The 72089-nt window shown below is 33.8% G+C and overlaps 4 protein-coding genes across 4 annotated transcripts; 3 read left to right on the forward strand and 1 right to left on the reverse strand.

Moving 5' to 3' along the window:
• Positions 1-10339: 10339 nt before the first annotated feature.
• Positions 10340-17384, forward strand: UVH6 (RAD3-like DNA-binding helicase protein). Its single transcript, XM_020382514.3, has 12 exons — positions 10340-11088; positions 11868-12148; positions 12485-12567; positions 12651-13054; positions 13197-13390; positions 13531-13711; positions 13789-13913; positions 15286-15375; positions 15500-15578; positions 15664-15740; positions 16368-16476; positions 16900-17384. Exons 1-12 carry the CDS (start codon positions 10555-10557, stop codon positions 17017-17019), a joined length of 2277 nt encoding a protein of 758 aa, XP_020238103.1. The 5' UTR covers positions 10340-10554; the 3' UTR covers positions 17020-17384.
• Positions 17385-23475: 6091 nt separating this feature from the next.
• LOC109817296 (sm-like protein LSM3A) lies at positions 23476-26740 on the forward strand. Its single transcript, XM_020382515.3, has 3 exons — positions 23476-23700; positions 25453-25548; positions 26304-26740. The coding sequence occupies exons 1-3, from the start codon at positions 23584-23586 to the stop codon at positions 26382-26384; spliced, it is 294 nt and encodes a 97-aa protein (XP_020238104.1). The 5' UTR covers positions 23476-23583; the 3' UTR covers positions 26385-26740.
• A 13632-nt stretch (positions 26741-40372) lies between these two features.
• Positions 40373-46324, reverse strand: LOC109817292 (fructose-1,6-bisphosphatase, cytosolic). The gene is made up of 12 exons (XM_020382510.3): positions 45945-46324; positions 45815-45862; positions 45373-45447; positions 44647-44708; positions 44362-44428; positions 43873-43986; positions 43516-43602; positions 42407-42477; positions 42251-42316; positions 41383-41469; positions 41183-41258; positions 40373-40635 (listed from the first exon to the last, which is right to left on the reverse strand). The coding sequence occupies exons 1-12, from the start codon at positions 46101-46103 to the stop codon at positions 40522-40524; spliced, it is 1026 nt and encodes a 341-aa protein (XP_020238099.1). The 5' UTR covers positions 46104-46324; the 3' UTR covers positions 40373-40521.
• Positions 46325-65872: 19548 nt separating this feature from the next.
• Positions 65873-69847, forward strand: LOC145959089 (uncharacterized). The gene is made up of 2 exons (XM_083077181.1): positions 65873-66605; positions 67975-69847. Exon 2 carries the CDS (start codon positions 67978-67980, stop codon positions 69835-69837), a length of 1860 nt encoding a protein of 619 aa, XP_082933307.1. The 5' UTR covers positions 65873-66605; positions 67975-67977; the 3' UTR covers positions 69838-69847.
• Positions 69848-72089: the final 2242 nt, after the last annotated feature.

Genomic DNA, 72089 nt, shown 5'->3' on the forward strand with positions numbered 1-72089 from the left:
AAGAAACTTGTAACATTCATAAATTCATGGATTTTGATAAACATACTAATTGAAAAATTGTCTTGTATGACCATGTTAGTAAAAAAAAACAGGGATGGGGTGAGAAATCAAAATAACTATATTAAGATGAAAGTTAGGAATCAAAGAAAAACAATTATCTAATCATTATATTAATGATTAAAGTATTTATTAAATGATTATAAAATATCTGGTGGATGAATAAAATCTAAACATTTTAGAAATTCTAACATTTGAGATGTTAAAAGAATTGTTTAATTTTGATATATCTTATAAAAAAATATGTTAAAACATTAAATAATTTTAAAAAGCATGACAACAAAGAAAGTCACACAACTACAAATGTTTCATTCTTACATGATGATTGTGGGTAAAATCAAAGACTACTTTTACCTATAAATATTGAGTATGGGTAAAACTCAAATAATTGTAATTACAACTATTTGTTGTATATAAAACTTACAAAGTTGCTTCTATACAACTCATATAATGGACAGATAGATCATTCGTGGATAGATATAAAAGATACATTTACTTACAAATTTTAAAGTTTAGTAGTTAGGTCAATCCTGCTTAATTTAATTTATGTTTATACATTCACTAACAAATTTTAATTATTAATTTATTATTTTGTCTTGAACTCATAAAATGTTGAGATCAACCCTAATCATGTGTTTATAATTTTAACTAATTTATAAAAGTTTTATGCTTCTTATAACTCTTTTCTATTTCACATGAATATTTCTTCAGAAACAATCATGTTTGAAAAATGACGGGATACTAAATATTAACAACTCTCTTAATAATATCAAAATGTTGGTTGATGGAATATTATCCTTCCATTTGTTTCAATATCTTATAATTACTACTCACATTACTTCATAAGATTTTCGATATACATCAAAACTTTTGTAAAAGAATTGCAATAATACTTATATTATACCAATTGAGTATCCATTAGATAAAATCAAGTTCAAATTTATTATATTATAATTTTATCTTACAAATTAAATTTATTGCCAATTGATTCAATCTAGCAAAACAACCTGTAATATTCATAAATTCATGAATTTTGATAAATATACTAATTTCACATTCATAAATAGTCTTTTATGGTCACGCGAGTCCGAGAAAAAAAAAGAATCAAAATAACCATATTAAGATGAAACTTAAGAATACAAAGAAAATAAATATATACCCATTATATTAATGGTTAAAGCATTCATAATAGAATATAAAAATATCAAGCGGATGAAATATAAATTTTTTATAAATTCTAGCATTTGAGATGTTAAAAGAATTTTTTAATGTTGATAAATAAGGACAAAATTAAGAAAAAAGTAAATCTCCTTTATATTCAACTACAACACCATCCAAAAGAGAAAATCAAATCTAGCCATAGCCCAATGAGCTTTAGCTCCAACTAGCTCATGTATCTGCCACAACATTCATCTCTCATTGTGACACCCTTTTCTTCGCATACTCATACTCCTAAATACTAATGGAACAAAGAACCTTACCTGAATAAAACTTGATTTGAAATAAATAAATAGTTCGTAAAATGCCTTTAAGGATAGAAGATTCACATTTGATTCAAAATGGAACAAGTTCAAAATTTAAATATCTCCACAATAATGACTAGAACATAACGGTCACCAAAAATAATACATGAATCCAATGACCAACACTTTTACTTAAGAAGGTGAAATAAACCAAGTAAACTGAATAACAATCCCTAAACTATGAACCCTGATATCACATCTTATTAAAGCTTTAACCATAAACACGCTAAGGCCTAAGCCTCAACATTAGTGTAACGACCCACCCTAGGCCGTCACATCTAGAACCAATCAAAGATAAATAATATATATAAAAGAAAATAGAATAAGAGCCAGCTACGCTAGAGTGTAAATATACAATAACATATAAAATTGTTTCTAAAATATATATAACATAAGCTTATAGTAGAGTCATCCTCAGTAAGGTTATACAGTAATCCAAAAAGATAATATAATTACAATGTCATGAAGACATCAAAATAAGACACCCTAGGTGCTGGTCAAGCTCTAAACCTAGCCACTCCTCAAAACAGCTATCCAAAAGACTCCTTGCTATCCCAAGGCCTCACACCTGATCTGCTCCCCCACATAGTGAGATCATCACAGTCATCATGGAAATATAAGGGTTAGCACATATAAAACCAATCATAGTACATCATAATAAAATATCATTAAAACAGATATTTATCCACAGTATTTATCCAGACCAACAAGTCATTTCCAAGCTAAATATAGACCATTCCAAAATATATTGTATACACATCCATGCCAATGCATACATATTTTATGATAATAAAGAATCCATAACCAATGTATACAATCCATACTATATGTATACATATTCCACATCCAAAACAAAGTCACACCACTGTATAATCCATGATGTAACCAACACATCCAAACCAAATGTTGGCCTCAGCACCATCCAAACCAAGTGTTGATACGGTGAAACATGTCATCAACCCATGTCTCACGCCTAACCTCTCATGAAAAATATACAGTTGGATTACGTCGTCACGTAACCCTGGTGGGGCCACCTCATCCATCGGTATGACTCGGCCTAGACCCATACCGGTAGCAAATAGAATACTTAGAGGAGTACTTCAGAATCCACCTAACATCTGAAGTGATTTATTATATAATCTTTGGAAAAGTTCCATATTGGAATCCTCACCATGGGATTCTCAAATTCCATATTTTCCAAAGATTATATCATGATCTCACCAAGAGATCTAATCCATACCATAACCTTACTCCTCTAAGTTCTATTAGCTTTCCAAACCACACACATATAGCATATTCCATAATTACATACCAAAAATTTCCATAACCATGCCAAATTATTCAATATAATACCATAAATAACTAAACACTTAAAATAACCATCAACTTAAACAAATGATAATCTTCATATAAACAAAATAGCATATCAAAAGTTATACTACCCCTATCATGCTCATACATACTAGATTAAGTCTTATAAGTACTACCCTTACTTAGATAAACCTGAACCAAAACTCGGGCAGAACCTCCTCCTCTTCCTTAAACAAGAACCGAAACTCGGGCAGAATCTCCTCCTCTCCCTCCTTTTTTCTCTCCCCTGGCAGAACCTCCTCTACTGGATTCCTCTTCCTTTCTTTCCCCTCCTCTCCTTTTTCTCTCTCTCTCTCTAGGACCCTCTCTCTCAAAATCCTACTTTTCCAACACCCCCAACCCCCTATTTATAGAGTTCTGCCTTCCTAACCCGGAACGGCCCGTTCCAAAAGCGGAACGCCCGTTCTGGGCCTGAAAAATCCACGTAAAATTTTGAACTCGAACGGCCCGTTCCAAAACCAGAACGGCCCGTTAACGGCCCGTTCTGAGACTCATCCAGAACGGCCTGTTCTCCTTCTGAAACGGCCCGTGCTCCTTCTAGAACGGCCCGTTCCAAAATCAGAACGGCCCATTCTCCTTGTTGGAACGGCCCGTTCTGGACCCGTTCCCAACTTAAAATTTAGTGTCTTTTTATTGCTTGGAACGGCCCGTTCCAATTTTGGAGCAGTCCGTTCCAAGTTACTCATTTACCCCTCAAACTTTAATAAAATTGCGAAAATGCCATTAATAGAAATTACAAAAATACCCCCTTTAAAAAAAATGAATATTACAATTCTCCCCAACAACAAAAATTTTCGTCCTCGAAAATTCACTTACTTAAAAAGAGATATGGGTATTGATCCTTCATCTTGTCTTCCAATTCCCAAGTGGCTTCATTAGTAAACTCATCCCAAATAACCTTTACCAAATTGATAGATTTACCTTGCAATTGTTTAACTTTCTTATCTGCCACTGAAACTGGCTGTTTCTCAAAAGTTAGATTCTCTTTAATTTGCACTGCATCTGATTCCAAGACATGACTCGGATCGTGAATATACTTCCTCAATTGTGAAACATGAAACACATCATGTAGATTAGACAGAAATGGAGGTAATGCAATCTGATATGCCACTGGTCCAATCCTCTTGAGAATTTGATACGGCCCAATAAACTTAGGATTCAACTTCTTAGCTTTGATAACTCTTCCCACACATGTGGTAGGAGTTACCTTCAAAAACACATGTTCTCCCTCTGAAAACTCCAAAGGTTTCCTCCTCTTGTCTGCATAAGACTTTTGCCGACTCTGAGCAGCTCTCATTTGTTTCACCTTTTCAGTAGTCTGTAAGATGATCTCTGGTCCCACCATCACTGATTCTCCCTCTTTAAACCAACACAAAGGTGTTCGACACTTTCTCCCATACAGAGCCTCAAAAGGTGCCATTCCTATACTTGCGTGAAAACTGTTATTATAAGTGAACTCAACCAAAGGTAAGATTTCTTCCCAACTCCCTAGATGATCCAAAATACAAGCCCTCAACAAGTCCTCCAAAGATTGGATAGTCCTCTCAGACTGCCCATCAGTCTGTGGGTGGTAAGCAGAACTAAGTCTCAACTTAGTTCCTAACGCCTGATGCAAACTCTGCCAAAATCGAGAAGTAAAACGAGGATCCCTATCAGAGATGATACTGGAGGGCACACCATGTAATCTAACAATCTCCTTAATATACAACTGAGTTAACTTTTCCAAGGACCACTTTATATTCACTGGAAGGAAATGAGCACACTTAGTTAATCTATCCACGATCACCCAAATAGAATCACAATTCTTAGCATACCTTGGTAATCCAACAACAAAATCCATGGTTATACTATCCCATTTCCATTCTGGCACTTCCATCATTTGTAACAAACCTCCTGGTTTTTGATGTTCCACTTTAGCTTTCTGACACACAATGCAAGATGCAACATACTCGGCTATCTCCCTCTTCATACCATTCCACCAAAACATTTTCTTCAAATCTTGATACATTTTTGTCATACCCGGATGTACACTCAACTTGCTCTTATGACCTTCCTCAAGTATCAACTTCTTCAACTCCTCATCTTGTGGAATACAAATTCTACTCTTGTACCTCAAGACTCCATCCATATCTTGTTCAAATCCTTCAGCTTTCTCAGAACCCAACAACTCTCTAACCTTATTCAATCCCGTATCCTGAACTTGTTTTTGTTTCACCATTTCCAAGAAATCACTAGTAATGGTAGTCATACCACAACTAATAAAATCTGGAGCAATCATAATATTAAGATTCATATCCCTGAATTTCTCTACCAACTCCATCTCTCTAACCATCATGTAAGACATATGAAGAGATTTTCTACTCAAAGCATCTGCCACCACATTCGCTTTACCTGGATGGTACATTAACTGAAAGTCATAATCTTTCAAAAACTCAATCCACCTCCTTTGCCTCATATTTAACTCTTTCTGATCAAACAAATATTTTAGACTCTTATGATCACTGAACACATCAAACTTTTCTCCATAGAGATAATGTCTCCAAATCTTCAAAGCAAAAACCACTACAGCCAACTCTAGATCATGCGTAGGATAATTAATTCCGTTCATGAGTCTTTAATTGCCTAGATGCATAGGCCACAACCTGTCTATCTTGCATAAGAACACATCCTAAACCTTGATGAGATGCATCACAATAAACCTCAAAAGATTTATTAGGATCTGGCAGAATCAACACTGGAGACGACGTCAGCTTTTCTTTTAATTTTTGAAAACTCCTTTCACACTCCTCCGTCCATATAAAAGGATGATCCTTCCTGGTCAGTTATGTCAAAGGCATAACTATTTTAGAAAATCCTTCTATAAATCTTCTATAATAGCCAGCCAATCCCACAAAACCTCTAACTTCAGTAACTGATTTCGGACGCTCCCACCTCAAAATCGCTTCCACCTTAGTAGGACCAACTGCAATTCCTTGTGCAGAAATCACATGACCCAAGAACTTAACTTCAGATAGCCAAAACTCACATTTTGACAACTTTGCAAATAATTATTTCTCCTTCAATACTTGCAAAACTATCATCAGATGTTCTCTATGTTCCTCCATAGATCTAGAATAAACCAGAATATCATCAATAAACACCACCACAAACTTATCCAGAAAGGGTCTGAAAATCCTGTTCATATAATCCATGAAAATAGCTGGAGCATTCATCACTCCAAAAGGCATGACAACATACTCATAATGGCCATACCGAGTCCTGAAAGCAGTCTTTGGTATATCCTCCTCCCTTACCCGAATCTGGTGATACCCAGACCTCAAATCAATCTTGGAGAAAATAGAAGCTCCCCTCAACTGATCCATTAAATCATCTATCCTAGGCAATGGATACTTATTCTTAATTGTCAATTTATTTAACTGCCTGTAATCCACACATAACCTCACACAACCATCCTTCTTCTTTACCAACAACACTGGTGCTCCCCACGGAGATACACTAGGTCTGATCATTTGCTTCTCTAAAAGCTCTTCAACCTGCTTCTTCAATCCAGACAACTCTGCTGGTGCCATTCTATAAGGAGAAATAGACACTGGTCCCGCCCCTGGTATAAGATCAATACTAAATTCCAACTCTCACTTTGGTGGTAACCCCGGAACATCATCCGGAAAAACCTCTGGAAATTCTCTAACAACATCAATACTATTCAGCAACTTTTCATTCTCTACACTAATAAAAGATAGGATCATAAACCCAAGAGCTCCACCCTTCAACAACCCATCCACCTGTCCACTAGAAATAAATCTCTCATGTTCAACAGTAGGAAAGATTAATCTCTTTTCTGAACAATCTATCAAAATCCTATTGGCAGAAAGCCAATCCATCCCTAAAATCACATCCAACTCAGATAGAGGTAAACAAAACAAATTCACTTTATAACAACGCCCTTCCACCTCCATTGGACATCTCAAACAAACCTCAGAAGTCAAAACAGACCCTGAAGCTGGGGTAGAAACAACTAGATCCACACACAAAGAATTCACAACCAAATTTAACCTTGCCACGCACTCATAATAAATAAAAGAATGTGAAGCACCAGAATCAAATAAAATAGAAATATCATTACCATCATCTTTACCCTTTCCCTTTACCAGCTCAGATGACGTTTCAGCTTCAGCACCTGTTAAAGCAAAAACACGACCTGCTGCAATAGGCCGATCCACTTTCTGGTTCTCTCTAGCTGGAATATTTCTGACATTGCAATCTTTAGCCATGTGACCCACCTTACCACATTTAAAACACATATAGTTCTTTGTAGGACAGTCCCTCATCATATGTGGGCCTCCACATGTGTAACATTTAATACTCTAAACAACTCCTGTAGTAGTAGTCCCCATTGATTTCTTATTAGCATTTCCAATTTGAAACTGAGATGGTCTCTTTTGAGGATGTTTCCCCCTCCCAAATTCAGATGATCCCTTAGTACCTTTTGCCATTTTATTTCCTCCTTCAAATCTCTCAACTATTTTTGCCTTTTCAACTAGAACTGGAAACTCCATAATCCCCATAGGAACAATAGTCTTTTTCAGCTCATACCTTAAACCTTCACTAAACTTCCTGCATCTCCATGCTTCAGAGATAGCTTGAGAATAGTACCTAGCCAAGTGTTCAAACTTAACCACATACTCTTGTATTGACATATTTCCTTGCTGCAGTCTCAAAAATTCAGCTTCCTTAGCATATCTGGCGCTATCTGGAAAATATTTCTCTAGGAATACCTTTTTGAAAATTTTCCAATTTATCGCCTCCCCTCTAGCCTCCATCATAGCTTGAGCACCTTTCCACCAGAAACTAGCCTCACCCACCAACATATAAACAACATAAACTAGCTTCCTTTCCTCAGGACAATGCATCACCATGAAGATTTTCTCCATCTCCTCAATCCATTGATCAGCAACTTCAGGTCCATCAACACCTGTAAATTGAGGAGGATTCCCTTTTCTAAACTCTGACAAGCCCCTATACTTATCAGGTACCTCAGCCCTAGCTGCTTCAGTTGCAGCTCGGTTGGTCTCCATCTGAGCCAACAAAGTATTCTGTTGTCCAATAGCAGCAGCAATTAGCTCCATAGCCTGAGCAATCTGCCGCTCATCTACACCTGAAGAAGGATTAGAATGGTTTCCCCTACCAACCATCCTAATCAAGATAAAAGATCAAGGAACCCACGAGTTTACACCAAAACACATAAGTAATTCCTTTCCAAAAAATCCATTTCCACACAACAGAAACATAACAAGACCATTTCCCACAAACCCTAAAGAGACTCGACCAGCTCTGATACCAAAATTGTAACGACCCACCCTAGGCCGTCACATCTAGAACCAACCAAAGATAAATAATATATATAAAAGAAAATAGAATAAGAGCCAGCTACGCTAGAGTGTAAATATACAATAACATATAAAATTGTTTCTAAAATATATATAACATAAAAGAAAATAGAATAAGAGCCACCTCTGGCCTCTTCCTTTCTCAACATAATATCATTTGGATATCCTCTAAAAAGTTGACATGGCAGAAGTTAAACCATCACGCACACCTTTATCTCCCACTGCCACCCTTACACTAAACAATGGCACACCCACCGCTGGCCACCCATTATCGGAGCATCACTGGTGCCCTGCAATACCTGACCCTTACTAGACCTAACCTATCTTTTTCTATTAATAAACCATCCCAATATATGCACAAACCTACCACCTTTCACTTCCAACACCTCAAAAGCCTACTTTGATACCTCAAGTCCACTCTTAACAATGACATCCTACTATGGAAACCAACCTCCCTTATTTTAATGGCCAACATAGATGCAGATTGGGGTGGGAATGTTGTTGACAAAATCTCGATCTCTGTGTTTATTATCTTCTTTGGAGACAACTCGACTTATCGATTCTCTAAAAAAATAATGCACTGTTGCGAGGTCTTCCACTATGGCTGAATATCTTGCAATAGCCACAACCACCCCTGAGATCATATGGCTTATCAATCTCCTTATAGAACTTTGAGTCTGCTTGTCCACACCTTCAACACTTTTGTGTGACAACATTAGTGCCACCTATTTATGCTCTAACCTTGTCCTTCGCTCTGGGATGAAACATATCTCACTAGACTACCACTTTGTATGCAAGCAGGTTCAAGTTGGATGCCTCAATGTATCTCATGTATCCACTAAAAATCAACTAGTTAATGTTCTTACAAAGCCTTTTTCCATAGCTCGATTGAAAGATCTTACAATCAAGATGTATGTTATGGATGGCAATTTCATCTTAAAGGGATATATAAACACGTGAAAATTTCACTTTATCATTAATTCATATACACACAATCCATTTATATTGATACATATTTTATTATTATTGTTAACTAATGTGTCATAATCTTCTCAGATATATTAGGAAATATCATAGCTGATTTTGTATCGACATCTTTAATTCATGGATTCTCCACTTGTATATATCAGAAAGCTTTGTACACATTAAAATGCAATTGCAAAACCTAATTCTTCCAAACCTTATATCCCAAACCCTTTGATTTTCTAGGCTACTTTTTACTTCTTTTTTGTATCTTTTGTCTCAGTAAAATCTCCATCATTTAGTGATTTTGAATGCACTACTACATTACATGAGAGAAATATACTATCTAGGGGTGAGCATGAGTCGAGGGAAATATACTATATAGGAGTGAGCATAAGTCGAGTTAGACCTCACCTATCCAAGCCTGACACACTTTTTGACCGACCATATTTTTAAACCCAAACCTAACTCAAGGAAGGCCTGAAAATATATAAGATAAAGTCAGGTCAACTCAACTTTGAAACACTATATTAGTTTTAGCATTATGCATAGTTAAATTATAAATTAAAATAAGTGAAAAACATAAATTTAGGAATATTTTATTAATTTTTTTAAAATAAATAATTTTATTATGAATATAATACTATATTATAATTTTTTTTAATAATTAAATCAATTTATACACAATAATTTAATAAAATTTATACTTTTTAAGATAATATTATGTATTAAATCGAGTTTGATGACCCAAAACATAACTTAAATTTATCCTAAAAATATACTAATTCAATTTCAAAGTCTAAGTTCATCCAAATCAACTTGAGATTAAGCTGGAATGGATAATACATTTTATACTATCTAAAACCTCGACATTTTATTTCATTAGAATTTCTCTTATTAAATTTAATGCGTATTTATATTAAAATAATATTTAATTAACATATAAACATAAATTAATCATTATTATCAATTTTAAGATACTATAGGAACTCCGAAATTTGTAAATGATACAAAAGAAAACTGTCTTTGGAAATTTTAACATAATTCACATGTACCAACTACTACTGCCCTTCTCACTCTATTAGTCTATTACCTCAGCTGCCTCCATTCCCTGGGCCTCCCTTCTCAAAACCAATTCCCTCCGCCACAGTGTTGCAAACCCTAAAACCTTCTTCTCCACCGTTCATGTCCGATCCCTAACCCAACCCCAATCTCTCACCACATTCCCCAGACAAACACCCCAAAAGCCCAAAATGAAGTTCGAAATCGAGGACGTGACAGTGTACTTCCCCTACGACAACATCTACCCGGAGCAATTCTCCTACATGGTGGAGCTCAAACGCGCCCTCGACGCCAAGGGCCACTGCCTCCTCGAAATGCCCACCGGCACCGGAAAAACCATCGCCTTGCTCTCCCTCATCACCAGCTACGTCCTCTCCAAGCCCAATTCCCCCCTCAAGCTCCTCTACTGCACCCGCACCGTGCACGAGATGGAGAAGACGCTCGCCGAGCTCCGCCTCCTCCACGACTACCAGCTCCGCCACCTCGGCCCCGCCGCCAGGATCCTCGCCCTCGGCTTGTCCTCGCGGAAGAATCTCTGCGTCAATTCGCGCGTCCTCGCCGCCGAGAACCGCGACTCCGTTGACGCCGGCTGCCGGAAACTGACGGCCACGTGGGTCCGGGCGCTGGCCGCGGAGAACCCTGCGGTCCCGACTTGTGAGTTTTTTGAGCAGTATGAGAGGGCGGGGTCGTCTGCGGTTCTGCCTCCCGGGGTTTACACTTTGCAGGTTGGGGTTTGGTTTTGGTTGGGTTATGAGTGAAGGGTTTGGTTTTGATGGGGCTTTGGATGTTGCATCATTCCATGGGTGTGAGGTGTTTGGGATTTGTTTGGATGAAAAGGAATTTGGTTTTGATTGGTTTTGGCCCTTTTGGGTGTTTGTTTGATATCTGTGAGCAAGGTTTTAAATTGGGGTTGTGGTTTTGGTCGCAGTCCTTGATATTGTGGGATGTTACAGACAAATGTGGTTAATTTGCTGCAATTGTTGCGGTTGCAGAGACTCCAAAAACCTTGATATTGCGGAGTTTTGGTTGTGGATCGGTTTTTAAAACCTTATTATGGGTAAATGAGGTCAATGTGACTGCAATTGTTGTGGTCACTGAGTCTCCAAAAACCTTGATGTTGTGGAGTTTTGGTTATGGATTGGTTTTTAAAATGTTTTTCTTTCTTATTTTTAACATGGCTGATTAGAAGATTTTATTTATTTATTAACAAGTTTCAATCTTCTATGATTTTGGAGTGTTTGGGTTTTGTGGTTGCTTGAAAGATTGGGTTTTAAGGTTTAGGATGTTAACCAATTCTAAAATGTTCAAATTCTGAGTATTTGTAGTCTACTGAATGGATAAAAAGAAAATTGAGTTTGATTAGTTTTGAATGTTTGCTGTTTCTGAAATGTTTGGATTTTAAGTGTGGACCAGACTGAAAATTTTCAATTTTTATTGGTTGTGCTTTATGATTTTTACCAAAAGTTTTGAAATGTTTGAAACTGAATGTGTATGTTGATTGTAGGACCTGAGAGCCTTTGGGAAGGAGAAGGGGTGGTGTCCTTACTTTTTGGCACGGCATATGGTGCAGTTTGCCAACGTGGTAGTGTATAGTTATCAGTATTTGCTTGATCCGAAGGTGGCTGGCATAATATCTAAGGAGATGCAAAAAGAGTCTGTTGTTGTGTTTGATGAAGCTCATAATATTGATAATGTTTGTATTGAAGCGCTTAGTGTGAGTGTGAGGAGGCAGACTATTGAAGGTGCCAGAAGAAACCTTAGTAGGATGCGTCAGGAAATTGACAAGTATGTGCTGTTTCTAGCTTTCTCCTTTTGTATGGTGCCAATTTTCCAATATGAAAACTTATATAGGGTAGCATGGGAGAATAAATTAAAAGAATTTAATGATTCTGGTGAATTTGGAAACTTCTGTGAAATTACAATTATTTTTCTATTCCTACATTGGTTAGGTTGATTCATAAAAGGAAGAATTATGAAGGGTCAAACTTTACCTAGGGGCACTTGGAATTCCTCCCCCTTTCCATTTGCAATAGTGCCATTATTGCTTTATTTTTCATTTGTACCCGTTGCTGAAATTTGATTCAGTTTCTCTTGACTATCGGAATTTGAACTGGTAGGAAGGTTCAAGGCCACTGATGCAGGTAGACTTCGTGCTGAATACAATAGGCTTGTTGAAGGTTTGGCACTAAGAGGAGACCTGCCTGGTATGTCTGGTTGTCAATTTTGTTATTGATGTCTTTGTGTTACCACTGGTCATCACTAACTAAAACTTCTCTTTTTTTCATAGCTACTGATGGCTGGCTTGCAAATCCAGCCTTGCCTGATGATATACTAAAGGAGGCTGTACCCGGAAATATTCGTCGAGCTGAGCATTTTATTCATGTTTTACGTAGGTTAGTTCAATACCTTGAAGGGCGCTTGGAAACTGAGAATGTGGAGAAGGAGAGCCCTGTTAGCTTTGTTGTCTCTGTTCTTAACCATGCTGGAATTGACCAAAAAGCACTAAAGTTCTGCTATGACCGCCTTCATTCATTGATGATGACGTTGGAAATTACAGACACTGACGAGTTCCTTCATATCCAAACTATATGTGATTTTGCCACCCTTGTGGGAACATATGCTCGTGGTTTTTCTATTATAATTGAACCTTTTGATGAGCGAATGCCACACATTCCTGATCCAGTATTGCAGGTTAGCATTGTTGTTTTGAATTTTTTTTTTTACTCTATTGCTATTTTAACCTTAAAAGTAGTTTTGTTATGCAACATTTATTTATTTCTAGCGTGCATCCAGTACACTTTTTCTTATTCTTTTTTCATTAACAACATTTCAGCTTTGTTGCCATGATGCTTCTCTCGCCATTAAGCCAGTTTTCGAGCGATTTCAGTCTGTTGTGATTACATCTGGCACACTAAGCCCAATAGATCTGTACCCTCGCCTTCTAAATTTCAATCCTGTTGTCAGTCGAAGTTTTACTATGTCCTTAACAAGAGATTGTATATGTCCTATGGTACTTACCCGCGGCAGGTATTCCCATTATTTGCTCCTCCATATTGTAAAATAAACCTTGTTAATATATTTTTAATCTCTGATTTGCTTTAAAAAGACCTCACCTCTTTTACTTCCCCCTTGGTTTCCTTTTTAATATTTAATGTTTCTTGTTTCAGTGATCAGCTCCCAGTCAGTACGAAATTTGATATGAGAAGTGATCTGGGTGTAGTTAGGAATTATGGAAGGCTCTTATTGGAGATGGCTTCAGTTGTTCCAGATGGGATTGTGTGTTTCTTTGTTAGTTACTCTTATATGGATGGGATAGTCAATACCTGGAATGAAACTGGAATTTTAAAGGTGAGGGAACTAATTAATTATTTATTTTTTTAATTTCCAGTTCGTTTACTAGTAGTGTAAAATTATCATTTTTGCAGGAAATAATGCAACATAAACTAGTGTTTATTGAGACTCAGGATGTGGTAGAAACTACGTTGGCTCTTGACAACTACCGCAAAGCTTGTGATTGTGGAAGAGGTGCTATCTTTTTTTCTGTTGCTAGGTACGATAACAGAAACATATCCTCCTGGGTTTTTTATGTAAGATTAACTAAACTACACTCTCTTTATAACGAAAAGGGAAATATGCACTTTCTTTGGTAGCATATTAAATATTAAATGACATACATAGTAGTATATCACTAACCAATGTTGTCAAAATTACAATCCAACGTGTAGGATCATATGATCCAATGTCTTTTTGCCTCCCTTGCGAACTCACTAACCTAGCAGAAAATGCTCCATGGTTGGATGCTGGATTGTTGCTCCAAAGCATTGAATCATTGGATCATTGCTCCAAAATGCGTGTTTGTAGCTGCAAATGAACTGGGTTGGGTTGTGTGACCTGTTTTTTAAAAAAAAGATCTTTTTTGATTGTTGATGTGCATAATGTTGCCTTCCTCAACCTCAATCTAGTTCTTTATTTGTCCTCTACATTTGCCTTTTGAGCCTTTCTGGTTCTCTTCTGTTTTTGCCTTCTGTATGTGGTTGAAGGCAGAAGTGAAGTTTGATGCTTTCATTGCACTCTGTATTTGGGTTACTAGGCATGCTCTGCCAGCTGCATCTATTTTCTTTTACACTTTAGTTTGTGATGCTCCCTCCATTTCAATGTCGAAAATTTGATTTTGACAGCCTTGGCACCAATTGACCTGTCGGATATTATAGGCACAAAATGTTTTGTTGGCAAATATTTGGATAATATTGCTAAAACAATTTCTGCATCTTATTTCATTATTTGATAAGAGAAGTGCACTAAAGGATTTATACATGGTGGCTGTATATCAAAACCAATCATTCACAGAATTTCATGTGGAAGTTTTAAAGCCAAACCTCTTCCATCTAATTAGTGATTTGGTTAATTAATTTCTTATGCCTCTTTGAAGCTCCTTTTTGTTGAGTCATATACAACAACAAAAGTGTTTTCTCATTAGGTGTGGTTGGCTACATGGATCATATATTCATATGCTGCCATTGTGTTTTGTCAAAAATCTATTTTCATAGAGGCCATTTCGATATCAGTTGCTTTTAATGGTTTCACCTGGTGTTTTTCGGGATCTTCCCCTATATCTAACTATTGACTTGTCCTTTAGTTCACTTGATTAAACTCTTATTACTAGTAAGGGCTTTTATTGGTATTCTTCTCACATGGCTAAACAATCATGGCATGATTGGCTCTACTTTCTTTATTTCTTAATATGTGATATTGCTGTTTTTTCGCTTAACACTCTTGTATGATCTAATCCATTACTTTGATTGTCTATAAAAGAGGAATTTTCTTTTTCATTTACTAATTTGGCTACGAGTTGCTGTAATTGTATACTACTTTACCTATTTATCAAGGTCATCTGAGCCTAACAATATATGTACTTTTTGCAGGGGAAAGGTTGCTGAAGGTATAGATTTTGATCGTCATTATGGTCGACTAGTAATCATGTTCGGGGTTCCTTTTCAATACACATTAAGCAAGTGAGTTTCATTTGACTAAATTTCTGAATAAGGGTAATTTAGAACTGTTGTATTTCTTTATCTTGTCAAAATTGTGGAGGTTAAATGTCCGGTTCCAGAATTTATTAGGGTAATAATTTTTCAGGATTTTGCTTGCACGCCTGGAGTATCTACGGGATACTTTTCAAATTAAGGAAGGAGATTTTCTGACTTTTGATGCATTGGTGTGTTTCTCTCTCGTATAATTGTTGCTTATAATTTGATCACCAGATTCCTAAAACATAGTGAAAATTATTTCTGCTTAAACAGAGACAAGCTGCTCAGTGTGTGGGTCGTGTAATCCGTTCAAAGGCTGATTATGGAATGATGATTTTTGCAGACAAAAGGTTAGTATCATTACATCCCTTTTCTTCCATAAACACAGTAGTGCATTTTAGGAAAATGTGAGGGCTGCTTTTGGTATTCTATGCTGAACTTAAGCAATTGTTTATAATTTGATTTGATTTAGCCTCTAAAAGTTTGCAACTTGCTAGTTTCTAGTTTTGATTAAAAAAACACAAAGCACAATGAACTATCTTTTTGTAACTTTATGGACTTTGTCCTGAAATCGGTTGGAAGTTATTGTGTCTCTAATAATGAATGAAAAACCAAAAGAACCCGTGACAAGATGTATAATCTAGTTTGTTAAGAAAAGAAAGAAATATGTTCTTTCATGCCATGACATGTTTAATTTAGATACTGATCTAATCAGCAAAAAATTGGTAAATGTCTTGGTTACAAATTCTATACATTATATAGGAAATAGCAAATTTCAACTTTAAAGGTCTGCATGAATTAATACCCTAGTCTACATTTTTGTTGCTTGGGTAAAATAGCAAATGGATATCATTTTTTGTGCACATCATCACTCTCACTGACTTCAGGATTTATGATGGATAGGTTTGCTTCTAGTTTTCTCTTTGACAGAATTTTGATAGTAATAGATTGTTGGTTATAACTTCTGCACTCTGCAGGTATAGTCGTCATGACAAACGTTCAAAATTGCCTAGTTGGATACTCTCTCATTTACATGATGCCCACCTCAACTTGAGCACAGACATGGCTTTGCATATAGCACGTGAGGTCAGTCCTTGTACTTCTGGTTTGAAGCATGTGTAGTCACTTGCATACAATCTCATGGATGTTAGAGCATCTTGTTTTTGGTTTATGTTACATTTTCCCCTTTTTTATTCTCCTTTTTCTGGTTATTTCCCTTCAAATTAATTACGCTGCTATTCTATCTCAAGTATGATTGTGTCAAATTGCCAAGTGTTAGTAGTAGCAATTAAGTCCCTTGATCCTCTTGTTGTGCACTTGATTTAATGATCTTGTATACCTTGCTTCACAGTTTAACTAGAAAATATGTATGCCCAGATGCATGCATGCATATATGTACGCACTGGTTGATGTTGGAATTGTTTGTGACCTTGTTGAAGTTGCTTGTTAGTGATACCATATCCAATAGTATGATTGCATAATTACACTTTTCTTGTCTGTTAAATGCAGTTTCTCAGGAAAATGGCCCAGCCATATGATAAAACTGGTGGCACTGGCAAGAAAACCTTGTTGTCCCAGGAAGACTTGGAGAAGATGGTTGTGGGCAGCATGGATGATATGTTGTATTGAGGCTTCCCTACGCATGTCTACTATTTTTTAGATTTGGGGTGGCTTCCATGTGGGTCTTAATTCCATATGCAGTTCTCACGTTTAGAGATAAGGGAAATGTGATTTTGATGTGAATGGTTCATAGAGAAATCCATAATGATGAGGTAGAGACACATTGTTTAGCATGGAAATCTAGTTGAGGAATTGAGCTTCAATCTTAAAATATTCTATAACACATTTGTTTAGGCCTTTAGTGGGCTTATCGAATTTTGGTGAGTACTTTCATGCTTATCTTGGGCTATGGGAAAATTGTATTGATCTCTTTGATGTTATTTTAAATGATTCACTTTTCCTCTAATTTTTAATTAATTTATTTATTTATCTAAGTGATACATATAATACTATTTATATACTATTAAGAGAGTACAAATTATTAATGCAAGTGCACATATATTCTAAATATGTTGTGATTAAAAAAATATATTAATTTCAAGAAATCATTTCAAAGAATGGACTGAAAAGTTATTATTTTTAAAATTGGAGAACAATGATTTTTTTTATAAAGACGATGTTATTATACATAATTTAGAAACGAAGAATAAATTTGTTTATGATTAATAGAACATGAATTAACTTTTTTTTTATTTTTTTATTTTTATCTTTCATTTTAACTAATGATGTTAATCCAAGAGGGTGAATGCAATTTTGCCTAAACTTATTTGTCATTTTAATGTGTTTATAAATTAATGTGGCGATGATTTATCATAGGCACCTCAATTTTCAGTTTATGAACAAAATAAGTTGCTTATTGGAGGTGTTGTTTACGGATCAATTTGTTGCTGGGAGGAAAAATAAATCAAACCGGTCAATTTTGATTGACTTGGACAAATTAAATCTATGAAGATCGTTTGTCTCATCAGTTTATATATTGGAGGTGTTGGAGGCGAAGTAGTTAACAATAAATATGTTGATTGGCTTGGGTGGTTAGGTTCTTGAGATCGAATTAGTATTAGAGAAAGAATGGTAATTTAAATTCAAACCTCAAATCATATGAGTAGAGAATTCCCTAGAAAACGAACATTGGCGAAATTAACACATACAACTGATAAAAAGGCAAAACTATATTGACCATGGAAAAGAAAAACCAATTATTCATTGCAATAAAACAAAAACCAAAGCTCCACTTGACAAGATCGGTAACACAAAAAGGTGGCAGATTCAGTGATATTTCTTATGCTTAGAGTATATGTTTGGATTAAGGAAATAGGTAAATTTTTGTTCTATTTCTTGAAATTGTAAGCAAAGATTTTTAGTTTTTGAGTTTACAGAATTAATATGTTAATTCTTGATTTTACAAAATGTTTTTCATTTATTTTATTTTGTGCAAATTAATAGTGGAAAATGGTTAAAATAAAGGACTCCTTTGAAAGCCAATGAGTCTAATGTTGATTTGATACAAGCAACAATAATGAAAACTACAAACATAAAGGATGAGCAAATGGACCACAACCAAAATTGCTTTGACTTTAATGATTTAACAACTTCAATATTGCATTAATCATGTTGTGCGAATCTTTCATGATATAATAATAGGATCATCACGACTTAGAATCATGAAAAAAGAAAAACATTGAAACATAGAAAACTAAAGTGTATATACACATTTATTTGAAACATGATTGAAACTCTTCTAAACTTCTTTAATATATGAATGTCATTGAATGGCAAGTTACACTTGCTTTTATTAATAAATACACCTCATTATTTTTTAAAATAAAATCAGTTCTCTATATACTCTTTTAATTTATTTATTTTTCTTTTGAAAAAAGATTCTTTTATGCTTACTCTCTTATTCGATCACTCTGTTTTTCTTTGTTACCCTTTTTTCTTTAACCATTCTTTTGCTCCCAATAACTCCATGTTGCTTTATCTTTATTACTTTTTATATTGAATGAGTTCAAACATGATGTTGTATAAACTATGTGTAAACCTTGAGTGCTTTTTTAGTTTGCTTTTAGGACAGTGACTAGTTTCATGATACAATACTCTCATTCATTATTTTCTAACAAGTTTCACTAGACCATTTAATAGTTTTTAATAGCTAAACGCCTAATTATTTATTCTTGTTTATATTCTAAGTGTTGGAATATACATGCTTAGTATGATGAACTCAAAAAATGTATGAATATTATATCATATTGTATATTTATCCATGCAACTAACATATACATAGTTTTAAGAAGAAAAAAAATTCTTATTTTGTTTTATGTAGAAAAGAAAGTTGTCTTTGTGTTAGTTATACTAATATGACTAAAAACAACATTTTATAAATGCATATCCAAAAGGGGTAATATGAAAACCCACACTGTACAAGGATAGTTGTATCAATGTTTTCACTTCTACTTGGCATTAAAGGACAAAACACATGTTGTACCTCTATGTGACGAGCAAAAAGCTACTCCTACAACAAATGCTTTGTTCCTCCTACATTTGTCTCCCAATGTATCTTTTTCAAGGTTGTATGTAAAAGGAACTCAAAGACTCTTAAAAGTTGAGAGAAAAACTCCATTTTCATTCTTATATGCTCTAAAGTAATGAATTACATGGAGGAGACACCTATATATCAGCTTGGTTAGCTTGTGGTACAAGTTAAGTAAACTATGATCAAGTAGACCATAATTTAGTTAATTTGTACTCAAGCTAACTAACCATGATTGTCTAAATTAGAATTTCAAATTAGAATTTGAATTTAGACTCCATAATCATTAGATCCACACTAGCTAATGAGAAAAAAACGTGTGGCAAGGTGTGGTAGGTGTGATAAAAGGGCGTGGAGGTAAGAAAAAAGGTATAGAAGCAAACATATAGAAGGCGTGACTATGTATCGAACATGTAGCTAGGTAGGCTTCTATAAAGCTAGGGGGAGTAGGAACTCCAAAGTGGATGTACCACTCAAGGAAAAAAAAATGTTCTCTTCGCTTTCTTGGCCTAAACAAATCTAATTAGTACATTTTTCAATTTCTAGTTGCACCCCCAAGAATACTAGGTATACCCCTAAAAAGTTACAAGAAAATAAATTCTTATTCTAATTGACCCAAAATACAAGATCAAAATAAAAGAAATATTTACAATCAAGAAAAAATGAATTATTATTAAAACCTAAAGCTCAACATGAGCTTAGGTCTTCCTTTTTTTATGTCTAGTCTACTCTTCTTGACTCCTTGTAGACTTGGTCCCTAGGCATGATTGCATCAAAACACTTGTTACATTCAACCTTCTCGTGTTGTTAAGATGGAAGACACTTGTTATACTTGGGAAGTCCACTACAATGTTTGAGACTAGTACTTTGTAATGCTCAGGGGACATTTAGTAGGAGAGAAATTTTTTCATACTGATGAATCATGATTCCTAGTAATTACAAATCTTGGAAATTATGATTTCTGGGAATAGATAAAAATTTGTTTAGTTACTCATAAAGATTCATGAGAATATTCATATAAAATTTTCAAGAATTAAAGATTTTCATATTTGGTTAGAATAACATATTTTTGGGTATATACATATTTTTACAAAAATATTCTTTATCAAAATAACCACATTGGATATATTTTATTTGCTCAAATCTTATTACAAATATAACATTAAACTTTTTTTTAAGATCTAATTACTTTTTTGAAGATAATAAAAAGTTAATTACATATATAAACACATCTTTTCATATAATAATATTTGTATTTGATAAAACTTAAACTATTTCAAAAAGTTAAAAATTTATAGTTAAAGTTATTTAAATACATAATTCAACAAAAAGAAATAAATAAAGAAAACTACTACCTTATAATTAAGAAGGATTAAAATATATTATTTCATTTCATCCAAAAAAAATTAAATAAACAAGTGTTAAAAATATCATTAAATTATAGAAATAAAATAGATTTTAATAATATTATTAAAATTGATAAGGTTAAAAAATAATGAGATACAATAAATAGAGAGATAAATAGAAATATGAGAGGGAGAGAGATGGGAAGAGAGAAGGAGAGGGAGAGAGATTAAGAGAGAGAGCAAGAGAGATGGAGAGTGAGAGAGGAAGACGGGGAGTGAGAGTGAAAGTGAGAGATACTTGAAAAGATGAAACTCAACTATATATTTACTATTTTAAAAAGAGATATTATGATGTGTGTATATGTGTATATATATATATACATATATATATATATATATACATATATATATATATATGTATAATTTTTACATTGAAATAAAGATATACATTAATCAAATATTTAAAAATGAAATTAAATAAATACAACTTAAATTACATAATATATAAAAAATGAGTTAGATCCATTGACACACTGAGTGTAACTCTAAACAATTATATCAAATCTTATATCTTTAATATTTTTTTATATAATGCAAATTTAACTAATTCAATCGTTTAATTATGTGATATTATAATCAAGATTAAGTATATCAAATTTTACATAATTCAAAAATTATTTAGTATTTCATTATATTATTTTATTTTAACATATAATATGATGTTTAAAACGTGTAAATATTCATTTTTAAAAATCGGATTTAGAAAAGTGTAAATCATGTGAAATTTAACATACATGATCTTGTGTATAATATCACATGATTTAATAATTGAATTAGTTAAATTTATATTATGGAAAAAAATTATTAAAAGCATAAAATTTGATATAAGTGTTTTAGATTTATATCCGGTGTCAATAAATCCTGATTCATAAATAATATATAAAACACACACGTGTATATATATATATATATATATATATATATATATATATATATATATATATATATATATATATATATATATATATATATATATTATAATGTTATAAGAAGGAACCACTTGCGAGTTTTGTTCCCTTGGCAGAAATACATGATGTCAATTGCAAAGTAAAGAATTTTTGGGACGACAATACATATGGACATTGAGCAACTTATATATGATCTTTCCAAAGGCTATCGCATGGCAAATAAAAGGATTTGGTAACACGTTTAGCGGAGGGGATGCCAGACTTGTGAATTTGGAATAAAAATACTTCATGCAAATATTCAACAAAATGACGTACAAATGGTTGAATGGAAAGTAGAATGGATAAGAGTTTAAACATTGGAATTGGATTTGGAAACTTGTACTAGCAAATATACAATTTTTTATTTGGCAGCTTTGTAACTATGCCATACCAGTAAGAGATATATTAGTAAGAAGAGGTATTATTATAACTTCTTTTTGCCCGAGATGTGTAGATACTATGGAAACAATCGAGTTGTCTCTGCTCTAAATTGGTCTAGAGAACCTTTAGATTGACCCTTCATAGGAACAATTTTCGAAAGGTAATTGGCATGGGTGGTTGAAAAATCTAGTCAAAACTCATGGGTTGTTATGCACCTTGATCATGTGGTTCATATGGTATGGTAGAAATCAACTTATCTTTGAGACTAAAGAGGTAGATGCAGGTTTTATTGATGCCAAGGTGCAAACAATGTTGCACCATTATGTTGTAGCCTTCCATAAAGACCTAAGGATTACAAGAAATAACCTAATTTTAGTGTCATGGCTGCTCCCACCTCATGACACAATGGCTCTTAATGTGGATGACAACGTGTTGGGAAATCTTTCTATAGCAAATTACAATGGTCTTTGTCGTAACAACCATGGAGAGTTTCTCTTTGGTTTCCATGGTAATGGTGATTGAACTCCAATTATGCATGTAGAGATACTTGCTTTACTACATAATATTTGATTATGTTGGGATCGAGGGTTTAGCAAAGTTATTTGCTATATAAATTCATCAAATGTTTCTAGTCTTATACATGGTGAAATGTTGTTTTATCATATAGTTGAAAACGAGGTCATGAAAGTTCATCACTTTCTAGAAAGAAATTAGATTTATAAGTTGTAACATACATTATAAGAAGGTAATTAATGTGTGGATGTCTTAGCTAAGACAAAGTGTATGTTTGTTTTGTTGTTAAAATTTTGCAAATTTATAATTGAGCGAAAAAGATATAAAAACTTGTTTTGTATTGTGATACTTTTGAAAGAGTGATTTCACGTTTACATTAAAAGAATGGATTTTCAAACATGCTAAAAGACAATAGGGGATAGATACATGGTGATCATGCAAAAATCACAAATGTACATTGAATATTCGTCTCTAACTAATTTGTGGATAGTTAATTACTAATAAGAATAGTTTAAGTTTGTTTATTTCCCATTCTCTCATATGTACAAAAAAATAATTTTCTAATTTTTAAGAAATATATTTGATTTATTTTTAAAATTCATTTTTCTAAAATTATTTTTTGTATTTTTTAATTTTAAATAAACTAACCCTAAAAGGATTTTCAAACATGGGCCCTAAGAGACCGGGCCAGGCCCAAGTTCCACAAAACCACGAGTACTCTGACCGTACATAAGAGAGAAAGAACAAGAAGAGAGGGTTAAGACGAAAAAAACTTGAAATACCTCAAGAAAAGAACTACTGAAACAAAGAAACACAGAAAGAGTGAAAAAAAAAGGGTTTACAAGTAGTGAAGTGATTAATGGCTACAGAGGAAGAGAGCGCCGTGAAGGAGCCTTTGGATCTCATTAGGTTGAGCCTCGACGAACGTATCTACGTCAAACTCCGTTCTGACAGAGAGCTTCGTGGCAAACTTCACGTAATTCTTCAATTTTTTTCCCCCCATTTTGGTGGTTTTCTCTGTAGTCTTCAGCTTTTGCACTCTTTTTGTGACTACCCATTAACGCATAGGGTGTTTGGGTGTTCTGTGATGGAAAATTTAGAGTCTTTAAGTTGTTTTGGAGGTAATTGAAATCTGGGTTCCTTGCTATGGTTGGCAAGTTTGTACCTTTCTCACTGTTTTAATGATATAAGAATAATGAGTTATTTTACATGCCTGTGGGGGTTGAAATGAATCTCTAGTTCTGAATTTTGGTTTTTGGAAGGGATTCTGAATGAAAATTTGAGTGTTTTTGAAATATTGTTTAAAATAATTAGGTTTGGGATGAGGAATGATAATGTGGGTTGTTAGTTTCTAAGATTTGTTTCATTGTTAGTACTTAGTAGGCTAAGAAGTTTTTGTGCTGGTAGTTGAAGATTGAATTAATGTAATATGAACTCTTTAGGGTTTCTAAGTTGTTTTATGCTGCAAGGAATTTCACTGGTTATTTGAGAGTAACGAATTGAAATAATTTTGTGTTCTGTAAAGGTCTTTTTAGAGCTGTAACTTGGACAATGTTTTGGTGCATTTTGTGTGACAGGAGTGTATTTTTATACATTTGTTTATTTCTTGAATTTCTATAAGATTGTCACGAGCTTGTAATTTAATTTACTGAAGGGCTCCTATTTGAAAATAACCCGAGTTTATAATGGTTTTTTCAAACTACACATCATTGTCAGTTGCCTATCTTGTTCATTTGATAGAAGTATAACTACGATAAATATATTAACTACATAGGTTTAAGATTTCTATTTGTTATGAAAATGGATATCATTTATGAGGTAAACTTTCGGCATGAAACCTGAAAACCAAGGATGCATAGGTTTATGATGTGCTTAATAATTTCAGTCAAATAATCTGCTTCACTTTGTCAAATTGCTGAACTGGAACTCTGGATGCAACCTCTATATAACTAAGTTGCTTGTCTGACTTGCAACTGGCTAACAACTACTATGTCTAATTCTAACTAAGCTAACTAATGGCATAATTTACTTAATTTTTTGCATTACTTAAACTATAAAACTTTTTTAACTTTTAAACTTTCAGATCTGGACTCTAATGGTTTTGTTGCTTCTACCATCTTCTGGGCAAAGTGTAAAATCACCTGTGTGCAAAGTGTAAAATTACCTGATAGATCAAACATGTCTAAACATTGTTCTTAAGTTAAATAAGACATGAATTTGAGGTCTTTAAGTTGGTATTTATTTTTAAAAAAAGGTATTTGATCTGATCAGTGGGTGCAGTATATCCTTCCCCTGAGATTTGTTAAAGGATTCATATTTAGTACACAGCCAAGGCTTGTCTTATTACACGGGAAAGAAGTGTCCTTCTTTCTCCTCAAATACTTATCTGCTACATAACCAATAATTTGTTGTCATAACTAGGGATAATGCTGTCTATTTGATGTAATTCTATTGTGATATTACTATTACTCTTGGAAATAAACTTCTATTTCAAATGAAAATGGTAATATATAGAAAATATGCATCTTGTATATAGGATGCATAAGTAAAATTTTGTAAGGGGAAGAAATCTTTTACAATTTTTTTATCTGCTTTATTTCATTTCCTTTTTCTTCCCTTCTAGTAAATGGGCCCTTGGTGATTATTTTGATCTTTAAAATTTTGTTGGCTTGATATGCATTTTCCTTTTTCTCATTTTTGTACTGAGTTTTCAAACTTGAATTTGCAGGCTTATGATCAGCATCTTAATATGATTCTTGGTGATGTTGAAGAAATCGTTACTACTGTGGAAATTGATGATGAGACATATGAAGAAATTGTGAGGGTAAGTTGTAACAGCAAAAAGGAGAAATACGCGCGCGCATATACACACACACACACACATATATATATATATATATATATATTATTTTATTTATATTCCTTTTTGGCAGCTAAATGGAAAAAATGTTAATAATTGCTGGAGAATTTGAATAATTTTGGATTATTCATATGTTGATAAGCATTGTTGAGGGACAGCATCCATGATTACCTCTTTCTGTTTAGGAAGAGATGATTATAGAGTATGACTTACCCAGTTAAGTAGAAACATTGTATGAATGAAGAGCGTATAACTTATATGTAAATACCATTTGAAAAGAACTATGGCTAATTCAGTGAGAATGTGTAGTAAAGCTAGACACTTCAGGGTGTTTTTAAATGAGACTACAATTCTATCTAGATACAAGCTTAGAAAAGCTTTTCTACTGAAAATACAAAGTTTTTTTTTTTCCAATAGAGAAACTCTTCTAAACTTGTACCAAACATACTCTATAGGCCTTTTTAATTCTCCCACTATTAGCCTTATTATTTTAGAACTTGGATGCCAAGTGCAAACAAATGTGTGAAAATAAAAAAATGCCAGACAACAAAGGGAGGGGACCTTTTGAATTTTGTTCAGACATAGGGAATGCCAAATGCATATTTACAATCTTCGATCTGCATCAACCTTTGAATTGCTCTAATCTAACAAATGCATGCTGCATTGATTTTGAGGATATATTTCCTTGGATGATCGTTTTGTTTTCCTTTTGATTGCAGACTACCAAGCGGACAGTTCCTTTCCTGTTTGTCAGGGGAGATGGGGTGATATTGGTTTCCCCACCACTGAGGACTGCCTAACATGGACCAATGAACTATGTGATCTTTTTAATAACATGTGTCACTGTTTATGAAATTGTATAACATAAGTAGTGATCTAATTTCTTATGGTTAGATTAGTTACTTAATTGGCCTTTGTGTGTTGACAGTCAGTTTTCATTTATGTTTATAGCATGAGAGAATCATGGCAATGGCATGCACATAAACAAGGATTTTGGCTGTAGTTTGGAGCTGACGTTATATATCAGTGGCTCCATAAAGTAGACCATCATTTCCTGATTTGATGTCTCTCCTTCATGTTTTTATTTACTTTTAGTTCCAATAGAAGATATGTGAACTGGAATGATATTTGATGTTGGGTGTATTTTCATTTGACATATGAAGCTTGCATTAGATACAGTTTTTAAAGTCCTGTGATAATTTTTTGTTTTGGAGTTTCCTCTAAAGTAATGGAAAGTGACGAGTTATAATCCTGTTGATTGAAAAATCAAAACAGTTAATATTGTGATTAAATATATAATATGCGTAACAATTTAGTGAGATTACTACCTATTTATTTATTATTTTTTGTTTTAAATACCTAATTATTTTTTTTTCAATTTAGTACTCGATGTTAGTCCCTCTCTCTCAAGTGATGACGTAGCTGGCAAATTATCATGTCATCACCAATAATGTCTGTAACGTCATTTAAATGTCCACGTGGCAGTTTTTTAGATGACATAAATTATACTGAATGAAAGGAGTGTATGTGAATATTCAAATAATCCGTTGATTTCAAACTTTGGTTTGTCATAAAAAATAGATAATTTTTTTTAACAAAGATAGTGGACAATGAAGAAGTGGAGAAAAGTGAAGATTAATAATGAAGTGGAGAAAAGTGGAGATTAATACGATGAAGACATGAAGCACTTGTAACTAGAAGCAAAAATAATAAATGTTTTATATTGTACCATGAATTAAGATACTTTCGAAAAAAATTTTAAGTGCAGCTTAAATATACTCAAACTACTTTCAAGTAGGTTGATTTTCAAATTATTATCTCTAATTAGGTCGATTTTCAGATTATTACTTATTAATTTATTATTTTTTATTTTAAATACTTGACTAATTTTTTTTCTTCTAATTTAGTATTTGAAGTTAGTCTCCCTCTATCAAATGATGACGTGGTTGGCGAATTGTCACATCATCACTCAATAGTGTCTTCCACATCATCTAAATGCTCATGTGGTAGTCCTTTAGATGACGTGGCAAACACTTTTGGGAGATGACCTGACAGTCTGTCAGTCACGTCATCACTTAACAGAGGAGGATTAACGTCAAGTACTAAATTAAAAAAAATTTTAGTTAAGTAATTAAAACAAAAAAAAATTAATAAGTAGTAATTTAAAAACTAGCTTAATTGGAAGTAGTTTGAACATATTTAAACTTTTTTTATATATAAATTTTTTGTTTAAACTAGGTGTAATTTCTGACTTTCCAGTCAATGAAGGAAATTTGACCCTTTTATTATTGTTTATTTAAAACCTTACATTTTCGTGTTTTTACTCAATATTTTTACAAGTTAAATTGGTAAGAGTGTTTTAATTTTTTAATTCAAAAATTACCTATCAAAACATTAAAATTTACTCAAAATAATATCAACTTTCTCTTCAATCGATCTTAATCTTACATTTTATAAAATGATTTATTTTAAGAAAAAGGGGCATGGATCAACAAGAATTAATTAAACTCGTGTGAGAAGGAATAACTTACATCCCAATAAAAGGAAGAATAAAATCATAAACTCTCAAATTTTTATTAAGAAAGTTTTCATGATTAGTAAACATATCTACAGCTTTATTTGTCTTTCGTAGCACAAGACAATATTAAAATCGAGATTTTATTTAGAATTGGAAAGGGATAAATCATCGTAACTTAGATCGTAAGATCCTACATTCCTACTTAAAATTCTTATATGCAACACATATAGATAGAAAACTACATAGATAAACAATATTAAACAACTTTATAGTTATAATAAGTCATTAAAAATATAATATCCAAATTTGAAATAGGAAAAAATATAAAAAAGAAGTTAAACAACTCCTAATAGAAATTAGAAAGTTCATAAGTCATAAGACTTAATAACTAAAAACATAACACATCATAAATTCATATGAAATCTTGCATTCTAGTCATTTAGGAGAGCATAAATTTCTTCTTGATAACCATCATCTATGTTATCTTCATTCTCATTAATGGCATTAACATCTCCTACCACTCCAACTCCAATTAATTCATCCTCTTCAATAGGAGGAACATCCAAATGGTCCACAAGTGCACCACCATCGCCACCACCACTAGTTCCAACATCTTGTCCAACTTCAAGTATGTCTTTATTCAAAAAAATTCAAATATGAAATTTGATCATTTTCTTCCATAATCCAATCATCATCAGAAGAAAGGTCTTCATTACAATAGTTCTTTTCCTTCCTAACTTGCTTCTTATTCAATTTGGAATTAGCCATGTCATAAACTACATCATTCATGGTCTTTTGCAACAAATGATTCCTTTTCTTGGTATGGGCCTAAATGAAAAATCAATTATCATATAATAGGAAGAAGGAAATAAAATACGTTATACATATACGAATATACCATTTTAAATTAGAATTTTTACATTTTCAAAGACACTGCAGTTGCACTCACAGCCAGATGAACTACATGCCAAACTCAAAACCTGAATTGTAAATTGTTACAATTTTAGATGTTTATCTCCATAAGATTCCCACTAATCTGTCGGACTTTTGGTATCACATTGAGTTATATGACCAAAAAGGTCTTTTTTTTTTCTTGAAATCCTCAAGTTAGTCATCAATTTTTCCTGTTATTTTAAAGTCTCCAACAATCTTTTCCATGCAATTGATGAATCCTTTCTTAACTTCTCAATCAACCTTAAAATTAGGAGCATAATGCAGTATGGGGTTAAGGTAGTAGCCTGTAGCATGCAAAGGCTTATGTAATTGTTTTTCCTATCTTTGATCAATAATTTCCCATAAAGGAATGTAGCTACAATTGAAGAAAAAAAATAGTTTTCAACCAAAGTCTATAATTTATAAAATGAAGCACACAGAAGATAATTACCTGCTTTCATCTCCTCTAAAAGCATATTGTATCTTTTCTTTAGCTTGGTCCATTTCTTCATAAATGAACACCATGGTTGGCCTTTCATCTAAATCCACCAAGCGCAACACTTTAACTAAGGCAAAAACGCCTCTCATACAATTCATAACATTTTTCCAAAATCCCTTATCTGTAACCAAATTCTCCATAAAATTTCCATCCTTGGTCTTTGCTAATTGACTAGAAGTCCATTCTTCAGATGTAAACATTCTAGTTAACTAACCCTTATAATCATTCAAAATGAGTCAAGTTAGGTTTAATCAAGTTAGGTTTAATCAAGTCACCTCGTCAGTAAATTTATGCAATAAAGCAATAAAACTTGTTCTATAATAGATGTATGATGTGATCCTTCTACCACTTGCAATTGTTTCATTATGAAGTGTTAAGTCAGACGAAGCAATTCCCAACAAAGTTTTGAATGAGACAAATATAATACATATTTTTATATCTAACATGTGTGTGTTAGTGTTTCAGAAATATTTAAGTATAGAAAAATTATACTAGAACCAAGATCAAGGAAGGAAAGCTTCAAGCATCAGACAAAAAGGCCAAACGAAGCCAAGTCTAGTACAAGAAGGAAATGAGCAAGCCTCAAACGAAGCACATTCAAGAACGAGAAGAAGTCCATACAGACCACAAACGAAGCTTCTTCAAATACGAAACGAAGATGAGTCAAGGCAAAGCATAACATGAGGATCAGACGAAGCAAAGTCAAGTGATAGATGAAATAAGACATGAGCACCAGACGATAACGGATCAAATATCAGACGTAGGTGTGTCAAGCACAACCTAAAGCGCAACATAAGGACTCAGATGAAGGCTGGTCAAGAATCAAACAAAAGTCAACTACATATTAGATGAAGGATAGCAAAGACTGAATAGCATTCCAGATGAAAATGAAGTCTGTCTATCTACAATGTTGACCAAACCAAAGGAAGTCAAAGCATTAATGACAAATGCTCAGACAAAGATCAAGTCTTGAGATGCACATGGACTACCAGACGCAGACGAAGACTACCATGCAAGCATTTGAAGAATCAAGTCTCAAGGGACAATTCAGGCATCTTCTACAATCATACAAGAGCTCTCAATATGATCGCTTGATGAAGGAAAAGAAAAAGAAAGAAGAAAGATAGACAAGCGCGTATCCACAAGTTAAAGCATGCGTGTGTCAGAAAAAGTACATCACTTTTTCAGATAAAGGAAACGCCCCTATAGCTACGATGACCAAAAAAAGACAAGAAATTCCTAGGTCACAATTAAAGTTAGACACTGTAGCTAACAAAATGTAAAACACTTCATGCAATGTCTATAAACAGGAAGCAACATTTAATGTAAGATCTAATGCATTAAATGAAAGATCAAACTAGTCATGAACGACTACATTCTACTTCAACGGACACTTGTAATGGACAAATTTTACAAAGACTATATATATGTCATGACTTCAAACCTAGAAAGGTTGGCGAAGAGAGTGATTCCAAGCCCAAGAAGCAACGAAACCAGAGACAGAGCAAACATAGTCAAATGTACAATATTGTAGTGTATTTATCTTTGTAGATTAAGGAGTTCTAAGTGTAACTTAGGAACATAAACCTTAGTGAGTGTAGTAAATCTTTGTATCCTCTTTGTGAGAGTAAACCACACACTCAAAACAATTTATTTATCATCTGTAAAGCCTAAAGAAGCTAGGGAAAGAATACTTGTATAAGCCTAGAGAGGCTTGTCAAAGAATCCTCACTGAGTGCCTGAAAAGGCTGAACAAAGAATACTAGCGCTACTAAGTGAGGTTAGCGGGATAGAAGTGGTCAATAATCCTCATTGAGAGCCTGAAGAGGCTGAACAAAGAATACTAGCGTTAATAAGTGAAGTTAGCAAACCAAGAGTGGTTGATAATACTCGGGGACCAGGAGTGGTCGAGAATACTCACTAAGAGCCTGAAAAGGCTAAACAAAAAATACTAGCGTCAATGAGTGAAGTTGGCCAACTAGGAGGGGTTGATAATACTCAAGAACTAGGAGTGGTTGAGAATACTCACTGAAAGCCTGAAGAGGCTGAACAAAGAATACTAACACTGACAAGTGAAGTTAGCGGGCCAGAAGTGGTCGACAATACTTGGCAAACAAGAAGTGGTGATAATACTTGTATTTAATTGAAAATCTAGTGGAACCCTTCAATTGAAAGAGACTAGACGTAGCTCAGTTTGAGAAAACTAGTATAAAAATCTTTGCACTGCTTATCTATGTTCAAACACAATTTTGTTTAGTTAATATATCATACTGAAAATTTCGTCCATTGCTTATTATTCACTGTAACTCTCTTCAGACGAAAAATACACTTTCTTAACTTATTATTTTTAAGAAACATTTTTCTTGTGCAGACGGTAAACTCTCAGACGCAAAATATTTTGTTGAGTCAATCCTGCACAGTTTGAAGTATTCAAAATAATATTTTTATTGGACGAAAAAGAGTCTCTCTACGAAAATAATTTTAAAATTCCTTCGATCACACAAACACATATTCAACCCCCCTTCTATGTGTTTTTCCTCTAACTTCATGAAGTGGTATCTTTTTCTCAAAATCCTCAAGCATTAAGTCAATGCAATGAGTTGCACAAGTTGTCCAATACAATTTAGTCCTTTTTTTCATCAACATTTCCCCAGTTGCCTTGTAATTTGTTGTATTGTTTGTGACAATATGGACAACATTTTCTTCCCCAACCTTTTCAACTACATCATCTAACATCTTGAAATTTTTTTCAGCTGTCTTGTATATCTTGGATGCATTAATAAAATGTTAAGTCAGGCGAAGCAATTCTCAACAAGGTTTTGAACATGACAAATATAATACATATTGTTATTACTAACATGTGCGTTAGTATTTCAGATAAATATAAGAATAGGCAGAATTGAAAAATGAAGTATGTGTCATTACATATACTATGGTCAAACCAAACAAAGCATGGTTGAGCTGTACAAAACATCAGACGAATTGATCAAGCATCAAGACTAAGCCTGACAAAAGCCAAACAAAAATACAACAAATATAAGACAAGGCGCACTACCAATCAAAAGTCAACAAAAGTATCAGACGATGGATAATATAAGACGAAGAAACGTTCCAGATGGAATTAAAGTATTCCATCCTCACAACTAACCAGACGAAAGGAAGAGTCAAAACAGACGAAAGGAAAAGTCAAAGTCTACCTCTCAAACGGAGGCTCAAATTCTAGACGCAGACGAAGAATATTGAAAAATGTCTGAAGTCTTCTATTCACAACGAGAGATATCATATATCGTCTACACTCATAAGAAGAGCACACGAAGTCACCAATATTGTGAAAAGAAAGAAGAAAAATAGGTAAGCGTGAATCCACAAGTCAAAGCTGCGTGAGTCAGAACAAGTACACCTACTTTTCAAAAAACGACAACGCCTCTGCAGCAACAATGACAAGGAAAGAACAGATATACCTAGGTTATGATTGAAGTCATACATAAAAGTGAACAAAACTACACACAAGACTTCGCGTAACACAGATTCGACATGCAAACATTTAATGCAAGATTAAATACATTAAATGAAAGATCTATATATATTTATGAACGAACTACTATCTGCACCAACGGGAAGCTTCGCTCCAACAAACACTTTCAAATTCAAACAACGGGTAGATTTACCACGAAGCTATAAATATCAAGACCAAACAAGAGAAGAAGTAGAGAAGTGAAGCAACAAGCAATAAGCAAAAGTGAATGTTAAATCTCTTCCTGTACAGTCTTGTATATCTGTGTAGATCTAAGATAGCTTATCTTAGTGAGTGTTGAAATTATCCTATCCTTTCCGCGAAAGTAACACACACTCAGAATACACATCTTTGTAAAACTAAGGTTGAATACCTTAAGCGAGTGTAGAAATTATCCCATCCTTTCTATGAAAGTTATACACTCACTCAAATCATTCATCTATTGTAAAGCTTGGAGAGACTATTTGAAAAAAATACTTGGAGAGCTAGGAGTGGTTGAGAATACTTGGTGAACCAGAAGTGGTTTAAGAATGCTATCATCAACAAGTGAAGTTGATGAACTAGAAGTGGTTGATAATACTTATAATCCGTTGTGATTAGGGGAACCCTTCAGTTGAACGAGACTGGACGCAGCTTAGGTCGAGCGAACTAGTATAAAACTCTTTGCACTCTATCTATTTTCAGAAGCAATTTTATTTAACTGTTATATCATACTAAAAACTTCGTACACTAATTATTTTTCTCTACAACTATCTTCAGACGAAAAATATACTTGCATAACTTATTATCTTAAAGAATATTTTCCTTTTAAGAAATATTTTCCTTGTGCAGATAATAAACCTTCAGACGGAAAATCTTTTGTTGAGCTAACCTTGCACAGTTTTCAAGTGTTCAAGATGATATTGTTTTTATACGGAAAAAAGTTTCTTTGTGAAAACGGTTTTAAAATTCCTTCGTTCTTGCACACGCACATTCAACCCCCCTTCTATGTGTTTTTCCGCTAACTTCATAAACTTCAAAAAAATTGTTCCAAATAAACTATTTACTAAAAAATTTAATATAGTCTTCATCCTCCTATTAGTCTAACCATTTGTCATTATTGTTTATCCAAATTTCTTCTAATAAGTTTTATGGTCATCTAAAGAAATATTGGTCATTTTAACATGATACTTTAAGTATTTCACCCTAATCTCATGGTAGAATGGTGGGTCAAATCCTGGACCGTGTTGAGCAACTGATTCAAATATTTTCTTATATGTTTCACTGTTGGATGCATTAAAAGGGTAACATTCAAATATAAAAAAAATATAGCAATGTCCTGACATGCTTCCTCCCTCAAATCCTTTTTAAAGATCTTGTTGATTGTCATTTGAGAGTTAACTTTTCTCTTGAAATAATTTTGACTACCAATATCACCACCTTTTGATTGAGTAGCAAAACTATTACCTATTCCTTCAATGTCACCAGATTTTTTTAAGAGGTTTTGTTGTAATGATGAAACAATACCCAACAATTGTTTCTTAACATCTTCAGGAACCGATCTACATGCTTCAACATCTTTGGATGTTCTTTCCAAATGATGTTTCAAATGATAAACCCCTCTTGTGAATGTCTTTTCACAAAATTTGCACTTGACTTTTCTTGCATCCCATCAATAGAAACACAATATTTTCATGTCACATCACTTTTCATTCTAGTAGCTTTTTTATGTCATTTTTGTGGTGGTTCACTTCCTTTAGTTCTTTCTCTTGATGCCATTTTTTCTTCAATAATTTTAAAACAAACACTAATAAGATAAGAAATTAAATGAGAAAAAAAATTAGTGAAGGAAGGAAAGAAACTAAAACGAAGAATTAATTGAATTAACATAAAAAAGAATGGTTGAATTACTCAATTTTATTGATATTGCATTTAAAAGAATTGATATGTTTCATTGTTTTTAAAAATTGTTAAAAAAATATACCAAAACAATTATATATTGCTTCAAAAGCAATACATTAATACTTTAAAAGAAAAAGTAATCATTAGTAGAATTAAAATAAAAATGATTGAATTGCTTATATTGAGATTGAATTTTAAAAAATTAACGTAATTCACTATTTTTAAAAATTGTTAAAGACTTATATTAAAAAAATTGTATAATACTTATATAAGCAAAGAAAAAATAATAATGCCTCAAAAGTAATACACTAATACTTCAAAAGAAAAAGTCACGATTCATAAAATTAATATTAAAAAATGAAAAAAAAACTGGTTGGATTACTATATCTATTTAGAATTAAATTTTTAAAAAATTAACATATTTCAATATTTTATAAAATTCTTAAAAAAATTATATAATACTTAATTAAATAAAGAAAAAATAATAATGTTTCAAAAGTAATACGTTCGGAAAAGAAAATTTATTGATTCATAAATCTTAAATTTAATATATTTATAAAGAAAAAAGTTAAAGAAAAAAATTATATAAATAAGAAAATAAAAAATAAATTATTAAAGGTGGAGACATTCATATTTTTTTTATAAATATTTTGAAACATAAAAGTTAAAAAAAAAAAAAGGAAACATAATATGTTTGAAACAAGGTTAAAAAAAAAAAAAAAAAAAAAAAAAGAAAGAAAGAAAACAGACACGTTAAACTTAAGAAAAAGAAAAGAAAAGAAGAAAAAGATGGGACAATAAACACTTAAAATAAAAAGAAAATAAGATAAGAAAAAGAAAAAGATGGGTTAGAGAAGGGACGCACGACACATAAGGTTTATTCTTTTTCTTCTTCTGTATTTTGATGCAACTCAAATAACTTTTTCTTTTGCGAAGCACTTCAGATGATAGAAATAGAATCACGATGGTGCCATGACACATGATGACATCACTACGGACAACGGTGCGATAACAATAAAGGTCTAAGTGTCTAACAACTCACTATATGAAGAATTTTTGTGTAGGTGTTGCGATGTAGCAAAATAAATAAAATTATAAAAGAAGAATGCATGCATATCAAGTTAGGGTTGTTGTTTTGAGATCGAAGATATCCGTCCCAATATTTCATTTTTATTTTTTCAAGTTGTGAGAGATCGAAGATTTCACGAATCACGCAAAAGACCGCGATCTTACTCTGATCTTACTTTGCCATTATTTCATTTTCGATCCCGTACGAAATACCCTTTGCAAACCGCAAAATCGTAGGGTCCCACGAGGTAACAGACGATTTTAACAAGATTGGCACAGGACCAAACAACAATACCATAATCAATAAGTGAAAAAATATTAGATATTAACCTAACACATGGATGATGTGAATCACAACCTTAGCACAATAGATTGAATCTGAAGATCTAACTCAACTATAATTGATATGAAACTTGAACTTTATTGAATAATGATGTGTATCTTAATTACAACTTGAATTTATAATTCAAATGATTTCAAATGTATCATGTTAGTTTTATCTTGATCATTAGTTGTAGTTGTTATATAACATATATGTTATTTATTGTTATCATTATCTCAATGGATAGGTTGTTTAGCAACAACCTTTCTCGGACATAGGATCAACTTTCTGTATAAATATTATCCATTGGATCCATTATCAAGCATCTGAAACGTAATAATCAATTTCTCTATATGGTATCAGGAGCTTTTGCTTGACAACATTGATCCATCCTAAATCACACACCATGACTCTCTCATCCATTTCTACTACTACCAACATTCTATTTAATGCTTCCCAATCTGTGGTTGACCTTAACACATAGTCTTCCATCAAACTATATGGTACTAATTACCCAATTTGGAGAGTACAACTTAATGCTCTTCTCATTGGGTACGATCTTGTAGGATTTGTTGATTTGGCATAAACACGTGCCCTACACCAAATCATATATATTTTCATTACTGGATGCAATAAGACCAATTCATTCTACATGCCATCATTTCCTCTATGGATCAAAATGTGATAACCATGCTTCAAAATGTTAAAACTTCAAAACAAGCATGGGACACCCTTAAAAAAATATTTGTGAGCAAAACTAGTGCCTGCATCATGTATCTAAACCCTAAACCCTAAACACAGATTTGTCTTCGATTACCTACATGGCATTAAGTCTCAATCTTATGAGCTTGCCCTTACACCTCTCCATTGGATGATGATGACCTTGTCATCCACACTCTCAATGGTCTTGGACCTGAATACAAGTAGGTAAATATAGCTCTATGCACATGGGAAAATCCCATTTGTTTTGAGGAACTCCAAGACCTTCTTACTAATTTTGAAAAGTTATCTAAAAAGAGATGACTCCAACCAAGATCTCGCTTAAGTCATTACTACACATGCAACTCATAAAGGAAAAACATTTTCCAAAAATCATGGCTTTACCTCAAGTCACAACTCTTCTCACTCTTTTAGATGATCCACATCTCCAAGCCTCTCCAAGAGAGTCATATGCCAATACTGCGAAAAAATTGGGCACACTACCAAGGTTTGCTATAAACTCCATGGTTACCCCACCAAATCGTCAAGTTGGTCCCTCTACTCATCATGCCAAAAATGCAACTCCAAACACAAGGCACATATTGGATAGTGGACTTAGGTGCCACTCATCACATCAGCAATGACCTCGATCAGTTTCACCTCACCGACCCTTATCATGGAATCGATCAACTCATTGTTGGAGATGGATCTACTCTTTCTATTAACCACATTGATAAAACTATTTTACACACAACCTCTTAAAAACTATATCTTCCTAAAGTTCTCCATGTTCCCAATAGATCTCAAAACCTCATATCTGTTTCTTTTTTTTATGTAAAACTAATCCTATCTCTGTTGAATTTTTTTTTCTAATCATTTCTTGGTGAAGGTTCTAAAGCCAAAGATGCCTCTTCTTAAAGGACAACATAAGGATGGACTCAACCACATGCCCTACCCATCAACTATCCCAACCACATTCAACACTATATCATCCTCTCATTCACCATGGTATCACATCCCGGGGCACCCTTCTGATCGTATATAAAACTTTAAAGTTTAAAAAAAAAAAAAAAGAATGAAGAAGAAGAAACGCACACCGATACGGATTGGGGAGGAAATGTCGATGACAAAACCTCAACTTCAGCCTATATAATCTTCTTTGGAGGCAATCCATCTTGTGGCTTTTTAAGAAACAACGAATCGTGGCCAGGTCCTCCATCAAGGTTGAATACTGGGCAGTTGCTGCAACTGCTTCAAAGATTGTGTGACTTACCAACCCTCTCATAGAACTTCATCTGCTTGTCTGTAACCCACCCACACTACTGTGATAATGTGGGTGCTACCTATCTATGCTCTAATCTTGTACTACACTCTAGATAAATATTAAAATATAATTTATAAATAAATATGACACTAAAAATAATATAAATAAATATGATAAATGAAAATTGAATTCGATAAGTGAAAAGAATCTTTATAAAATACCTAAAAAAATGTTTTTGTTAAGAAGTTTACTCCTATACAAGATAACTCGTCATATTTAATATATAGGTGTTGATGCTTTAAATTTGTTAAACTTCTACTTATAAATTTTTAAAATTTTTTCATATCTTAAATTTATAAACTCCCATCTATTTGGAGAGAAAATGAGAATTTGAAGACTTTAGACAATAAAAGAATGAAGAAAAAAATCAAATTAATTTAATTTAAATTTTTTAAATTTTATTGATTTAAAAGAACTTAGAGATAAAAATTACATGTAGTATAAATTAAAAAAAGAAAAAGTGAAATTAACGTAAAAAAGATAATAGCATGGTGTGCATTTCCCTATAATAATTTGGATTTTTTTTTTGGCGGGGCATGGACGGATTTGGTTGTTTATTTTATACATTACATTCTTTACCTTCATGATATGGGAAAACAAAGGACTAAAACTCTAATTTGGTCCTTTATAATATTAAAAATTTTCAATTTGATCCCGTTTTAATTTTTGGTTTCAATTTAGTCCTAATTTATTTTAAAATACTTCAATGGGGGACTTCCGTCCAAATTTCACAAACGACGTTAAAGGTCCATGAGAATCACGCCCGTAATTCCAAATCATAATCATTATTGACCATGATTCCAAATCACAATCATAATTCTCACGCCTGGTGTTAAATCTTGGTGGGAGAGAGCTTTCTTCATTATTGTTCTTTCTAGAAGGCCAATTTGCTCACCATTTAGACACATAAACCTTATCCTTTTCTTCGATCATCTTCGATCACCACCGACGTCGAAAATCGCTGCACATTCACCTCCACCTTGTCATACACCGCTCCCTCCGCCTAATTATCATTGCTCTTCATCAACCACAACACCTTCATGGTGAAACTGCCCCCGCCATGCCGTCTTTCCTCACCGCGAAGTCGTTCGCACCCACCAGATCCTCATTCAGCCACACCTTTCTCGCCGTGTCGTCCACCGCGTCCTCGACTACACCACCAAGAGGTATCCCTTGCTCACGTAGGTGATTCCGTTCAGCCCTACAAAACTGTAAGGTGCGTCGCCGTCTGAAGAATTCTTCGTCGCCTTCGTGTACATCAAAGATCATGAAAAGATCGACCTAGATCCGTCGATGGATACCTTCCAAATGAAGTCTCCGTCGGAGTTCGTCACGAAGGCATTTTCGCAGTGGTCCACGACGACATCATTCGCCGCGTTGACATCTTCAGAGGGGAGTGAGGAGAGGAAGAGGCGACGGCGGGAGTCTTTTTTGAATGCCCTAAATTTCACTAAGATCACCAATGAAGATTTTGCTTATGGTAAAGTTTGTTAAGCTTTGATTGGTTCCTAGGCGTGAAAATCACGGTCGTTATTTGGAATCACAGGCGTGATTCTCATGGACCTTTAACACCGTTTGTGAAATTTAGACGGAAGTCCCACATTGAAGTATTTTAAAATAAATTAGGACTAAATTGAAACAAAAAATTAAAATAGGATCAAATTAAATTTTTTAATATTATAAGAGACTAAATTAGGATTTTAGCCAAAAATAAAGTTACCAAGTATTTTGAAATATCTATAATAAATTAACAATAAAGACTATCTTATTATAATTAATACATTTTTTTTTTACTTTTTTATTCTTTAAATGCTATTGTAACTTTTACTCTTCACATTTTCTTTTCAATCTTCATTCTTTACCTTCTTCTAACTTTCCATTCGTTATGTTTGAATTGCCGGTTGCCAATTTCTATTCAATCTTTCTCTCTTCCTCTTCTTTCCAACGTTCACTCGTGGAGTTCAACTTTGAAATGCATCTCAAGGGAAAGTAAGTACTTATCCTTCTTCAGTAACATGGCAAAATATTAATTTAATCAAAACCAAAGCAGGCACATTAACAACTTTTATTAACATGTACATGACCAGATAGCAGGTTTTCTCATAAGCCCCTGCCGGTAACAAATTGAATAACAAGTGCTTGCAAGTAGCAAAAGATACAAGAAGGAAGCTTTCAAGGTTCATTTTTCTGTACCCTCAGCAGCATAAAGAGCTTTGATTTCCTCAACATCATCATAGCTACCAAGGACTATGGGAGATCGCTCGTGCAACTTCGTTGGAACTAAATCAAGTGCCTGATGACATACAACATGTATCAATTCATTGCCAAATGATGCTTTCGAAACTATATCAGCCATATTTCCTTTTGCAAGAGAGCATGTTGGGGGTAATTCCAATATCAAAGTGATAAAAGAAAATCAATAATTGGCAAATTAAAATGAATTTAATTAAAATGGCACTTAGATAAAGGTTTTTTACACTTTAACCCACCAATTATAAATTGTAATTTCTAATCTATAATCTATAAGAATTAATAAAGAGTATACAATGTTTTAGTATCGACAATTTTTTAAACTCTTTTACCTCTAAACTAATACACATATCTGATTACTATTATAAAATTACCTTCTTATTTCATCATCTATTTCTTATTATTATTTTTTCTTAAAATACTAGCGAGGGATGAAATGCCTCATTTTCCTCTAGTGTATGATAAAATTATAGAATATAATTTTTTCAATAATTACTTTAAAAATCATATCTAACTTCTTGCTGACAATTGGTTGATAAAGTAAAAATCTTAGTGACCGTGAATGAAAATAAAACTTGATGTAAATTTACCCGTTCTTTGCCTGTGAAAGACTGTCCTCCTGCCTGCTCCATCAAGAATGACATTGGGAAGACTTCGTACAGGACACTACAAAAAACAGTTAAATTAAGCCAACAATTTCTGACAAAAAAACGTTTAATCAAACTTGGATGTGTTACTCAAAGCCAAAAGAAAAATAAATTAATAAATGCAGAGGTTGAACATGACATACCGAAGTTTTCCATTTGGATTTTTTTTATCAGCAGGGTACAAAAAGATGCCTCCATAAAGCAATGTTCGATGAATATCAGCTACCATGCTGTTAATATATAGAAATGTCATAAATTGAAAGACAAAAGAGAGTTGAAACTTAGAAAGTTCAGTTAAGCTCATTAAAATAGCCATTAACAAATTCTGATAGTTGTTTACTTACAAATAAATGAGACATTGAGAAATATGTAGTTCTAACCATAAATAACTATTTATCTATCATATTCTTCAGAACACCAGAATTATCATTTTTTTAACAAACGAACTGAATTATCAATTTAACAATTGCACCTAAGGATTATATCACGTCTTTTTATCTTCTATTTTATCAACTATCCTTTATGTATGCTCCGGTAAATTTCAAGTTTCAACTGACCCTAAAGTTCACTTTTCAGAGTAAATTGATATGTAATTCAGACTCAAGAAGCTGCAAAGATGTTCCACCAGAAAATGAAAACTCAACTGCTAGAAAATTGATGATTTTGGCAAAACTAGGACTTTATGGCAACGAGTGTTAATAAAAAAAAAACCGTTAATAGTTAAAAACTCAACTCTACACGTCTAGACCAAGTTGATAATATACATGCTTCATTTTAGAGCTAACTAGTTAAGCATTACCAAGGAGAGTCTTCAGCTGACTTTTTATTTATTTATTTTTAAATGCAACTCTTGGCACCTGTTTTTCATTGATACATAATCTCTTATGGTCTGGCTACTAATTCAAATCCCTATTTGCATTAATTGTTATAAAATGAAAAGTTAAAAATAGAAGTTTCAGGGTGGCAAATGAACAAATTAGACTGCTTCTAGGGTTGAGAATAAAATGATACCTTCCGATATATCTTAGAGACTTTGGCGATGAACCATCTTCTGGAAACTTGCATTTTTGAACGTAACTGAACAGAAGTGAAAAAGAAATTACAAGGTTGTCAAAATTTACACTTTAATGCTTGAAAACATTATAACATTACTGAATTCAAACATACGCTGCAGTAGGACCGTCCCAGTTTTTGGCATTTCCTTCATTCACTGAATAAATCTTGCCTTTCTTTGGGATCTGCAAAGAGAACCACACATCAAATGATTAAACATATGACACAAGTAACCTACAGATGGCGTGGATATATGTGTGTTTATATTCCCTCAGTCCTATATTGGCTGCAATTTTACTATTTGAAAAATATTCTAAAATAACTAATATTTTCACTTTTCAATGTAATATCAATTACCTTTTTTCTAATTTATCCTTTCATAAATTATTCAACTATCATAATTAAAAATAATGCATCTATATTTTTTTGGTAAAGATAGAAAATATGACTATTTTAGTAAAATTATATCAAAAAGAGATATTGTTATTCTTAAAATCTTAAACTAGAATCATTGTGGGACTAAGGGAATATTCTAAACAATTAATACACTTTCTCTGCCTTAAAATTAGGTGAATATCAATACAGAGAATAGAGCTCCGGTACTCAACAAATATATGATGGTATGTTGATAAAAAAATTCAAGGATAGCTAATTATTTGGCCATAGTTACTTGCGATTCATGTTTACACAACCAAACTTCATTCAAACAATGTTTCTTCTGAACCTTCAACTTATAAATTATAACCATCTTATCCTAAACAAGATCATGTAATCATGGATGCTGCCCTCTACATAGATATTTTAGAAGGAGAACAGATAATGTCAATCATCTTTTGTTTTTTCAGCTTTTTATCATTGCAGATATTACTGAGTAGAAAATAAATAAATCATGTCAGATATTATTGAAGGAGAACAGATCATGTCGACTAACTCTTTTATTGAGCTGTCATCTTAACAAGGATTAAAATAAGTTGAGCAAGTTTGTGTGGCATGTAAAGCCTCAGCCTATTTTTTTTTATTTTTTTTTATTGCTAAGTCTTTAACCCAAGATCCTTTCCGTAGGCATATCTCAAAGCCAAGAAAAGCCACTTGCATCAGATTCAGTTAGAAAAAAATACAAAATCAAGCAGGTGCTGACTTTCATAAGAGCTGAGCAGCCATGCAAGCATTTCCAGAGAGAAGGATAATCTATAATAGTGACCCATAAGTGAGCAGAGTAATACCTTGATGTCAGGGTGAGTTAGGATGAACTCACCAAGAGATGGGTCAAGGGTGAAACCATTAACACCAGCTCCAGTGCTTAACACAAGCTGCAAAACCATTAGATTTCAAATTGTAATTTAGTAATTAAACATTGCAAGTTTAGAATGAAGGCAAAGGAAAGCCTCAGTCATCAGATATACCAAAAATGAAATAGTTTTCTCAGCCAAAAAGAGTGAAAACAAAAATTCATGCCAATATACAAAATTTTTGTAGAAAAGATGAATAAAGTATTCAACAGAAAATGAAGAAAAAGCAGAAAACAGGTGCACCGAACATATCTAAAATTTAAGCAATAAAAAATGATGAGTTTATTATACCGTGCAAGAGCTTCCATACATACAATAGCCAGCAGCCACCATGTTCTTCCCAGGAAGCAGGACATCTTCTATGCTTGGTTCATGGACATCTTTCAACGCATAAATCCCAAAAATCTACAACATACTCAATTGGCACACACACGGAACATCCAGTTAGTCTGGATTATTAATCCTTCTATACGTAACTCACGCAGCAGAGAATTTCCATGGAAAGCATATTATTTTATTATTATTATTATTATTATTGATATTGTAGTTGTGGTGGTGGTGGAGGACAATACTTCTATGTAGTTCCTAAGATGATTTTGGTATTGATTTTTAATGGGAATATGTAAAATAAAAATTTGCATTAAGCAAATATATCACTGAATTGAAACTAATTTTAAGCAGAGAATAACACTAACACCAAAAACAAAAACATTTATGAAATTGCATCTAAACTTTGCTCTAAAAATAATAATTGCAAGCAAGATGTAAGAGGGATCGTACTGTGCCAATGGAAACCCCACAATCAATGTTAGAGGAACCATCCAAGGGGTCAAAAACAACACAGTACCTGCCCAGTAATTAAAACACAAAGAAACCACACAAAATAATCAGAATCAACAAATCAGAGCAAACACATTTCCTATGAGATTTTAAATTGCATACACTATCACATGTTGCAACCACGTGATTGTAAATTGCCTAACATGTGAGAGTTGCAACTTTAATTTAAAACCTGGTACACAGAATATTAATTAACAGTACTAGGCAACAAAGAGAATGAACAACTTTCCACGCAACGAAGGCTCCACTATTGTCGCTTCTTCATCTTCTTCAGAAACCAAGACGCACTGTTCAAAGATAACACCATCAGTTCCAAAATAAATAATAAACAGTTAAATAAATAAAAAATCACATCACCCTTTACAAGTTTTTCCATAAACACTTCGAAGAAAAGAAATTGGTAAAATAAAGCTTCTCCTAAGAGTTAACATTAATTTATGTATAAATTAAAATCAGTTTTTTTTAGAAGCTAAAATCATTTTTTTTCCTAAAAATACTTAAGAGTAAAATTGCACTGACATTTGCTAAGATTTTGTGAAACATTAAATTCGTTGTCTTTTTCTATTTCTAAACAAACGCTCTCCTCAACATTAAATTGACTCTCTTAGATTATTTGAAAAACATTACAATAAATCCCCTATAAGAGGTCATTGAATACGATATCGCAAAACATCATAGTGTCACTCAAAAACTTACCATCTCACGCATTAACTAATTTTAACTCAAAAAAATGTTACTTTTCTCTTATAAGGAATAATCGTAAACATTAACAAAAATATGGGGTTCGCGCAATTTCACAAAATCAGTGTCACTCAAAAGTCTATTTTATCGAACGTGTTAGCAAATTTTAACTTAAATAACAATTTTTTTTTTTCATTTTTCTTCCTTGTTTTCTTATAATTCTATAAGTATTTATGAAAAATTTTATCCAATCAAATCTTGTTCACTTACAGTTCGGCCACTGCTTTTGAGAGCCTTCATGAAAACCTCATTGGAAAGAACATCCAGCTTCTTCTGCTCTTCACCCTTCATTCCAAACAAACAGAACTCAATATAAACAAACAAATAAATAAAAATCACACATACCTAATTAAATGAGTCTGAATATCTCGACAAATAAGTCATTAGCTTTCAACCATGGAATATCCTATGCCAACAATGATCGATCTAATTGATAAGGAACATACTCATATATATTTCAAAAGAAAGTGAGTTTGATTCTCGCTATCGATGTGAGAAAGTCATAGAACTTTGAGGTCAGTCATGTCCTTGATGAGTCACGAGAATCAATTCACCTAAACTTTTCTCTACCAAAAGAAACTATAGAATAAGAATAACCTATGCAACAAAGCACACACATATTTATTATATTATCTACGAAAGAAGCGCTTGCCTGAACGTTGGTCTCTCCAGCGAGTCCAATAAGCTTGGCAAGCCCAGCCTGCAAAACCGTTACACTATTTCGTGACGTTGATTCGGCGGTAACGGTAACATTCGTGGTCGAGAGAGGGGGGAAAAGGCACCTTGTTAACGGAAGAACAAACGAACTTGCAACCGAAGACAATGTGATTGAGCAAGATGGTGAAATCGCCGCGCGATTCAGGGTGCTTGGATTGCTCGTTCAGCACGAACCGCGTGATGGTCATCAAGTCCGTGCGATGTGCGTCCGCATGATGGTCCATTTCTTCCGATTGCTATCCCAAGGGAACAACCATGCACAGTGTGTGATTAATTAATAATTGATGATGAGAATAAAAATTTGGTTCACTAGGTTGTTGAGTTCGAGGTTTGGGTGGAGAAAGAGATGGGACGCTTGCAGTTGTGACACGTGGCAAGAGTAGAGTGAGAGATCTTTTCCGTGACTGTTGCGCCGGATAATGATTTCCTGCTTCTCTGCTTTCACGCTACTGTGTGTTATGGGTTCGAGATTCCTTGGATAATCGTGTGACGAATAATTAAAAACAGGTTTAATACTTTACTATGTCGATAAAATATTTAGGAATTTTTAATTTGGTTTTTAAACTTAAAAAGTTTATTATAACTAAGTCTGGTTAAAATTTATTGAAAAATATAAATTTTGGTGGTCTCATGTCCTATTTAATAACTTTTATTTTTGATTTTATAATTTTTTAATAAATTTTAATCAATGAGAATTAGTGTGTTATAGAAAGTGTTGCTAGTCTTCTTCTAATAAAAATAGACAAAGAGCGTGTTTGGAAAATTGTTCTTTCAACGAAAACGTAAAAACACACTTTCTGATGTACCAAAATATAAAGCAAGAATTTGAATCTTTTACGTTGAACGACCATTTGTAACTTTTTAACACTAAAACAAACACACTGAAAATCTTTTACAAAAATGAACATCCAATATTTTGGTAAAACCAATAGCCAATGTGTACTATAAAGCTTTGCACCAAATCGCTTTATACTCTAATACATAAAGTTTGTAGTGGTTAGAATACAAGAACGGGGTTGAAAATTTTCCTTATAAAAATTATTTCTTTTTGAATCTATTACGTAGAAGACAAGTTTTCTGAGTGTTGGTACTGAGTTTGTTTTTTTTGAAAACAGTTTCTAAGTTTACTTTTTTATGTTTCAGATTATGCAGTATTATAACAACGAATACAATATGTTAAATAAGCAAGTAAAGAGATAAGCAAAAAAAAAAAAAAATGGAACATGATTTATATTGGTTCACCACAATTAGGATATATTTAGTCTCTACACAACCTTGTGGGGATTTTCTACTAAAAACACAACCAACGACTGTTCAAACTTAGTCACTTGCTAATACAAACAACAACTAGATAACCATCTGTTATTAGTGTTAGAAAAGAATGACTCAATCCAAGAGGAGGAATGAATTGGATTCTATGACACTTTAAAAAATTATCAGAGTTTTAGGATCTTTATTTCAATTCAAACTTTTCTAATTATGAATTTTCAAAGAAGTTTCTTAAAGACTTGTTAATGAAGAATGAATCCTATATGCTTTCTTGATTAATCGTTAATGAGATTCAAAGTTACGTACAATCAATATGCAATACTTTGATTCAGTTCAGATCAATATTGCTCATGCAAACATGTTAATCAAGAATGATCTCTTTTACATACAACCAAGATATTACACAAAGTAAAAGATAAGGGTAAGAGAAGATTGCACAAGTCTTTTATCCTGGTTCAGTCACTCCACATGTGACCTACATCTAGTCCTCAATCATAACCTGATCAAGAATTGTTCCACTATCTTAATGAAGAATTTTTACAAGCATACTACACATGCATATACTCCTACATTCAAGATAACTACTTTCTTGACTCCAAGAAAGCACCCCTTGTAGAAACTCACTACAAGAATTCCTTACCACTTGAGAAACCTACTCAAGATTTTACAAATATTCACAAAGAATTAAGGAACGATTTCACCTGGAATTCAGAAGCAAATCTTAATTTGTCTCTTTTTCAAGAACGTGATGATGATGATGATGATCTTTTCTCAAAGCATTTCAAAAACGTTTTTCTTCTTGGTTTCATAAAGAAAACTCTCCAAGAATGTCACAAAGACTTCACAAACACGTTTTTCCATTTTTGATTCTCAATTCTATCTTGTTCTGAAGTTTCAAAATGTTCAAACTATTTATAATTTTTTCAGAACCAGATAATCGATTATTTTAAAGAATAATCGATTATTTTGTTCTTCATGATTTCTGGAAATCAACTAAGAACAATTTAATCGATTATTTTGCAGGATAATCGATTATTCCAGAAAGTGATTTCTGGGATAATTGATTATTTCACAAATAATCAATTATTGCAGCAAGGTATTCTTTTTAACTGTTGCTGGAATAATCGATTATATTTAATGATAATCGATTATTTTGAGTTAGTTTTCAAAACTCTATTTTAAGTCTCAAAATAACTTTTTAAACTTTTAAACTCATCATCATACACACTCCTAATCATATTAGACAAAGATTAGCTCATGCACAAAGCATACACACACAAAAAATAAGCTCAACAAAATAATTTATAAGCTACTCCTATTACATAACATTTTTCTTTGACTTTGTTTTTGACTTCTAAGTTGTTGATGTCCTTGGTCAGCTTTGTTCCACATTTGTTATCATCAGAACCTTTCATCTCCAGAGGTAAGTTGATTCACCACCATGAATCTCAACAATCTCCCCCTTTTTGATGATGACAAACCAAGCTAAGCTAAGCCATTTTGTCCATTTTGTTTTGCCTTATAACACAACACTTCAAAACCTGCAAAACAAACTCACAAAACCTTTCTCCCCCTTTGGACATCATCAAAAACAAACCAATATTTGTATGTCCAGAATACACAAGTATAAGCTTCATGCATACTCCTTAGTTACTCAGAACAATACCACAAAACTGATTTACCATAACAGAGGTATTGGTCAGCCAAAAAAAAAAACTTTGTGAACTTGAATCATACTATCCAAGCCATAAGCATCAAATCAGCAACAAAAATATTAATTGGTCAGCCAAAATCATAAGATACAATTCATTATCACAATTTAGAGTCCAAAATCATTATCAAATATGCCAACCAAATATCAAAGAACCACATATCAATGTTTAAAACAGAACATCACACCACCAATCAACCAAACCAGAATTTATCAAACCATTCAAACACAATATATCAGCAATTAAACTTTAAATTCCAACAGAAACCAAATTGTTCAACAGATTAAAGTAATAAAATTGTTTAGAAATTAAAGCGATTACAACCCAATCGAAATTGAAATTTAAAAACTAGAAATTAAACTTCCTAATTTAAAAAGAAAATTGAACACTAAATCACTCCGAGTCTTCAGGCATCCTAAGCTGAGCCTTAATTCGGCCTATCTCATAATCAAGGTTATCAAACCGATCAAGAATACCCGAATAGATTGACTTGTTAATCATTATCTGCTCGAATGGATAGAATGGTTTAGGCTCTGCCTCTTGCTCTCTGTTAGGTTCAGCTTCGACTTGTGGTGGTTGGTCTTCATCATGAGATGGAATGCCATCCTCATCAGTTTCCGGTTCAGGGGTTGGAGGGACATCTTCTTTGAATACCCATTTATCTTCCTGCTTCAGCATCCCCATGTGATGCAAGGAAGATTTCTCAATCTTGTTAGAAGCATGGAGAATAATCTTCTTCTCCCTTGTCAAATCAACCCCTGCTTTTTCAAAAATTCTAGACAGTAATAAGGCATAAGGAATTGGACCATCCTCTTTCCTTCTAGCCTTCAACATACAGTCATTCACCACCGACACCTAATCAATCTTAATTTTCTTTTTGATAACATGCATCAGCAAAATGTCATCCCTTGACATTTGAGCATGGTTGTACAAACGCGGTTTAATACTCCTGGGTTTTCTCATCCGCAAACCTTTGGTGAGTTGCTCTGAGGGTAGAGGATGCTTGCTCCCCCTCACTTCTAGCTTCTTTGGTCTTTTGGAGGAAGAAGCCATGGTTGGGTTTTGGTAGAGGTGAAGAAAATGAGAAAGATGAAGAGGTTAGGGTTTGAGAGTTGAGAGAATGTGAGTATATGAAAACATAAGAGGATTTGGAGGTTCTTAAAGCCTTAGCACGTTTCTGAGTGGGGAGAGGTTACTCAACTGATGAATAATGGGAAGTTAAGGGTTTGGCGCAAATAAAACCGTTCAAAATGCTTCTGAAAAACCAAAATTCACGCAAATAATCGATTATCCATACAAATAATCGATTATTTGTATCAATAAAAACCTTTAAAAACCCTTTCTACACTAAATAATCGATTATTTTTGGAATAATCGATTATTCCAAAGGGTTGTTTTTCTCAACTTTGCCCAGATAATCGATTATTTCCAAGATAATCGATTATGCTTCCCAGATAATCAATTATTGCCCCAAATAATCGATTATTATAGAGGCTCTTGGAATTTTTCATCTCCTAGATAATCGATTATTACCCAAATAATCGATTATTCTTTTGGGCTCACTTGAAATAATCGATTAAATTTTAAAATAATTGATTATTCCAGAGAAGTTTTGCTTCTCTTAAAACTAGATTCTCAAACCATTCCAAATCTAATTCAACTCTTAAATACACTTTTTTATGTTTTTACATCAATGTTTCACACAGTTATTAACCAATCAATCACACAATCAATCTCAAATCACAGTCAATTCAAACAAGATTCATTGATTATTCCTAGTTCAATTCTTAATTGATTAAATCTTTCTCTTGGTAGAGGTTTTGTAAATAAGTCAGCTAATTGCTTACTAGTTTCAACAAACTCTACAACACAATCATTTCTTTGAACATGATCTCTCAAAAAGTGGTGTCTTATCTCTATGTGTTTTGTTCTAGAGTGCAAAATTGGATTTTTGGTCAAATTTATTGCACTTGTATTGTCACATCTCAGAGGTATTTTATTCAACTCAATTCCATAGTCTCTTAGTTGTTGTTTCATCCAATGAATTTAAGCACAACAACTCCCAGCAGCTATATATTTAGCCTCAGCTGTACTTAAAGCAACACAAGCTTGCTTTTTGCTATGCCATGAGACAAGTGCACTACCTAGTAGGTGACAAGTACCACTTGTGCTTTTTCTATCAAGTCTACACCCAACATAGTCTGAATCTGAGTAGCCTATCAGACTTAGTGAGACTCCTTTTAGATACCACAAACCTACATTAGTTGTACCTTTCAGATATTTAAGAATTCTCTTTACACATTTCATGTGAGATTCTTTTGGATTTGCCTGAAATCTTGCACACAAGCACACAACAAACATTATATCAGGCTTACTAGCTGTCAAATATAAAAGTGATCCAATGATACCTCTATACTTTGAGTTATCAACAGTTATGCCTTTCTCATCCAAGTTAAGATTGCATGTGTTTGATATTGGTGTTGCAGCCTCCTTACACCCTTCCATACCAAACTTTTTCAATATTTCATTGCAATACTTGCTTTGACTTATGAAGATTCCATTACTCATTTGTTTGATTTGCAACCCCAAGAAAAATGTAAGCTCCCCCATCATTGACATTTCAAATTCTCCTTGCATGGTCTTAACAAATTCTTTGCATAGAGAGACATTAGTAGATCCAAATACAATATCATCCACATAGATTTAAACATACATTGTATCATTTTTAAATTTCTTCACAAACAATGTATTATCTACTTTCCCTCTTATATAGTCATTCTCAATCAAAAATTTGCTCAACCTGTCATACCATGATCTTGGAGCTTGCTTCAAGCCATAGAGTTCCTTTTTAAGTTTGTAGACATGATTAGGATTCTTAAAATCAACAAAACCTGGTGGTTGCTCCACATACACTTCTTCTTGTATCAACCCATTGTGAAATGCACTTTTCACATGTATTTGATAAAGCTTGAAATTCATTATAGAATAATAAGCAAGAAGTAATCTAATGGCTTCTATCCTTGCTACAGGGGCAAAAGTCTCATCATAATCAATTCCCTCTTCTTGATTATACCCCTTAGCCACTAGTCTTGCCTTATTTCTTATAATTAATAATTCCTGATTCATCAAGCTTATTTCTAAAAACTCACTTGGTTCCTATAATTGGATAATTAGTTGGTAATGGCACTAAATCCCATACTTCATTTCTTTCAAACTGATTTAGTTCCTCTTGCATGGCCATTAACCAATGTTCATCTTTTAGTGCTTCATCTATACTTTTAGGTTCAACTTGTGACACAAAAGCCATAGTATTGCAAATATTCTTAATGGCACTTCTAGTTGACACTCCCTTACCAATATTTCCAAATATATTATCCATTGATAAGTCCCTAGAAGTTTTCCATTCCTTAGGCAATTGTTCACATGTATCCTTAGTGTTTTAATTTGGTTCACTCTCTTTAGGCTTTTCATTAGGTTCACTCTCCAATAGAGGTTGATCAAGAAAATCAGTCAAGTCTTCTATTTCAGTTTGCTTTGTCTCTTGTTTGTTAGTCTCATCAAACACAACATGAATTGATTCTTCAACAACTAGAGTTCTTTTGTTATAGATTCTACAGGCTTTGCTATTTGTAGAATAACCTAAAAAGAATGCCTCATCAGCCTTTGCATCAGATTTTCCAAGTTGCTCTTTCCCATTGTTCAGCACAAAACACTTACACCAAAACACTCTAAAGTATGAAATGTTAGGCTTCCTTCCATTGTAAATTTCATAGGGTGTTTTCTTTAGTATGGGCTAGATCAGAACTTTGTTTAACACATGACAAGCTGTGTTAATAGCATCAGCCCAAAAATATTTTGGCAATTTTGTCTCATTCAACATAGTCCTAGCTAGTTCCTCAAGAGACCTATTTTTCCTCTCAACAACCCCATTTTGTTAAGGTGTCCTAGGTGCTAAAAAAATTATGGTTTATACCATGCTCCTCACAGAATTTTTGGAACAAAAAGTTTTGGAATTCACCTCCATGGTCACTTCTTATAGAGGTAATGTTTGAATTCTTTTCATTTTGAACAAGCTTGGCAAATTTTCTAAAGGCATTAAAAGCATCATTTTTATTTGCAAGAAACATAACCCATGTGAATCTTGAGTAGTCATCTACAATAACTAACCCATAGTAGTTCCCACCTAGAATCATGGTTCTTGAAGGACCATACAAATTCATGTGAATTAATTGTAAAGGTCTAGTAGTGGAAATCTAATTTTTGCTTTTAAAGCTAGCCTTCACTTGCTTGCCCTTTTGACAAGCATCACATAGTTTGTCCTTGCTAAACTTGAGTTTAGGTAATCTTATTACTAATTCCTTTCTACTTAGTTTATTTAAGTGATCTAAGTGAATATGTGCAGCTCTCCTATGCCACAGCCAAATATTTTCTTCTTTGGTTATTAAGCACTTAGTATTAGAAATTGCTATTGAGTGTTCTAAGTCAAGCATGTATATGTTTTCAATTCTTTTTCCAATGAATTTGATTTCTTTTGTCTTTTTTATCACATATCAAGCAACAAGTGTTATCAAATTCAATTTTAAATCCTTTATCACTAAGTTGACTTATACTCAACAAATTATGTTTCAACCCTTCAACAAGCAATACATTTTCAATCAATGTGAGGAGGAGTTACCAATGTTACCATGACCAAGAATTCTCCCTTTGTTGTTGTCACCATAAGTAACATACCCTTCATTTTTCAATTTTAGACTTGAGAATTTTGAAGGATCTCCAGTCATATGCCTTGAGCAGCCACTATCAAGATACCATAGTAAGCGCTTGGCCCTCAAGCAGTCCTACAACAAAGATCAGAAAAATGATTTAGGTACCCATGTGAAGGGTCCTTTATGGTTAGTTCTCAACCTTTGGCTCTTTTTAATCCAAACCATTTCTCCATTTGGAACTCCATATTTCCTAGAGTAACAATTCCTTATTGTGTGACCTTTCTTACAACAATAATAGCAAGTTTTTTGTCTAGTGAAATTGCTTTTAAATTTTCTGAAATCTTGGTTTTTCTTAAAAACTGCTTTCTTTGATTTTAATGGCATGCTCATGCTTTGATTAAAACCAAGTCCACTCCTATCAAAAGTATTTCTTTGTTTTCCCAAAAGAATATTCAAATTTCCATTTCCATTTGTGAACTTTGCAAGAGTGATTTTTAAATCAGCATTTTCTTTTTCAAAAGTCTTGCAATTTTCACAAACACCTTTTGAGGAAGAGGAGGTTTCACAATGAGCTTCACTAAAGTTAAAAATAGTTTAAAGATTTTCATGCTCATTTTTCAAATCCTCAAGCTCTTATTCAGCTTTAATTAAAGCATTTTCATACCATGATAGCTTGTTTTTGAGCTTTGAATTTAAGGCATCTAATTTTACAGCCTCTTTGTGAATTTGAATGAAAGCTTCTTGGAGTTGATCATAGTCCGGATTAGATTCAAGGTCAGAATCACTTACTATTGTGTCTTGGTCAGCTCCAGCCATCAAACACAAATTGTTCTATTCAAATTCAGATTCATCGCTTGTTGTGCTTGAGTCATTGTCTTCCCAAGCAATGTAGGCTCTCTTCCCTTTGCCATTTTTCTTCATTTTCTTTTCCTCTTCTTTCTTCTTCAAGAGGTTTGGACATTCAGCTTTTATATGTCCTGGTTTCCCACACTCAAAGTAATTGTAGGAGGATGTACTTGTTTCCTCTTTCTTGTTAGCCTTTTTGTTGAACTTGTAGGGGAATTCCTCTTTTTCCTTAAGAATTTTCTGAACTTTTTCACCAACAAGTTGAAGTTCTCAGTTTCAGAGTCTTCAGAGGTTGATTCTTCACACACCTCTTTGCCTTTGGTTGATTTTAAGGCCTTTAGTGACACTCCCTTGCCCTTCTTGTCCTGCTGTTCATTTTCCTCAAATATATGCTACTTTTGCTCATGCTCTCTTAGCTTCCCAAAGAGAGTAGCAAGGGTCAATGTAGTCAAGTCCTTTGATTCTTCTATGGCAGTCACCTTTGCTTGCCATGATCTATCCAAGCATTACAACACTTTCAAGTTTAACTCTTCTTTTTCAAATTTCTTGCCAAGATCAACAAGATGATTTATCAAGTGTGTAAATCTCTTTTGAAAGTCAGAAATAGATTCACCATTGTTCATTCTCAACAATTCATATTCTCTTATGAGAGTATGCTCTCTAGATCTCTTTACATCACTTGTTCCTTCATGAGTGACTTGCAAAGTATCCCACATTTTTTAGCAGATTTACATTGTGATATTCTGAAAAATTTATCAATAAACAATGCAGATGTAATGATGTTTTTGGCTCTATAGCCATATTGGGCTCTTTTTCTTTCATCATCACTCCACACACTCCAATGTTTTTCTCTCTTCTCATCATCAACTTTGGTCATAGGGATATAGGGTCCATTTTTAATTGCATCCCACAAAGCAATGTCAATTGCTTCAATGAAAATTCTCATCCTAATTTTCCAATAGACATAGTTTTCACCATTGAAAACAGGAGGTCTATGAACAGACACACCCTCACCATAAGGTAGGTTGCTATTGGCCATTTTTGAAATCTTGAATAACACTCAAGAACCTTGCTCTAGATACCAATTGTTAGAAAAGAATTGCTCAATCCAAGAGGGGGGGTGACTTGGACTCTATGACACTTTAAAAAATTATCAGACTTTTAGGATCTTCATTTCAATTCAAACTTTTCTAATTATGAATTTTCAAAGAAGTTTCTTAAAGACTTGTTAATGAAGAATGAATCCTATATGCTTTCTTGATTAATCGTTAATGAGATTCAAAGTTACGTACAATCAATATGTAATACTTTGATTCAGTTTAGATCAATATTGCTCATGCAAACATGTTAATCAAGAATGATCTCTTTTACATACAACCAAGATATTACACAAAGTAAAAGATAAGGGTAAGAGAAGATTGCACAAGTCTTTTATCCAGGTTTAGCCACTCCGCATGTGACCTACATCCAGTTCTCAATCATAACCTGATCAAGATTTGTTTCACTATCTTAATGAAGAAGTTTTACAAGCATACCACACATGCATATACTCCTACATTCAAGATAACCACTTTATTGACCCAAGAAAGCACCCCTTGTAGAAACCCAATACAAGAATTCCTTACCACTTGAAAAACCTACTCAAGATTTTACAAATATTCACAAAGAATTAAGGAACGAATTCACCTAGAATTCAGAAGCAAACCTTAATCTGTCTCTTTTTCAAGAACGTGATGATGATGATCTTTTCTTAAAGCATTTCAAAAACGTTTTTCTTCTTGGTTTCACAAAGAAAACTCTCCAAGAATGTCACAAAGACTTCACAAACACGTTTTTTATTTTTGATTCTAAATTTATCTTGTTCTGAAATTTCAAAATGTTCAAACTATTTAAAAGTTTTTCAGAACCAGATAATCGATTATTTTAAAGAATAATCAATTATTTTGTTCTTCATGATTTTTGGAAATCAACCAAGAACAATTTAATCAATTATTTTGCAGGATAATCGATTATTCCAGAGAGTGATTTATGGGATAATCAATTATTTCACAAATAATCGATTATTGCAGCAAGGTATCCTTTTTACCTGTTGTTGGAACAATCGATTATATTTAATGATAATCGATTATTTTGAGTTAGTTTTCAAAACTCTATTTTAAGTCTCAAAATAACTTTTTAAACTTTTAAACTCATCATCATACACATTCCTAATCATATTAGACAAAGATTAGCTCATGCACAAAGCATACACAGACAAAAAATAAGGTCAAAAAAACAATTTATGTGTTACTCCTATTACATAACATTTTTCTTTGACTTTGTTTTTGACTTCTAAGTTGTTGATGTCCTTGGTTAGCTTTGTTCCACAGTTGTTATGATCAAAACCTTTAATCTCCTAAAATAAAACTTCCATTAAAGATGGTTTCACACTTCTTTCCTATTACAAACCAGATATACAAAATTAAAGTAAAAGTCTATAAAGAATTCAAAGGATTAAGCAAGGAATGTAGCTTATAGTGCTTGAGTAATTTCTTTTTCTCTTTAATCTTGCTTTCCTCAAAATGACATTGTTGTCTTCTCTTTAAAGGCACCCAATAATAGATCCATTGTAGCTTGTTTATTTTTCAAGCTTGATACTGATATCATTGTACTTTATTTTTTGTTTCTGTTAACTTTTACAATTGAGGTGCCTTCTAAGTAAATCTTCACTTCAGGCCTTTTAAACTAAGTTTTTAATACAAGTGTTTTGAGAGAATTATTTTAATTAAAGGTTTCTTATAGGAAACTTAAAGTAGAAGTCTTATGAACCAGGTTTTCAAGACATTTCTCTTGAGAAAAAAATGTCTTACTTGAAGCTTTATGATCAACAACTTAGGATACTCAACTTTTTTTGGGACAAATATTGTCTTTTATTTTAATTAACAGTCATTAAAACCAAATATTCTTTTACTTTGTCATAAAGATGTCTTATGAAGCATTTCCATTATTCAAGGAATCATTTACTTATGTAACCTTCTAATCAGTCTTAATTCTATTAAATCACTTGAACAAACTTATTAGCACAAAAATGAGAATTCTTTTTTATCTATAATTTGAAATTAAGAATTTGTCATTGTTAAAAAATCATATTTAGGTAGGATTCAACAAAGTTTTCTAAGCACGCAAAAACACTTTTAGTCCAAAGCTCGTTTTCCTATAAGACCATTTTAAAGATTTCATGCCTTGAATATATCCTTATAGAAGTTTAAACCTTAACAAAAGTTCTTCTTGATATGCATTAACATTTTTAACATTTAATGAAAATAAGATTTATATTGTATAAGTACAACATCAAATTAAAAACAAATCAGTATACCAAAACAAAGTACAAAAAAATAGAACAAAAAAAAGGAATATTCAAAAAAGAAGAATCAAGAGTCATATAAAAAAACACCTTTTTGGTGGAGACATGACAATTGACTTTCTCATTTTCTTCTTCAAAACAAGACTCAAAAAAACGTGATAAAGTCTCTCAAACATTAAATAAGGATTTGGAATGGATTTTTTTTTAATTTTCTCTCTCACAGTGAACATATTCAAATGACACTTTATAAATAGGATTTGAAGAATGAACATATTCAAAAAAACTTGTACTAAAGACTCTATTTAGAAGACTTGAAGAAAAAAATACTCAAAAGGTACCTCATTTGAAGGAAAAAGTTGATTGTACTAGAAAAGACAAAATACAACGATATTAGCCACGCTTAAAAATTAAGCTAGTATCAAAAAATATATTTTCAAAGGTTATAAAGGATAGAAAATGAACTCGTTTTGAATCAAGCAAGATCAAAGAGAGAAATCCAAACACAAGTTGTCAAGTTGTAATCCTTGCTTCATACTCTAATTCATTCAAAGATCTCCACTTTAGCATTTTGTATAAATCTCGTAATAGAAAAATAAGTGTGAATCTTCCTTAGTGGAAGATCCATTATAAGAGAACTTGTAGTAATCTTATCACTGTGCAAGGTTACAAAACCCATTGTTCTAAACACAATTCCTACTTAGATATGGTTGTTGGATTGTTTTTCTCAATAGGTGGTTGAGTAAGGAAATCTCAACAAAAGATTGAATGTTGGCTACTAACAAAGGTGGTTATATAACAATGTTTGTGTATCGGCAGGCAACTGAGTTGTTCTTAATCAGTAGTTGGATGTGATAATCCAACAAGTTTGTGTGAGGACTAGATGTAGCCTAGTTGGGGTGAACAATATAAAATCTATGTGTAATCTCTGTTACTCTATATCTTTACTTGCTTTATTTACCTTACTACATCTTGTATTTTATTGTTACACTATCTATTTTGAAAACCTGTAAGCTCAAAAACTATTTTTAGAATAGTACTCTAAGTTTCAATACTTAGAAGACATACTTTTTGAAGAACATAATTTCATAAAGAACTAATTTTTAAATAACAAAACAATTCAACCCTGATTCTTGTATTCTAGCATTCACTTCACAAACAAATTTATAAGTTTTATGAAACAACTTTTATTGTGATAAAAATGCTTTGAACTTTTATCTTTCTTTTGTATTCTATAAGAATACTATACAAGTATAAATAACTATATTCTTTACTCTTTGCAAAATTATCTTGTATTTGTGCTAAACATTAATATTCTCACTTTATGAATTAATCTCTTGTAAACTTCTGATATATTCATTTTGTGAAAGTTTAAAGAGGCTTAATGTTAAAGAATATCCAGGTTAGTAATATTTTGGATAAGATTATAGTTGTAAAGTTAAGAATGACTTAGAAAATACTTGTATATATAACTAGGTTGGTAAGTGGAAACCTTCAAATGCATGTGAAGAAAATTGGATGTAACTCAGGTCGAATGAACCATTATAAAACTCTTTTTTTTTCTCTTGCTTATGCTTAAGTTTTTTGTTGGATAAAGTAATTTAACTTATAATTAGTTGAGAATTGCAAAATCATTTTATAATCACGCATACACACAATTCAACCCCCATGTTTATGTGTTTCTTGTTATCTTAACTTATAATTTGTTGATATAATTTGATTTGAATTAATAAATTTAGTTGCACTTAAATATAAAATAGTCAATGATCACCCTCTAATAAGATAAAAATAATACATATATACAACTTCTGTAATACGTTTATCTTTTGCTATTATATTTTTATTCATTAAATCATTTGTATAATTAAAATATTCTATTTTATGATAAAATGTTTTTCAAAATTATGCTTATGGTTGTCATCATTAAAAATAGAGAAGATTGTTAGATGAATAGATGAATTAGGTCCATATCATATCTCTTATAATTTTTAATTACAACAAACAAAGTCCTAGTATATATTTGATAATTTATTTTTATCTAACAAATGCTTAAAAAATGAAGCATTATGTCTAAAGAATACAAGATATGTAATTCAAGTATATCTTCTATATAGTTTATCTATGCACCTATTTTTTTTTTTATCAAAGGGTTATGATTTACGATATAGAGGAAAAACATGTTTGTACTTCCTAATATAAGAAGTAAAAATTCTTCTTACTAGAAGATTTTGAGTATGAAAAAGGAATATAAACAAAATGTTTTATCATATCAAGATGACTAATTGGTGAAATAAAATAAATAGAATATTAAATGTTCCTAATAATCAATTATAAGGACTCAACAAAGACAAACAAAGAAGACAAGTTTCAAATTTTCAATGATTACTTTTAAAGAAAAGTTGTACACAACAAAGAAGTTTTAAACAAGACATATAGATGTTGTCATGATATCAATTTATTATAAGCAAATATTTTTTTTCTATACAAACATTTCTCAAGCCCTTATCTTGTTGAAAAAAACTTGTAAAGGAACTTATATTCCTAAGCTAACAGTTAATTGTATATATGTTTGATGAGATGTTAAAAGTTAGATAATTTTACCTTTTACTAAATCTAAGTGATTATGGTGGAAGCCCAAAATGATATTTTTTTGCAAAAAATATTTGGATTATTTCTTAGGGAGGCAAGTAAAAGATTACTTTAGTTTAACCTAAATAGACTTTATGAAACAATACTTGTAACTTGTTAAGTTATAATGAAACTTAGTAATACTTAAAGAATTGGATTTAGTTTTAGGGTTGAGACGAACTAATATATATATTTGATTATTTTTATTTTATTTTTTTTATCTTGACTAACAACAATCGTGTTTTAAAATCTTTATTTGTTTAAAGTATTTTTCAAGATATAATAGGTTCTCCGATCATCTATAATCAAAATAGATTTTTTGAGATTTGTTTGTATTGTCTTATGAGTTAAGACAAAACTTAATCTTTTAAACAAATTTGTGAAAATTTTTTAATGAACAATTCAACATTCCTTCTTGTATTTTTCTATATTTTACACACTATTTGCCTTTGCTTTTAAAAACATTTTTGTCAAAAAATATTGCCAAAAACTTCTTTGTTCTATATTATTAGTTGATCCTAAGACTTGCTTAATTTATGAAGAGTGTTTCTATAAGCAACTCTGTGACACCCATATTACCCCAACACAGATATAAATAAATCTTGTAAATAAACTAAAGATTAAAATATTCAACGTTGGTAAAAGGGTTCACATAAAACTTTCAAAAATAACCAAAATAATTAAAAAATGAAATTTAGAAAGTAAAACTTGAGAGTTTATAAATTGCTTTCAAAAGAGAAGGTATAACTCTAAATACATATAAAAATTTATCCTATAATTCTTTGTCCTGATGTCACAATATCAGAGCACACCCACAACTCAACGGTTGACATTTTAGATGTCACTCAAAGCCGGATCTTTCTCACCTAAAACATCCACAAATTGTACGGTGAGAAAATAAAATATCTATGTGGAAAGCGCACAAGGAAAAATACAACATAATCCATCATAACTCCTTACTGAATGAAATATTCACAAGCATTTATATATGTCATAATTTATCAATCATTCATCATCTTCACATCTCAATTACATCAATCCATCACAATCCACACAAATCTTACAATTAATTGCTTCACTCATCCCACATCATACCAGGGTCACGCCTTCCCTGTAGCATCACTTACCCAGGGGTCGTGCCATCCCTAGTCATTGATGTGAGGAACCACAATCACATCACAATCCACACAATCTCTTGCAATTAACCTTATGTCAAGGCTGCCATATTTGACATAAGTGATACGTGTTAATTGCCTCACTCATCCTACACCATGCCAAGGTCACGCCCTCCCTATAGCATCACTTACCCAGGGGTCGTGCCATCCCTGGTCATTGATGTGAGGAACCACAATCACAATCATAATCACATCCATACAACATCTTATCTCATAGCTCAATTCCATATCATATACACAATTCCATATACACAACAGATAAGTCTAACAAAATAAGGGTTTACACACCCCTCAAGCAACTCACATCTAGATTATCAATTCTTAATAAGTAATATAACAATAATATTCATAAATTAATATAATACTCAATGGAATTACCAATTTAATATAATCTTAACATAACGGTAAAACCCCCAATTATTTCAAAACCTAACTCACAGACACTTTTCTATAATTTCGTTCTCTCTCCCAGATCATCATTCTTACAAATTAAATATATATTTCTAAACCTCAACACATACAGAATCTAATAGGATCAACAATTCCTCAAACAGAAATAATTATAAAATTACTCATAATCATAAGGGACTCTTCCTCTACCCAATTCCCTCATGTAACTCTACATACAAATAATTCCATTTTCCCCCGTACCTGGATAAATAGTACTTGAAACTAAAATAGAGATCTCCTTGGTCTCCTCCTCTAAGTGCCCCTCGGTCTTCAGAGAGTATAGAAGGATAAGAAGAGAGCAAAGAAGAAAAGAAGAGAAAAGTGAAGACTGTGCCTTTTGGGAGTGCCAGAGTGCTCTATATATAGGCCTCAAGTGTCTCCGGAATAGCCCGTTCCAAATCTGGAACGACCCGTTCTGGACCTTTAAATCATGAGTAAAATTCACATCCAGAACGGCCGGTTCTCAAACTAGAACAGCCCGTTCTCAATAAGGTTTAAAGGCCATTTCTAAAATCCAGAACGCCCTATTCTAGCAAAGAACGGCCCGTTCCCAACTAAGAATCATAGGAAAATTTAATGGTTTGGAATGGCGCGTTCCAAATACGGAACGGCCCGTTCTGGGCTACCAAAAGTAGATCTATTTAGTAATTTAGAACGGCTCATTCCGGGCTACTAAACCACCTTAATTGGGCTCTTGGGTTGTTATAATTCTCCTCTCCTTTATGAAATTTCGTCCCCGAAAATTTTGCATTGGTAGACTCCTCGCATCTTGCTTTCTAATTCCTATGCAACCTCACTACCTTATTGATGTACAACTCTATCAATTTCACAAAGGAATATCTATTATCAACAAGGGTAAGACAAGTAAAATTGGCGAGTCTATCCACTATAACCCAAAGAGAATCAATCTCTTAAGCGTCTCAGACAAACCTACAACTAAGGTCTATCCATTCACTATCTCACTTCCAAAATGGGACGTCTAAGTGCTACGAAAATTCCTAAAGACTTCTAGCATGCTAAACGCGAGTTTACAAATTCCTCTATTCCTCTTTTTATCTTAGGTCATCATGCTTCCGTTGCACCACTCTGATACATCCTCCTAAGGTCTCGATACATCTCAATAGTTCCTAAATGAATGTTAAGAGTACTTATATGTCCCTGTTCTCAGATCATCTTTCCTAATTCAAGGTTACTAAGCACCCAAGTTTGTTCTTGCACCTCAAAACAACGTCAATTTCTACTCAGAAATGGTTATCTATACTTCTACCAATCTTCTCCACTTGGTTCCCTAAGAAATGATCTTACTCCTAGGCTTCTCTAATCTCATCCATTAATTCACTAGTCACTTTCAACATAATCAATTCAATGCTTCTAAGGGTGAGCTCACACATCACACTTAAGTTTCTAACTCTTTAATCAAATCCAACCCTTAAATCATCAAAGATGGTAGGTGAATGGTCATCCTACTCGAGGCATCTGCCACAATGTTAGTTTTTCTTCTATGACCCTCTTTAAAGATCAAACACCTAAACATAAGTTCACTAGGTACACATACTCGATCTCAAAGTCATACCACTTCATCTATACGCAAGGCAAACTCTTACCATTATCTTGTCCTATAACCTCATATCTTATCACCAAAATGAATCAACTAATTATGTTCCTCCAATTTTCCTTTAACAATCCACTAGTTACTCGAGTCATACTTAGTCTCACACTACTAAGGGTAACCTCATAAGTCAAGCTTAAATCCCTAATTTGAACTAAAAGATCCATCTCTCTAATCATAAGGAAAGGCAAATATAAAGGTCTCATACTCAAAGCATCTGTCACCAAATTGGCTTTACCTGGATAACAACTAAGATTAAAATCCTAATCCTTAAGAAATTTTAACTATCTCCCTTGATCAAAAGATATTTAAGGCTCTAACGATCACTAAATACTTCAAGCTTAGAATCATGTAAGTAGTGTCTTCAAATTTTAATGAAAAATATCATAACCGCTAACTCAAGGTCATGGGTAAGGTAATTCCTCTCATGAATTTTCAATTTTCTAGAAGCATAAGCTACTACCGTTCCTTCTTGCATCAACATTCCGCCCAAACCTATCTTAGAAGCACTACTTTATTCCATAAAAGGCTTACTAAAATCCAGTAATATTAGCACAAGCCAACCTTTCCTTAAGAGTTTGGAAGCTACTCTCATACTTTCCATCCCACACAAAAACAAAACTCTTCTTAGTTAATCTATTCAAAGGTAATTCTATCTTAGAAAGTTACTCAATAAATATCCAACAACAATGAGCTAATCCAACAAACTCATAACCTCACTAATAGACTCATGTGTCTTTCACTTGAAACAACTTCTATCTTTGATAGATCTACGTTACTGTAAGAAATTACAGGGCCTAGAACACTCACCTCATACAATAAAAAATCACACTTAGATAACAACTTAAAACTATCTTGGATACAGTTTCATCCTCATCTCTAATATGATGATATCACACCCTAAGGTCAATCTTATTAAACACCTAAATACTCGCTAATTGATCCATAAGATCATCTTTCCTCATATCAACATATATGCATATCAAATCATATTAGAATACCTACTTTAAACCTTCATATATACCATCCCTGAGCATGTACGAATGAATCATCGTTTACACCATATAGCATGTACATGAACCAACCTTACCACATAGCATCATACCATCTTAAACAACCTCTCAATGACAACACCTCAGAACATTATCCAAATCAGTTTCTATCCTTGCTATGCTTAACAACTCAAAACATCATGACAGCATATACCTCCCTTCAACAATGTCAAAGCAAATATAACACAAAGAGTTATACTCATCCAAAATGATCTCAAGCCTATCTCAAAAGAAAGCTAAGAGAATAAGCTATAACTCTTATGGGCATAAGATTCTAAAACGATCATCTTCTTAGCTAAAAATTCAAAAACCACAACAAATATGTTCAGCGCTTACAACTAGAATTCTGATCACCAAAGCAATTATAACTAAAGTTCTAGACCTCCGTTTTATCTTATTCTAGTTCCATTGGAAAGATAACATCCAAAGCCACAACTTTCATGAAGACCACAAAATCTAATTATGTCAATACGATACTCATACTGGCACAACAAAACTGCAACGAAAATATCCCCTATACGATACGACAATAGTGTACTAACATCCCACAAAATACCTCAACCATTCCAAACTCACTCCTTTCCACCTTAAACTCATATCCAAGCTTTCCACTACAATCCTAAACCCAAAAAGCTCACATATTCAGTACAAAGGACTTAGAGAATAAAATTCACATGCTACCTAAACCATAAAAGGTTAACATGCAAACACCAACACTCAAGGAAATTACCAACGTTCCAAACTCTCATCAAGAATATCAAAACTCCAATTCTCAACATACAACCTCCTTGGATTCAACCGCTACAACTATAAATGCGAGAAACTTCACCAATCGTAAACTCTTAATACACTCAAAAAATCAATGTCTCACCCACATCCAAGGTTCTAATAGTTCTAGTTGGCTAGCACAAGGCTTCGTCCACTACTACTAGCACATATGCTCGCAACACGAGCGATACCACTCAACCACTACTTCTTACATAAGCAAGAAGTATCAAAACAAATAAGCAATCATGAATAGCATCAACTAAGCTATATCATGTCTTTCAGCCAAACTATGAGAAAACAATATAAGTGTAAGCACAACACTAACAATACAAGGGAAACATCATCATCATTATCATTATCATAAAGCAAAACATTGTTAGAGTACACACAATTAAATAAACAACAAACATAGTTTTTCATCATTAGCACATTGTAGACCCCTAAAATTGTCCGGGTCGGAAATAAAGCTAGAAGACTCTCGAAGACTGAAGGAAGATCAGCCAGAAGGACTCCTGGAAGGCCCTAGGAGGGTTCTCTGTAGGTCTAGAGGTCTTAGAATAGCTTAAAATAAGGAAATGGAGGGAATGAAGCCCAATACGGCCGTACTAAACTTAATACGGACGTATTGAAGCTTCAATATGGCCGCAGTGAACTCAATACGGTGTATTGAAGTTTCTGAAACTTCAATACGGCCGTACTGAAGTCAATACGGCCGTATTGAAGCTTCAATACAGCCGTATTGAACTCAATACAGCCGTATTGAAATTTCTGAACTTCAATACGGCCGTATTGAACTCAATACGGCCGTATTGAAGTTCAAAAATTTCAATACGGCCGTATTGCTCCTGTAGGCCGTATTGAGCCTATTTCCTATAAATAGGAGGCCATTTGGACGTTCCTCCACACTTCTGAACATAGTTTCAGCCCTCTCCTTGAGTATTCTGGGGTTTTTGAGCAGTGTTCTGCCCTAGAAATCACTCGGAGAGTTGATCCGACGAAGTTCTTGAGCCCCGAGCCATTTTGCTTGAGGATCGGACCTAGTCGAGGGGAAATCTTTTTGATTCCCTTAGTTAAAATTTTGTTCTAGGAGAGCGAGGAGCGGGCTTGTAGAGCGAGGGAACGCCAAAACGCTTCCCAGTTCTTCGCAATATATAAAAGCACGCTTCAAGAGGTTTCCCTTCAATCCTTCCTTTTACTGCTTTCTGTGTGTTTATTTAACTGTCATCATGTAGATAGTTAATTTATAATCGCTTAGAATAAATAGGGGTAATTTAGTAATTTCGCACTATTATTTTTAGAAATAATCTGTCATAGGGAACCCGAAAGGGGCGCTGTGGGGTGCTAACACCTTCCCCACGCGTAACCGACTCCCTTACCCGACTCTGGTTGTCATGGCCGAAGTCGATTTTTGAATCGATTGCCTTATCCCTTTTTCCGATGTTTTGAGTAAAACATTGGTGGCGACTCCACGAACCCTCCTTTTGCGAAAACCACTAATCCATGGAGGGTCCCGCTTGGGATTAATATGGATTGGTGAATCATTTAATAAAATTGCTCGTTTGACAAGGTCTCAGTTTGAGAATACGTCATTCTAGCAATCCACATTTTTCAAACAATAAACGAGTCCAACCATCCTTCGCGAACGCCGAAAGCCCGTTCAGGGCCGGTGGCGACAGATGGCGACTCCGCTGGGGAAGCCTCGAGAGTCAGTCCCATTTAGTGACAGATTATTTTTAACAAATAATAGTTAAAATTACTTTATTACCCCTTCGCTTGTATGATAATATGTTTTATCTATTTGGCTTTTAATAACTGTTGTATGTTTAAATTTTCGCAATTGTTTGAAATACAAACTGCACACAAACCTTTGCACACAACAGTTCCCTCTATACCCGGGGGCATGAGTGATTAACCATAGGGAGTGGATGTTAGTACGGCCGGTTGTCGAATGGGTCTATAGATGCCCGTAGACCGTTGTCGGAAAACATCACTCAAGGTGATAACCATGAACTTGAGTCCGACGGTGCGTTGGAACTTTCCATCGACCTACGACGAGAGGAATTGGGTCCCTATAATGGGGGCACCTTGGGGGCCTTGGACTGGTGAGAACAGTTAGAACCTACCTTGAATATGCACCATTTCTGCAGGATACCCCTACCTCGTGATTCGCTCGTGACTGTTCGTGGATGAGTGAATTGTGTGTGCATTTTTATGTGACATTGTATGAGCATACATTTGCATTCTTTAAACATACAACATCCCTAGTAAAATAAAAATAAATAGAAATAAGGATCTTCTAGTACATGGTGTTAACATCTACCTTCATTGCATTCATATAGGTAGTTTCCCTTTTCACCCAAAAATACAAAAAATACAAAAATATACAAAATATCAAAAAAAATATATAATGATATTTACCCAAACCAAGCAATATCATGCATCATATTAGGAAAATCCCAAAAACATGATAATGTTTAGTTAAATAAACACTATGCATGCATATTCATCTCCATCATCTCATATCATGCATTTTATTGTAGATCATGGAGGGATCTAGGGGAATGCAAGGGCAATTGAAGAAAGTGGACTTCTTATTGTACCGTGCCGAGAGGTTGGATCACCTCTGTACCTTGATGCCACGAGAGGCTCGTTTGGAGTTCGAAAAATCTTATGGACGAGTCCTTGACTTGATGAAGATTTGTGTGGATCCAGCCTTTCTGAGAGCCTTGGTCCATTTCTGGAGTATCGATCTGCACTGTTTTGAATTCCCCCAGTTTGACTTAGTTCCTACTCTCGAGGAGTATGAACTCATGCTTCGATGGCCCAAATCAACAGGGGTCTATATTTTCCATGGGAATCATGTGGCCGTAGAGAGAGTTGCCACTCAAGTCAAACTAACACCACGATTATCTGCTTTAGTGGGGAACGGCAGTATCAAGGGTTGGAAGCTTGCTATGATTGAAAACCACCTTTCTTCTTTGGCTGATGAGGGAGATTGGTTAGCTTTCAACAAGACTCTAGCGTTAGCCGTGTTTGGGATGATCTTATTCCCCTTTCACGCTAACACAGTGGACCACGCTGCCATGGACGCTTTCTTCGCTTGGGACGTACATATGAAGAGTCCCGTGCCTGCCATTCTTGCCGACACCTTGCTGTCTGTCAGCCTATCTCAACAGAAGCAAGGGAAAACTATCCGGTGTTGTACCTCCTTGTTGTATGTGTGGGGCATCACACACTTTTATGCCTCTAGTCATATGGGGACTTTGCCCGATCCTTTGAGAAGTTTTTCGAAGATCCCCGTACGCCGCCGGTATGCTTCCGAGTGGAAGGAAGAGATGGAACAGTGGAGTATTGAGCACTTCACGTGGGTTTGTCCTTGGTTCCGTCCAAACAATGTATTGACAAGATGCGGCAATTATCCAAGCATACCATTAATGGGCCTCAGAGGTTGCATAGCTTATTCACCTAGATTGGCTATGAGGCAACTCATGAGGACTCAAATTGTTCCTACCAAAGAGGAGCTTGGAGGGTTGTGTTTCTTCTTCGATTCCGAACATCAGAGGGACATGCACGCTGTCATTAGAGCGTGGGAGAAACCAATCTATGAGGGAGATCGAGAGCTTGGAAAGCCTCGGGTATCCGCCTCCACCGACTATGAGATATGGAGGAACGAGAGGGGGGTGCCTCAACCATCCACCTCTTGCGCAACCACAACCACAAGGAGGTTAATGCAAGAACAAGTCGACGCCTTGACCAAAAAGCTGGAAAACATGGAAGCTCAAATGAGGTTTCTTGAAGAAAAAAATGAAGAATCCAGTTTTACTATTGATGGTCTTCAAAGGCAATGCAAGAAGAAAGACCACGAAATAGAGCGGCTCAAGGATGAGTGTGCTAACCTCAACGAGGAGACCACTCGGACATCCAAAATGCCAAAGGTTGAACCAAGTAGTCAACTCCAAGAAGTCAATGCAAAGATAGCACACCTGGAAGCCGAACATGCAAGGCAGGCTCAGTTGATCAAGAACATGCAAAAAGATCTGCTCTTGACCCGATCCGATGCACAACAATGGCGGGAAGTTGCTCAACAACAAGCCGCAAACCTTTCCGATTTCCACAAAAAGGAAAGGAAGGGACTAGCACAAATGGCTAGACTCCGAGAGGAGAAGGATCGAGCCGAAGACGAGCTTAATGAGCTACAGGCCATGATCAACTATTACACTCAAAAGGCGAAGGATGCTCAGAAAAGTAGTGATGATATGAGCCAAGCCGTCCATATGCAAGTTGAAGCAATAGCACGCCATGTGGAGGAAGCCGAAGACGAATGGAGAAAAAAAATGAACCCGCCTGTGGGTTTTTATCGGCTTTTCTCATATTGTAAAAAATTGCTTCAAAGCATTGTATGATAAGTTGTACACTTTCTATGATCAATGAAATCAAGTTTGGTGATTTATGAAATCTCTCAATTGCCTTTGCATTTCATAGTCATTCATTTGCATTTATCTCTCCCAGTAATTTAAAAATAAATGTTAAGAAAGAAATAATCAATGCGTATGTTCAGAATGGATCGCATGCCATTGGTCATTAAATGCAAACCAACAACTGCGCAAAGCGAACATACGATGACACCGTTGTTGGTAATCAAGACAGACGAAAGGGAAGGTCCGACACCGTTAAGGATCATCGCTCCGAGGCCTTTCCCCTACAAAACGAATAAGGCTGTGCCGTGGATATACGACGTCCATTCTTCTGCCGACAGCGATATCTCTAACATCGCTGGACTTGGGGGCATGACTAGGAGTGGCAGGATCTACACTCCCGAAGATCTTCATGATAAAGCTCCCAAGAATAAAGGAAAAGAAAAGGAGAAAACCGAGGAAAGAGAATCCGAGGAGGAGACAGACGAGCTGTTAAAGTTTATCCGACAGAGCGAGTACTCCATCGTGGATCAACTCCATAGGACGCCAGCAAAGATTACGCTGTTGTCATTGATCCTAAGCTCCGAACCGCATCGGCAAGCTCTGTTGAAGGTCTTGAACGAGGCATATGTGTCGCATACCATTTCCCAAGACAAATTTGAGGGAATTGTTAGCCACATCACGGCTAATGATCACCTCACTTTCACCGATGAAGAAATCCCCGCCGAGGGACCTAATCACAACAAACCCTTGCACATCTCTGTAAAGTGCAAGGAGTACCACATTGCAAAAGTCTTGGTGGATAACGGATCTTCCTTGAATGTGATGCCCAAAAGAACTCTTGATCAAGTGGCAATCAAGGGAGTCCAAATGCGCCCGAGCAACATGATCGTTCGAGCTTTCGACGGTTCTAAAAGAGAAGTGGTGGGAGAAGTCAATCTTCCAATCCAAATTGGACCTACCATCTTCAACGTCGAATTCCAAGTGATGGATATTACTCCTGCATACAGCTGTCTCCTAGGCCGACCTTGGATTCATGATGCGAAAGCTGTACCCTCTACGCTCCACCAAAAAGTCAAATTCATAGTGGGTGACAAACTGGTGACTGTACAAGCTGAAGATGACATACTCATCAGCAAGCCAGCTGCTATACCTTACGTGGATGCAGCAGAGGAAGCTTTAGAAACCGCCTTCCAAGCATTAGAGATTGCCAATGTTGAAACATTTCCCCGAGAAATGAAGAAGGTAGCTCATATGCTCGCAAAGAACGGATACTTGCCAGGACAAGGATTAGGCAAGCACTCCCAAGGAATCCCGGAGCTACCCATTATCAAGGATAATCCGGGGAGACAAGGGTTAGGATACAACCCTGCTAAAGATCAAAGAACGAAGAGGAATCAAGATCCTTCTCGATGTTCTTTAAGCCAGATCTTTGGGAAGGCCGGTTCACAAGTGTCAAGGCCGGTCGTCGTCATCAAGTGTTCTTCTCCTTCTGATAGGGATATGTAAACCTGATGACTATTAGAGATTACTCCTCGGGGACAGCCCGACCCCTGAGCCTCGATAGGGCACATGTTTCCGCTACGATTATAATAAAATCATTCTTCATCATTTCTTATTGCTTCTTTTCTTGCTTACGATAAATTTCTAGGCCATATTATTTAACCCTGTTTGAATAAGCATGAATAAGGTTAAAATCGTCTTAATAATCAATAAACCCGCACCATTTTTATGTGGAAATGTGCATGACAGCTTGGAGCACCTTTTCTTGGCCTCAATAAGTGCCATCATGGATAACGAAATCCTAAAGATAAAAAGCTTGGCAGGAAACCCAAAAAGGGGACTGCGCAAAAATAAGAGCAAAAGACCCGCTAGGAATCCCACGAAAGGGTGACCTAGGCAAAAGTTAGGGTTACAAAAATAAACAAAAACAAAGGTCCGCTAAAACGCCACAAAAGGGTGTTTTAGGCAAAAATAAGGACAATCAAAAAACGAAAGAAATCCATGATGGTACCATGAACCGAATTCAAAAAGAAAGGTTCAAGAAAAGCTATCCAAGTTGTCAAAGCACAATCATTAATAACAAAGATGTGCTTAACCTCATAAGTGTTTAAACAAACAAACCTAAACACAATAAGCCTACCTCGGCCATCCATTCTTACAAGATCCATTTTTCAAAAATAAATAATCCCCTCTAAAACACAAACTTTTGAAAAATATACCCTTTCCTTCTTTTCTCT

Source organism: Cajanus cajan, chromosome 1 (genome assembly GCF_000230855.2).
Source record: "Cajanus cajan strain Asha chromosome 1, NIPB_CcT2T_4, whole genome shotgun sequence".
Taxonomy (NCBI): domain Eukaryota; kingdom Viridiplantae; phylum Streptophyta; class Magnoliopsida; order Fabales; family Fabaceae; genus Cajanus; species Cajanus cajan.

Excerpts from the sequence above, each read along its gene's own strand:
- UVH6 (XM_020382514.3), top strand. The coding sequence starts at position 10,555 with ATGAAGTTCGAAATCGAGGACGTGACAGTGTACTTCCCCTACGACAAC. Across the intron at positions 12,149-12,484 it reads ATGCGTCAGGAAATTGACAA|GTTCAAGGCCACTGATGCAG; the intron begins GTATGTGCTGTT and ends ACTGGTAGGAAG. Across the intron at positions 13,712-13,788 it reads ATGAAACTGGAATTTTAAAG|GAAATAATGCAACATAAACT; the intron begins GTGAGGGAACTA and ends TCATTTTTGCAG.
- LOC109817296 (XM_020382515.3), top strand. The coding sequence starts at position 23,584 with ATGGCTACAGAGGAAGAGAGCGCCGTGAAGGAGCCTTTGGATCTCATT. Across the intron at positions 23,701-25,452 it reads AGCTTCGTGGCAAACTTCAC|GCTTATGATCAGCATCTTAA; the intron begins GTAATTCTTCAA and ends TTGAATTTGCAG. Across the intron at positions 25,549-26,303 it reads CATATGAAGAAATTGTGAGG|ACTACCAAGCGGACAGTTCC; the intron begins GTAAGTTGTAAC and ends TTTTGATTGCAG.
- LOC109817292 (XM_020382510.3), bottom strand. The coding sequence starts at position 46,103 with ATGGACCATCATGCGGACGCACATCGCACGGACTTGATGACCATCACG. Across the intron at positions 44,429-44,646 it reads GAGCCTTCGTTGCGTGGAAA|GTACTGTGTTGTTTTTGACC; the intron begins GTTGTTCATTCT and ends ATTACTGGGCAG. Across the intron at positions 41,470-42,250 it reads TCTCTAAGATATATCGGAAG|CATGGTAGCTGATATTCATC; the intron begins GTATCATTTTAT and ends ATATATTAACAG.
- LOC145959089 (XM_083077181.1), top strand. The coding sequence starts at position 67,978 with ATGGAGGGATCTAGGGGAATGCAAGGGCAATTGAAGAAAGTGGACTTC.